Consider the following 71,636-nt stretch of genomic DNA (forward strand, 5'->3'; position numbering starts at 1 on the left):
TACAAGATCAGAAAACAGCATAGAGGTCAGTGAAGAGGAAAACAGTAACACGGATATGATGAAATACATTTTATTATAGAAATATTGATGTTGATGTTAATTTGCCAGTCAACAGTGCCCACATCACTTGGCAAATTCTAGAAGGCCAGGTCTTTAAAGTATCCACTTTAGTAGTTGGAGCGTATATTGTAGAAGGCCCAAACTCTATATTATGCACTTTAGTAGATGAAGCCTAGATTGTAAAAGGTCTGGTCTTTATATCATCCACTTCAGTAGATGGAGCCGAGATTGTAGAAGACCCGTTCTCTATATCATCCACTTCAATAGATGGAGCCGAGATTGTAGAAGGCCCGGTCTTTATATTACCCACTTCAGTAGATAGAGTCGAGATTGTAGAAGGTCCAGTCTTTATGTTATTGACTTCAGTGGATGAAGCCTAGATTATAGAACTCACAGTCTTTATACTATCCACTTCAGTAGATAGAGTCTAGATTTTAGAAGGCTCGGTCTTTATATCATGCACTTCAATAGATAGAGTCTAGATTGTAGAAGGCCCGGTCTTTATATCATCCACTTCAGTAGATACAGCCTAGATTGTAGAAGGCCTGGTCCTTATATTATCCACTTCAGTAGATGGAGCCTAGATTGTAGAAGGCCTGGTCTTTATATGATTCACTTCAGTGGATGGTTCCTTCATACACCAGGATAATTGGTCTTCCTGGTCTCTACTACTTCCTGTGCAGTATATGTTGTAATGTTCAGTCGACACAGGAAGTTATGAGGAATGCTGCAGTTATTAATCGTCCATTTCTCTGTGTCCACCATGATGAATTTTATTGCTGGACACTTCCATGAGTACAATGCTGAAGTAACCCCTTGTAGTTGTTACTTGATCCAAAATGGAGGGGGAGCTGTGATTAGGACCTGCACGTTGTTACAGTCTGGAAAGTTGTGCGCGTCCGCAGCCTCCTCGCTGATCTCCTTCCACTCATCAGGGGCGATGAAAACTGAAAATAAAGAAAGACAGACCTGACATTAAAATTTATATTTACATGTCCAGAAATCCATGATGAGATCCTGCAGATAGCAGAACCAGAAACCATTACAACTACAAGACCTCAACCCAGTAGAAGAAACCATCAACAATAAGAAAGGATGAAATCCTGGAGACATTATATGTAGAGATGTTCTGTAATATTCTTTACACTGACCTTCATGTACTCATTCCTCAGAGTGACAGCAGAACAGGTGTCAGGTGTTATACGGCCCGATGCTGGAAGCTTCTACTGGACGTGACATGTTCTATAGATCGTCCTGTAGATCGGGATCTGAGTCTTATGATCTGCTGTTATTACCTCCTGAATCTAGGTTCCTTTTTTATACATTACTGTCCTGGACCATCTCCCGTATAGTGATGGTGAAGCCTTTCCAGGACATATTCAGACATAAATGCTGAGGAGGCAGGAAAACATATGTCACTTATACAACCAAGATGAGAAACATCCTAACAACCTCCTATTCCACTGAGGGCCACAATACTTCTAATGAGGGCCCCATACATTGCACTGGGAGAAACCATACATGAACTCATGGGTAACACATCTCTGTAAATATACAAACCTGGAGATCTGAATATGTCAGGTAGGTCAGGAGGAAGAAGAAGAGTGTTAACCACTCCGTTATGATAGATATTATATTGCAGATCTAGAAGACGAGACATAATAGGAAATAAAAGACAATATTACTGGAAATTTCCTCATCATCAATATCTCTGGTATAATAGAAAATTATAGAAACTGCAAGAACATGAAGAAAACAAACAACGAAGAATATTGAGATCAGATCAAGAAATCAGAAAAGTCAATGAGAAAATCTGTGAAATAAATAGAAGTTCCTACCTCTACACAGGGAATATCCTCACACAGATGTCCTATCACTGGAATCCTGGATGCAGCACCTTACGGGTGGATGTATATAGGAACATAAACATAAAGATAGATGACATTATATATCCCTGTATTGTCTGCCCTTATCATCCCAGACATGACAGAAGGGTCAGGTAGAAGTTAGTGACCCTTGTCTAATACGACCCGCCAACCATGAGGCCAATTGGAATCTGACTCACTGGTCAAAGGCCAGAAAACGCCATATTATCTTAGGATGGAGCCATATATCTGTCAATATGGGAAAGGGAAGATAGTGAGTGCACGTGCATTACCTAAACTGCCCCCTAATTGGAATAAATGTGAACACCCAGAAGGGACCCTCATGTGAACCCCTTGGTCAGAAAGAAAGCGAAGAGTGTTTACATGCTGCATTACCATACAGAGTGGGGAATCTCTGATCCCTGTTGGGAAGATCCGGGGTCCTTGCATTATAAAAGGATACAGATCACCGCAGTGATGGCAGTGATGACACTTACAGCCATTCTCACATGGCAGACATATCTGCGGCTGAATGATAATTTATATAGGTATTTGGATTGGACCAGGTTGTATATGGTGCCGCATCCAAATGCCAAGACCGCTCCTGTTTTATGAATGGTCTCATACTCGAACATCTAGAGAAGAAACACAAGTAGATTAGACTAGAACTTTCTCCAATCACTTTGCGTTTAGCTGTGTATGAGGGTTTAATGGTGGATGATATTAACAAACCGTAAAGGAGCGGGTCAACACTATTCCAATACATGACGTGCAGGCCAGTCCGAGCAGGATCTTCTGTGCCCACTCCTGATTCATATCACAGGCTGCTGCCCGGAACATCATGAACTTATACTGGGCAAAAGCCTGGGCAAAACCTGGAAGAGAAGGAAAGAAATGAGAACATCTAGTGAACATCTATGACCCAGTGTGTGGAAGACCCGACTAGAGGTGACGCTGTGTAGGATCTGGTCATTTCATGCTGAGCTTGTTGGGAAAGTCTCTGTTGGTGAAAACCTCTGTAACAGTGACAACAATATAATTGCATTTTATTTATACTGTAAAAAAAAAAACACAGGCTGGGAGGTCTAAAACACTTAATTTTAACCCCTTAATGAACACACTTTTTTGCGCGTTAATGACCAATGATTTTTTATTTTCGTTTTTTCACTGTCGCATTCTAAGAGTCGTTACTTTTTTATTATTTGGTCGACATAGCCGTATAAGGGCTTGTTTTTTGCGGGACGAGTTGTATTTTTGGGTGCATATAATATATTGATTAACTTTTATTAACTTTATTTTAGGAAAGAATTAAAATGAAGCAGCTTTTCCAGCATTGATTTTCGCGTTATAAATTTACACCGTTCACTATCTGGCATTAATAACATGTTACCTTTATTCTATGTGTCGGCACGATTACGGGGATACCAAATATGTAAAGGTTTTATATGTTTTTCTACATTTGAAACATAAAAACCCTTTTAAAAAAAAAATATTTGTTTTTGCTTCACCGCATTCCAAGAGCCGTAACTTTTTCTTTTTTCCGTCGATGTGGCCATATGTGGGCTTGTTTTTTGTGGGACAAGGTGTAGTTTTCATTGGTTGTATTTTGGGGTACATGGCACTTATTGATTAACTTTTATTTTATTTTTTATGGGGGGAATGAGAGAGAAAAATTAATGTTGCCGTTGTTTTTTGCGGTTATTTTGGACGCTGTTCACTTGACGGTTTAATTAATATGTTAACTTTATTGCTTGAGTCATTACAATCGCGGCGATACCTTATATGTTTATGTACATTTATACTAAATAAAATCACTTTTTGGGGAAAAAAGCGGTTGTATTTTATATTTGCTGCAATCTTTTTTTTTTTCCATAAACTTTATTTAACTATTCTACTTCTTTTTTTTGCCCCACAAGGGGACTTCACTTTGCGATTTTCTGATCGCTTATATAAATATTTGGTATATTTAGGCCTGAATCCATCAGGACACGCCAGGATCCACCTGCAATATACAGCTGCTGTATCTCAAAAAGTAAAAATAATTTTTAATAAAATGTATTTAGGAAGTTGCACCAATCACACTGATTGACAATTTTATGTAAAAAAATAAAAATAAATGTCAATGTGTAGAATTATTGTTTGAATGTTGATCCAATCGGATTGCCACTTAGGATCAGGAAGGAATTTTTAGGAAAGATTGATTAATGCCTTATGGGAAATTTTAATATTTATTTACCTGTTTTTTGTGGGGGGGGGGGGGTTTAAGCCTTCCTCTGGATCAATAGGGGCAAAACAATTTTTTTATAATTTCTCCCATCACTTCCCACTCTCCCATCCCTTGGTTGAACTTGATGGACATATGTTTTTGTTTTTTTGTTAACCATACTAACTATGTAACCTGTGATGGAGAAGGAAATCCCAGTAATAAGAACAACCAATTATTCTTCACTTTCCACCAGTGGTTATCACTTACCCAGAATGGCCGTGCCCACGAACACTATCGTAAACAGCACCGACTGGGGGTATCGGGCTCCCGTTTCACTGCGAATAAGAGAAAAGAGACATCAGGGAAACAGTGCAGGAGCGGGAGACAAACACTGTCACTTTAACAGAACATTGAGGGAACATTTCTGAATGTCACAGATGTGTAACAATGACCCAGAGACTTCTATGAACTTGATGTTAACACTTCATAGAGTTCTTCTACTTGTAATGTCCTGTATAGAATCACTTATAAGATGACACTTCTCTGCTGTATAATAAAGTAACAGCGCTCAATATACAACGTCACTATGAAGATAACGTCATGTCATCTGTAATGTTCTCCACTTACCTGATGTAAATCATCAGCCGGCCATTGTCCTGGTCCAGGGTTAAGGTGTAGCAGAGCAATATCCCTCCCAGGCACAGATGGAACACAAGGATGGGCAAGAATGCCAAACCCTTAATCTCCATTGAAAATCACGATAAAGCGCAAATCACAAAGAAACGCAAAGCAATGCAGCTGCAATCTCCCTCTGAATACACAGAAAGTGACTCTGTGCTGCGTCACCGCCTTTTAGAACCTCCCAACTGTGATGTCATCAGAGTGATGTCACAATGGAAAACTGCATAAGTCTGGATGTTTCCAGGAAGGCGACAACATCCTGTGATGTCACAATGGAAAACTTTATTAGTCTGGACATGATCAGGGCTGAACGTTAAGGCTCTGTATTTTCTATGGCTGCTCCGTTATTGTCCAGTCTAATACCACAGAATAGAATTGCCGCCTGAGATCGCATGAATTATATTAATTAGGAATAATAAAAACTCTACTATGGACTATCCACAGGCGCATGTGTGGCGGATATTTCTGGCACCTGCCCTTACTGATCACTATTATCCCGCAAGGGTTAATAGTGGAGAATACACATAGTCGCACGGTGTACTGCAGGGGCGTAGCTAAAGGCTCATGGGCCCGGGTGCAAGAATTCAGCTTGGGCCCCCCTACCCCTCCCCAGCACCACCATCATCATCAGACCCCTGCGCGCTCCTATGCCCAGACGCCTTGCCCAACAGCCCCCATAGTATAATGCCCCCACACAGTTAATGCTCCCATAGCTGCCCCCACACAGTTAATGCTCCCATAGCTGCCCCCAATATCAGCCCCCCCATACAGTATAATGCCCCTATATGTGCATAATTACTTACCTATCCCCGTTCCCACGTCGAGTGGCGGATCCTTCGCCTCCTCCGGTGTGTGGTATGAGTGACTCAGCGCAGGCAGGCGCGATGATGTCGCTACATCCCGCCTGCCTGCAACGAGCCGCTCACGGCACAGGGAATGCTGGATCAAGGAGATGTCAGCTCCTTGCTCCAGCATTGATTGGAACCGGGACCTCGGTGAGTGACTCACGAACCCCCAGGGGGACGCGACCCACAGTGTAGGGATGTCACGATACCAAAATTTGGACTTCGATACCGATACTTCGTTTACTTTGCCAACAGTAATAAAAAATAAAAAAAAGTTCTTCCATTTTCTGATGTGAGGCACGAGGTGTGATGATGAATTTTGAATGCGCCTCACATTAATAGTAATTAACCCCATCATGTTTCTCAGCCATAATGGGCTAATATGTAAGGTACATGATGGGGTTAATTACTATTAATGTGAGGCACATGGAGGTTAAATTCATCATCGCACCTCGTGCCCCACAATTAGGCCCCATGCACGCGACCGTAAATAACCTCCATTCACTTTCATTGAGCGCGGACACATTTCCGTAGCGCTACGGATGGGTGTCCGTGCCGTAGAAATGTTCCGAAAATTATGGAACATGTCCGTCCTTTTGTATTTTGCGGGCCATTCTCCCATACTTTGTATGGGAGCACGGCCCGAAAATGCGGGTGGCAGTCGGCGGCCGGCCGTGCCCGCAATCGCGGGCCCTGATTGCGGGCACGGTCGTGTGAATGGGGCCTAAGTGATAGAAAGCAATTTTTATTTTATTTTTTTACAGAGTACACATCATAAATGATGCAAAAAAATTGTTGTGCAGGTTATTACGGGCGCGCCAATACCGATTATGTGTATGTTTTATGTATTGAGACTTATTTTAATGTTTATTATAAAAAAAGTGTATGTGTATTTTTTTTATTTAACATTACTTTGTTTTCATTTTATTTTTAAACTTCTAGCTATAGGCCAGTACATTAGCCTGTGTACTGATAGTACACAGGCAGTTGTTAGGACATACCTCAGTATGCCCTAACAACAGGAAATATGGTAGGACAGCCCTGGGGTCCTTCAACAGACCCTGGGCTGTCTGCCCATATATGGTATGTCCCTTAATCGCATCACAGGAATTCCCTGTGACGCGATCCAGGGGCATCCCCCCTTCTCATTTTCCCCTGAATGCTGCAGTCCGCTGTGATCGCAGCATTCAGGGGAATAACGGCGGAGATGAGAGGTTTCTCTGGTCTCCGCCGTTATAGAGCGGGGCTGCGGCTGTGTAATACAGCCATTGCCCCGCTCCTGATATAAGTGCGCGCGCGGTCAGCATGTGGAGATGCGGCCGGCGCTGCACTAATGAGCGGCGTTTCAGGCATTGAGGACAGAACATGGGGGTGTTTTGTAGCGCGCCCACCATGTTCTGTCTTCAGTGCCGACGCTCATTAGTGCAGCGCCGGCCGCATCACATCATCCTGACGGCCGTGTTAGGACTCAGGAGCGGGGCAGTGACTGTATTACATAGCCGCAGCCCCGCTCTCATACACTCATGTGTACTATACTGTATTGTGCAGTTTGCGGTGGAGGAGGGGGGGGGGCTGTGATTTAACGCCCCCCCCCTCTCCACCGCATACAACACAATACATTACAAGGCATCACATACATTACATTACAATACATAACGTTACAACACAATACATTACGTTACACTGCAGCTTACCTGGAGTCCTCCGCACCGACTCTTCTGCTCTGTCTGGAAGCCGTGTCACGTGACAACACGGTCACATGGTACACTAAGTGTACCATGTGACCGTAACCCGGAAGTGCCGGCTTCACGGCACAGAAGATTTAGTTAGAAAAAATGCTGTATGGCAATGGGGGCCCGTGGGCCCCCCAGGCTTAGGGGCCCGGTCGCAACTGCGACCGCTGCGACCCCTATAGCTACGCCACTGGTGTACTGTATACAGGTTTCGGCATACACTGTGCGCCAATCACAGCTTCTCGGCCACGCGATTGATGTACATGTATGTCAGTATGCAGGAAAGGGTTGAGGCGCACGCAGCTCCGCATAAATTTGATGCACATCACTACAATATACTATACTGGCGTAAAAAACACATTTCTTAGTAAATGTCGGCCATTATGTATGTCCACCTCACTCTGGTGCTATACATATATATTTATAGGGTTTTCCTGATGTATATAAATAAAATTTAGTCAATGTATTACGAAAAAAAAATCTGCTGCTTTTTAATTTTCTTTGTGTTTTCATTATCCACTATTTTCAAGATCTCTGCTTGCTATCAGTGAATGGAAATATTCTTGTTTACATCCAGAGATTAAAAAGCTTTACAGACCTAACACTTTCTGCTGTGAAATGCACACGAATTTGTTGCAGATATTTCCCATTGAATTTAATGGGTTAGGTGATGACATGTCATCGCTGGGGGCCGGGTGTACAGAGAGCGGTGGGGACCAGGGAAGCGTTGCCATGAGAGAGCACAAGAGGGGAGAATAGTTGGATTTTTCTAAGAAACTCGCCGCAGGGAAAAGTGCACCAAATCTGCATGATTTGAAGCGGAAATGTGTGAACGTAGCCAAACCGTTACATTTATGGAGAATTGTCTTGACTGCATTCATTGTAGCAAACACTCAGACGTGAGACGTATTGAGTCTGTGTGTGTTTGAAATATATATATATATATATATATATACTGTATATTCTAGTCCTTCTCAATGAACTAGAATATCATCAAAAAGTTAATTTATTTCGGTAATTAAATTCAAAAAGTGAGGCTTATATATTATATAGATTCATTACACACAGAGTGATATTAACACACAGACCTACACAGACTGGACAACCCATTTTAAGCCGACCTAAGATAGGCTTGGATCCAGGTTCCAGCAGACAGTAATCTTATACAGTATAAGCTGGGGCCCTGTATCTAAGCCTAACACACGGTAGGCTCAAAAAGGTTTGTCCACTCCCTAAACATTATGCACTATCCTCAGGATAGGCCATCAATAGCTGGTGGGTCGGGGTCCCCGATAATCAGCTGTTTTGAAAGGGGTGCAGAACTCGTACGAGCGCCCCTTCATTTCCCTTACTTGCTCACACTGTGAACGTCCATGTCAGCAATTCAGTGTGAGAAAGTGACCGGAGTGAAGGGGAAGTAGCGCTCGTACGAGCTCTGCACCCCCTTCAAAACACCTGATTGGCGGGTGTCCCGGGAGTCGGACCCCCACCCACCATCTCTAGACAGTAATATTAACACACAGACAGTAATATTCATCTTACGCTCCTCTTTGGCCACAGCGGAGGTCCTGACTCCATCCAGGGTCGGGATACTGTGCGCAGCGCATAGCGTTGTGACGTCGGGACCGCCGCTGCGCTTCGGAAGGAAGAATGTAAGTACTGTCAGTTATTATAGTAACGGGGGCCCGCGTAGTTTATTACATAGGCCCCAGTTAATCTATCTCCTCAGATGCAGCAAGGGATCATGGGTATGGTGGGTTACAAGACAGGAAACAAGTCCAGAAGCAAGGGATGTAAGCAAACAGAAAGAGCAGCAGTGACCATTGAGATCAAACAGAAACTGGTATAGGGTTAGTAGGGGGTTTAGAGAAGGCAAACCAAGGCTGGGGGACACTTTTTAGATAATATTTTTTTCCTGGCTAACCTCTTTAAATTATTATATTTATTACATAATTCTCCCATCTGGCTCCCGAAGTAAATACTCTCCTTAGGTCTCTCATTTGGGGAAGTGGCAATGCTCATATAAACCCCTTCTTGCAAATGGGCATGACTACGTCCAGATTGCAAGTGCTTTACCACAATCGAGCACACAGTCATGCCCTGGCTTTAAACTGTCACCTTGTTAAGTGACACAGTTACAGCATCCTGACTGCAACTGTTACTGACAGTTGCCGGGCAGGACTCACTGGCACGGGACCAATCAGAATGGTCCCGTGTCGTCAAGCGCTGTGATTGGCCAGTCAATACTGACTGGCCAATCACAGCATAGGAGGCAGGATTCACAGGCATCGCCGGCTCTGACAAGCTCTGTTGTGTGTGTAGCTTGTCACAGTTGGTCGTATTGAAGTATAGTGAAGAAAAGAGAAGTAGAAATCTTAAAAAATCCTCAGATCTGCCCAATTTCTTCCCACTGACCAGTGATCATCATCTTTGGTGCCCACTGGACATTTGATCAATCTGATTAATCCACCCAAAGTGCCATTCTGTGATCTGTGCCCAGCCATCAATTGTCACATCACTTGTCGCAGTACGCGGTCGCCATTGCCCTGCTGTGTCCCTAGATTACCCACTGCCCGAGTTACCTGTTAGGTAGCAATGACACCTCTCATTTAGAATTTCCCTGGTAGGTAGGGTATCCTCACTTATTAAATAAAGCAGGGTCGCTGGCAAAGGATATTATTTATATCTGAACAACTTTTACAACAGTGTCCCATTGTTAAATGTTCCCTCATCCGGATCCACATTGGCGTGCGGAACAGTCTGCAAAAATCAGAAGGGCCTCCCCAAAACTTTGCTGGGAGCAGAGCTGTCTGCAGTGACGATCTGATGCTCCTGAAATATAAGGATAAAAGTGACGTCCTTATACTGACCGGCATTCATGATCGCAGAGGCAGCCTTGTACCTGTACGCGGATCCACCACCCAAGTCCCCAAACTATTTTGAGTACTGGAGTACAATAAATATATGGGCGATGTTGAACCATGCAGAGCCATGTGCAGGACAAAGGTATGGTACCTGTCTGTCCATCTTACACAGATTGCTTTATACATCGCCTTTGTCCTCTGCAGATATGCCGGCAGTGGGGACACGTTCCTGCAATTTCAGGAAAAAGTCATCAAGGCCCCAATATTTGCTGACCAGGAAGGGGAGGGCAACTCATCTGGTCCTTCCGTCAGCGAGATAATTCCCGGCCAGCATTTCCTCACAGAAATCCCCCTGACTGAAAAAAAACAGAAGCCCTAAAAAAAATGTGTGTGCGCCAAGCGAGGCTTTCGTAAGGACACCACATACCAAAGCCCACAAAATATATCACATCTCCTTGGTAAATCCAGATGAGATTGGTTGTCTCAGCAAATCTTTTCTTGCTGAGGCCTTTGATTTATTTTTTGGGCTGAATTTTATGGAATGGTGGGTAGGTTGGTAGTGGGACCTGCCATTCCCTCTCCCTCCATTGCGGGTTTTCCAGGTAGTCCTCAGTGACTGCACAAATTACAAATTCTTTCTAGACCCCTAGATGAATACCTAGAGGGCTGTCACTTCACAAATTAAATATTTTTTTGTACCCCTAGACACATACCTTAAAGGGTGCTACTTTTCAATCTAAAATTTCTCACTATATTTCTAGATGAATTAGTTTAGGGGATTCGTTTATAAAATGGGGTCACTTTTATGGGGTTTCTAATATTTTGACACCCTAGAACCTCTGTTTTCATGGCACAGGGCAGTAAATACCACAATAGTAAGCCTCAAATGTTGCATACTGCTCATTATGTTCTGAGTCCTGCCATATACTAAAAAAGCCATTTATGACCACATATGGGGTTGTACTCAGGAGAAACTGCTCCACAAATGTTGCTGTGCTTTTTCTCCTTTTAGTTCTTGTGGAAATGAGAAAAATTTACTAAACCTACATTTTATTGAAAAAAATTTAGATATTTATTTTGACTGCCTACTTCCAATCATTTCTGAAAAAAAAACCTGTGGGGTCAAAATGCTCACTATACCCTTTATTCATGTCCTTGAGGGGTGTCATTTTTAAATAGGGTAACTTGTTGGGGGTTTCCACTGTTTTGTGCTCCCAGGCGCTTTGCAAATGCAACATGGCCTCCGCAAACCATTTCAGCGAAATTTGAGCTCCAAAAGTCAAATGGCGCTCCTTCCCTTCTGAGCCCTGCTGTGTGTCCAAACAGCAGTTTATTACCACATATGGGATATTGTTGTACTCGGGAGAAACTCAGACTGTACACAATTAGACCCATGGTTCTCTGAATTACATACAGTTACATAGTAGTTATATGGTGAACACCATCTACGATGGAGGCATAGTCTCAATGCCAAGTTTTATAGATTTTACCACTGCCTTCAATAGTCTAGGACTAATAGATATGCTACAGTACATTACATATAAAACACCTTTTTTTCGGTTTGGGGGAATGAGTAGAGAGAGTTTGGGGATGGCTTCTTTGTTGTTTTGATGTAAAATATCAAGAAAAATCACTTGATTTAAAAAAAACTCTGCTACAGTGCATTGAATGTAAACTACCTTTTTTTCAGATTAGGGGAAGGAGTAGGGAGAGGGGGTGGCTTGTTTGTTGTTTTGGGTGGCTTGTTTGTTGTATGATGTAAAATCTTTAAATAAAAATCACTTGATTTAAAAAGACGTAAGACCAGAAGCTAATGCAAGATCAGGAAACAGCATTGAGACCAGTGAAGAGGAAAACAGTAACACAGATATAATAATAGATTGTAGAAGGCCAAATCTCTATAATATGCAGTTTAGTAGATGAATCCTAGATTGTAGAAGGCCCGGTCTTTATATCATCCACTTTAGTAGATGGAAACTTGATTGTAGAAGGCCCGGTCTTTATACCATCAACTTTATTTTATGGAGCCTAGATTGCAGCAGGCCGGATCTTTATATTATCCACGTCAGTAGATGGAGCCTTTATTATAGAAGGCTCGGTCTTTATATTATACACTTCAGTAGACAGAGCCTAGATTGTAGAAGGTCTGGTCTTTATATGATCCACTTCAGTAGATGGAGCCTAAATTGTAGAAGGCCGGGTCTTTATATTATCCCCTTCAGTAGATGGAGCCTAGATTGTGGAAACTAGGTCTTTATATGATACACTTCAGTAGATGGAGCCTAGATTGTAAAAGGCCTGGTCATTATATCATCCACTTCAGTTGATGGAGCCTAGATTGTAGAAGGCCCGGTCTTTATATGATTCACTTCAGTGGATGGTTCCTTCATACACCAGGATGAATGGTCCTCATGGTCTCTACTACTGCACAGGAAGTAGTAGAGACCATGGTCCTCATGGTCTCTACTACTTCCTGTGCAGTATATGTTCAAATGTTCAGTCCACACAGGAAGTTATGAGGAATGTCGCAGTTATTAATCGTCCATTTCTCTGTGTCCACCATGATGAATTTTATTGCTGGACACTTCCATGAGTACAATGCTGAAGTAACCCCTTGTAGTTGTTACTTGATCCAGAATGGAGGGGGAGCTGTGATTAGGACCTGTACGTTGTTAGTTACAGTCTGGAAAGTTGTGCGTGTCCTCAGACCCCTCGCTGATCCCCTTCCATTCTTAAGAGCTGGATGAAAACTAAAAATAAAGAAAGACAGAGCTGACATTAAAATCCATATTAACATATCCAGAAATCCATGATGAGATCCTGTAGACAGTGGAACCAGAAATTGCTGCAACTACAAGACCTCAACCCAGTAGAAGAAACCATCAACAATAATGATGAAATCCTGGAGACATTATATGTAGAGATGTTCTGTAATATTCTTTACACTGACCTTCATGTACTCATTCCTCAGAATGACAGCAGAACAGGTGTCAGGTGTTATACGGCCCGATGCTGGAAGCTTCTACTGGACGTCACATGTTCTATAGATCGTCCTGTAGATCGGGATCTGAGTCTTATGTTCTGCTGTTATTACCTCCTGCATCCAGGTTTCTTTTTTATACATTACTGTCCTGGACCTTCTCCAGTATGATGATGGTGAAGCCTTTCCAGGACAAATTCAGACATAAATGCTGAGGAGGCAGGAAAACATATGTCACTTATACAACCAAGATGAGAAACATCCTAACAACCTCCTATTCCACCGAGGGCCACACTACTTCTAATGAGGGCCCCCCCATACAATGCACTGGGAGAAACCATACATGAACTCATGGGGTAACACATCTCTGTAAATATACAAAACTGGAGATCTGAATATGTCAGGTAGGTCAGGAGGAAGAAGAAGAGTGTTAACCACTCCGTTATTATAGCCACTATATTGCAGATCTAGAAGACGAGACATAATAAGAAATAAAAGACAATATTACTGGACATTTCCTAATCATCAATATCTCCGGTATAATAGAAAATTATAGAAGCTGCAAGAACATGAAGAAAACAAACAATGAAGAATATTGAGATCCGATCAAGAAAATCTGTGAAATAAATAGAAGTTCCTACCTCTACACAGAGAATATCCTCACACAGATGTCCTATCACTGGAATCCTGGATGCAGCACCTTATGTGTGGATGTATATAGGACAATTAACATTAAGATGTGTGACATTATATATCCCTGTATTGTCTGCCCTTATAATCCCAGAGATGACAGAAGGGTCAGGTAGAAGTTAGTGACCCTTATCTAATACGACCAACTAACCATGAGACCAACTGGAATCTGACTCACTGGTCAAAGGTGAGAAGACGCCATATTATGTTAGGATGAAGCCATATATCTGTCTATATGGGAAAGGGAAGATAGTGAGTGCACGTGCATTTCCTAAACTTCCCCCTAATTGGAGTAAGTATAATCCCACCGGGACCCTCATGTGAACTACCTTGGTCAGAAAGAAAAGCCACGAGTGTTCACATGCTGCATTACCATACAGAGTGGGGAATCTCTGATCCCTGTTTGGATGATCCGGGGTCCTTGTATTATAAAAGGATACAGATCACTGCAGTGATGGCAGTGATGACACTTACAGCCATTCTCACATGGCAGACATATCTGCGGCTGAATGATAATTTATATAGGTATTTGGATTGGACCAGGTTGTATATGGTGCCACATCCAAATGCCAAGACCGCTCCTGTTTTATGAATGGTCTCATACTCGAACATCTAGAGAAGAAACACAAGTAGATTAGACTAGAACTTTCTCCAATCACTTTGCGTTTAGCTGTGTATGAGGGTTTAATGGTGGATGATATTAACTAACCGTAAAGGAGCCGGTCAACACTATTCCAATACATGACGTGCAGGCCAGTCCGAGCAGGATCTTCTGTGCCCACTCCTGATTCATATCACAGGCTGCTGCCTGGAACATCATGAATTTATACTGGGCAAAAGCCAGTGCGAAACCTGGAAGAGAAGGAACGAAATGAGAACATCTAGTGAACATCTATGACCCAGTGTGTGGAAGACCCGACTAGAGGTGGCGCTGTGTAGGATCTGGTAATTTCTAGTCATGCTGAGCTTGTTGGGAAAGTCTCTGTTGGTGAAAACCTCGGTAACAGTGACCATAATATAGTTACATTTCACTTCTACTGTAAAAAAACAAACACAAGCTGGGAGGGCAAAAACACTTAATTTTAATCCCACAAATAGTTCCATGAACTTAATAGATGAGCTGGTGCAGATCTTCTCTCATCTACAAGTGAACGTTTCATCTTCCACAGATGAAGATGGAAATACTTTAACACTGAGCCCTCGTGGAATAAGACCCTTCTATAAGTACTTCTCTAGAAATGCTTTATTCCACAATATTTTTAACTTCTTATGGAGTAGACCCTTAAGAGCATGACCATAATTTGGGCTAAATCCGTGTTAATGCTTGTATATCCACAACTTCCAATAACCGGATATGATCATCTTCCTATGAAATCTGTGACATCCTTTAGGTACGTAGGGATACACATATACTTTACTAGCCCAATTTAAACTCAAATCGGAAGCGTGACTCAAACTACATAGATCAGTAGATCTGGGTAGAACTAATTTGCTTAAGATGGTCTAGATGCTTAAATTATTATATTTATTACATAATGCTACCATCTGGCTCCCGAAGTAAATACTCCCTATATGTCTCTCATATGGGGAGGTGGCCATGTTCGTATTAAACTAGAGAACTTGCAATGGGAAAGAGAGGGAGATATGGATTCTTGTAATACTCTACTTCACCATTAGTTGAAAACAGACATGTTGTATCAGGTTGTATCAGGCGATAGAAGCTAACGGGTTTAAAGTACCCACAAAAAAATACCTTCTCTATATCTTAAGCACAAACGATGGTGGCGTATTAGAACTAAGCCGGGGATATCAGGCTGTAGACAATTCACCGCCATATTAGATCACCCATGGCTCTCTGAATTACATACAGTTACACAGTATTTATATGGTGAACATCATCAACCATGGAGGCATAGTCTCAAAGCCAAGTTTTATAGATTTTTCTATTGCCTTCAATAGTCTAGGACATGCATTGCATGTAACTACTTTTTTTTCGGATTGAGGGAAGGAGTAGGGAGAGGGGTGGCTTGTTTGTTGTTTGGGGTTGGCTTGTTTGTTGTATGATGTAAAATATTTTTTTTAAAAATCACTTGATTTAAAAAGATGTAAGACCAGAAGCTAATACAAGATCAGAAAACAGCATAGAGGTCAGTGAAGAGGAAAACAGTAACACGGATATGATGAAATACATTTTATTATAGAAATATTGATGTTGATGTTAATTTGCCAGTCAACAGTGCCCACATCACTTGGCAAATTCTAGAAGGCCAGGTCTTTAAAGTATCCACTTTAGTAGATGGAGCGTAGATTGTAGAAGGCCCAAACTCTATATTATGCACTTTAGTAGATGAAGCCTAGATTGTAAAAGGTCTGGTCTTTATATCATCCACTTCAGTAGATGGAGCCGAGATTGTAGAAGACCCGTTCTCTATATCATCCACTTCAATAGATGGAGCCGAGATTGTAGAAGGCCCGGTCTTTATATTACCCACTTCAGTAGATAGAGCCGAGATTGTAGAAGGCCCAGTCTTTATGTTATTGACTTCAGTGGATGAAGCCTAGATTATAGAACTCACAGTCTTTATACTATCCACTTCAGTAGATAGAGTCTAGATTTTAGAAGGCTCGGTCTTTATATCATGCACTTCAATAGATAGAGTCTAGATTGTAGAAGGCCCGGTCTTTATATCATCCACTTCAGTAGATACAGCCTAGATTGTAGAAGGCCTGGTCCTTATATTATCCACTTCAGTAGATGGAGCCTAGATTGTAGAAGGCCTGGTCTTTATATGATTCACTTCAGTGGATGGTTCCTTCATACACCAGGATGAATGGTCCTCATGGTCTCTACTACTTCCTGTGCAGTATATGTTGTAATGTTCAGTCCACACTGGAAGTTATGAGGAATGCTGCAGTTATTAATCGTCCATTTCTCTGTGTCCACCATGATGAATTTTATTGCTGGACACTTCCATGAGTACAATGCTGAAGTAACCCCTTGTAGTTGTTACTTGATCCAAAATGGAGGGGGAGCTGTGATTAGGACGTGCACATTGTTAGTTACAGTCTGGAAAGTTGTGCACGTCCTCAAACTCCTCGCTGATCTCCTTCCACTCATCAGGGGCGATGAAAACTGAAAATAAAGAAAGACAGACCTGACATTAAAATTTATATTTACATGTCCAGAAATCCATGATGAGATCCTGCAGATAGCAGAACCAGAAACCATTACAACTACAAGACCTCAACCAAGGAAAATAAACTGTCAACAATAAGAAAGGATGAAATCCTGGAGACATTATATGTAGAGATGTTCTGTAATATTCTTTACACTGACCTTCATGTACTCATTCCTCAGAGTGACAGCAGAACAGGTGTCAGGTGTTATACGGCCCAATGCTGGAAGCTTCTACTGGACGTGACATGTTCTATAGATCGTCCTGTAGATCGGGATCTGAGTCTTATGATCTGCTGTTATTACCTCCTGCATCCAGGTTTCTTCTTCATATATTACTGTCCTGGACCTTCTCCCGTATGATGATGGTAATGCCTTTCCAGGACATATTCAGACATAAATGCTGAGGACGCAGGAAAACATATGTCACTTATATAACCAAGATAAGAAACATCCTAACAACCTCCTATTCCACTGAGGGCCACAATACTTCTAATGAGGGCCCCATACATTGCACTGGGAGAAACCATACATGAACTCATGGGGTAACACATCTCTGTAAATATACAAACCTGGAGATCTGAATATGTCAGGTAGGTCAGGAGGAAGAAGAAGAGTGTTAACCACTCCGTTATGATAGATATTATATTGCAGATCTAGAAGACGAGACATAATAGGAAATAAAAGACAATATTACTGGACATTTCCTCATCATCAATATCTCTGGAATAATAGAAAATTATAAAATCTGCAAGAATATGAAGAAAACAAACAATGAAGAATATTGAGATCAGATCAAGAAATCAGAAAAGTCAATGAGAAAATCTGTGAAATAAATAGAAGTTCCTACCTCTACACAGGGAATATCCTCACACAGATGTCCTATCACTGGAATCCTGGATGCAGCACCTTATGGGTGGATGTATATAGGAACATAAACATAAAGATAGATGACATTATATATCCCTGTATTGTCTGCCCTTATAATCCCAGACATGACAGAAGGGTCAGGTAGAAGTTAGTGACCCTTGTCTAATACGACCCGCCAACCATGAGGCCAATTGGAATCTGACTCACTGGTCAAAGGCCAGAAGACGCCATATTATCTTAGGATGGAGCCATATATCTGTCAATATGGGAAAGGGAAGATAGTGAGTGCACATGCATTACCTAAACTGCCCCCTAATTGGAATAAATGTGAACACCCAGAAGGGACCCTCATGTGAAACTTTTTAGTCAAAAAAGAAAAGCCACGAGTGTTCACATGCTGCATTACCATACAGAGTGGGGAATCTCTGATCCCTGTTTGGAAGATCCGGGGTCCTTGCATTATAAAAGGATACAGATCACCACAGTGATGGCAGTGATGACACTTACAGCCATTCTCACATGGCAGACATATCTGCGGCTGAATGATAATTTATATAGACATTTGGATTGGACCAGGTTGTATATGGTGCCGCATCCAAATGCCAAGACCGCTCCTGTTTTATGAATGGTCTCATACTCGAACATCTAGAGAAGAAACACAAGTAGATTAGACTAGACCTTTCTCCAATCACTTTGCGTTTAGCTGTGTATGAGGGTTTAATGGTGGATGATATTAACTAACCGTAAAGGAGCCGGTCAACACTATTCCAATACATGACGTCAAGGCCAGTCCGAGCAGGATCTTCTGTGCCCACTCCTGATTGATCTCACAGGCTGCTGCCCGTAACGTCATGAATTTATACTGGGCAAAAGCCTGGGCAAAACCTGGAAGAGAAGGAAAGAAATGAGAACATCTAGTGAACATCTATGACCCAGTGTGTGGAAGACCCGACTAGAGGTGATGCTCTGTAGGATCTGGTAATTTCTAGTCATGCTGAGCTTGTTGGGAAAGTCTCTGTTGGTGAAAACCTTGGTAACAGTGACAACAATATAATCGCATTTTATTTATACCGTAAAAAAAAAAAACACAGGCTGGGAGGGCAAAAACACTTAATTTTAACCCCTTAATGAACACACTTTTTTGCGCGTTAATGACCAATGATTTTTTATTTTCGTTTTTTCACTGTCGCATTCTAAGAGTCGTTACTTTTTTATTATTTGGTCGACATAGCCGTATAAGGGCTTGTTTTTTGCGGGACGAGTTGTATTTTTGAGTGCATATAATATATTGATTAACTTTTATTAACTTTATTTTAGGAAAGAATTAAAATGAAGCAGCTTTTCCAGCATTGATTTTCGCGTTATAAATTTACACTGTTCACTATCTGGCATTAATAACATGTTACCTTTATTCTATGTGTCGGCACGATTACGGGGATATCAAATATGTAAAGGTTTTATATGTTTTTCTACATTTGAAACAAAAAAACCCTTTTAAAAAAAAAATATTTGTTTTAGCTTCACCGCATTCCAAGAGCCGTAACTTTTTTTTTTTCCGTCGGTTTGGCCATATGTGGGCTTGTTTTTTGTGGGACAAGGTGTAGTTTTCATTGGTTGTATTTTGGGGTACATGGCACTTATTGATTAACTTTTATTTTATTTTTTATGGGGGGGAATGAGAGAGAAAAATTTATGTTGCCGTTGTTTTTTGCGGTTATTTTGGACGCTGTTCACTTGACGGTTTAATTAATATGTTAACTTTATTGCTTGAGTCATTACAATCGCGGCGATACCTTATATGTTTATGTACACTTATACTAAATAAAATCACTTTTTGGGGAAAAAAGCGGTTGTATTTTATATTTGCTGCAATCTTTTTTTTTTTCCATAAACTTTATTTAACTATTCTACTTCTTTTTTTTTTGCCCCACAAGGGGACTTCACTTTGCGATTTTCTGATCGCTTATATAAATATTTGTTATATTTAGGCCTGAATCCATCAGGACACGCAAGGATCCACCTGCAATATAACAGCTGCTGTATCTCAAAAAGTAAAAATAATTTTTAATAAAATGTATTTAGGAAGTTGCACCAATCACACTGATTGACAATTTTATGTAAAAAAAAATAATTGTAATATTTATTTACCTGTTTTTTGGGGGGTTTTTTTTAAGCCTTCCTCTGGATCAATAGGGGCAAATTTTTTTTTATAATTTCTCCCATCACTTCCCTCTCTCCCATCCCTTGGTTGAACTTGATGGACATATGTTTTTGTTTTTTTGTTAACCATACTAACTATGTAACCTGTGATGGAGAAGGAAATCCCAGTAATAAAACAACCAATTATTCTTCACTTTCCACCAGTGGTTATCACTTACCCAGAATGGCCGTGCCCACGAACACTATCGTAAACAGCACCGACTGGGGGTATCGGGCTCCCGTTTCACTGCGAATAAGAGAAAAGAGACGTCAAGGAAACAGTGCAGGAACGGGAGACAAACGCTGTCACTTTAACAGAACATTGAGGGAACATTTCTGAATGTCACAGAGGTTTAATAATGACCCAGAGACTTCTATGAACTTGATGTTAACACTTCATAGAGTTCTTCTACTTGTAATGTCCTGTATAGAATCACTTATAAGATGACACTTCTCTGCTGTATAATAAAGTAACAACGTTCAATATACAACGTCACTATGAAGATAACGTCATGTCATCTGTAATGTTCTCCACTTACCTGATGTAAATCATCAGCCGGCCATTGTCCTGGTCCAGGGTTAAGGTGTAGCAGAGCAATATCCCTCCCAGGCACAGATGGAACACAAGGATGGGCAAGAATGCCAAACCCTTAATCTCCATTGAAAATCGTGATAAAGCGCAAATCACAAAGAAACGCACAGCAATGCAGCTGCAATCTCCCTCTGAATACACAGAAAGTGAGACTGTGCTGCGTCACCGCCTTTTAGAACCTCCCAACTGTGATGTCATCAGAGTGATGTCACAATGGAAAACTGCATAAGTCTGGATGTTTCCAGGAAGGCGACAAGATCCTGTGATGTCACAATGGAAAACTTTATTAGTCTGGACATGATCAGGGCTGAACGTTAAGGCTCGGTATTTTCTATGGCTGCTCCGTTATTGTCCAGTCTAATACCACAGAATAGAATTGCCGCCTGAGATTGCATGAATTATATTAATTAGGAATAATAAAAACTCTACTATGGACTATCCACAGGCGGATTTTTGGCAGATATTTCTGGCACCTGCCCTTACTGATCACACTATTATACCGCAAGGGTTAATAGTGGAGAATACACATAGTCGCACGGTGTATTGTATACAGGTTTCGGCATACACTGTGCGCCAATCATAGCCTCTCGGCCACGCGATTGATGTACATGTATGTCAGTATGCAGGAAGGGGTTGAGGCGCACGCAGCTCCGCATAAATTTGATGCACATCACTACAATATACTATACTGGCGTAAAAAACACATTTCTTAGTAAATGTCGACCATTATGTATGTCCACCTCACTCTGGTGCTATACATATATATTTATAGGGTTTTCCTGATGTATATAAATAAAATTTAGTCAATGTATTATGAAAAAAAAATCTGCTGCTTTTTAATTTTCTTTGTGTTTTCATTATCCACTATTTTCAAGATCTCTGCTTGCTATCAGTGAATGGAAATATTCTTGTTTACATCCAGAGATTAAAAAGTCTTACAGACCTAAAACTTTCTGCTGTGAAATGCGCACAAATTTGTTGCAGATTTTTCCCATTGAATTCAATGGGTTAGGTGACGACACGTCATCGCTGGGGTCCGGGTGTACAGAGAGCGGTGGGGACCAGGGAAGCGTTGCCTTAAGAGAGCACAAGAGGAGGTGAGAATAGTTGGATTTTTCTAAGAAACTCACCGCAGGGAAACCTGCACCAAATCTGCACGATTTGCAGCGGAAATGTGTGAACGTAGCCAAACCGGTACATTTATGGAGAATTATCCACTTCAGTAGAGAAATTCTAGATTGTAGAAAGTTTCCATCCGGTGCAAGCTGTGTCGAGTCGTAGCCAATCCAACTCCAAAGCAGAAACAAGAAAATAGAGAGACCGCAGCACCTATTTTATTGTTTTTATTAGAGATAGCCAATATTGTAAAAGGCCCGGTCTTTAGATCATCTACTTCAGTACATAGAGCCTAGATTGTAGAAGGCCTGGTCTTTAGATCATCCACTTCAGTAGATAGAGCACAGATTGTATAAGGTCCAGTATTTATATTATTCACTTCAGCAGATAGAGCCTAGATTGTAGTAGACCCAGTCTTTATATTATCCACTTCAGTAGATGGAGCCTCCATACACCAGGATGAATGGTCCTCCTGGTCAATAATCCGTATATTCATCAGTTGAGGAGAGAAGAGGGTTATAAGAGGGTTATACGTAATCTTCTTTGGACTGCATGTACTAATGTTATCCCCATATTAAGTGTCGCTGATGCATCATTACCCAATTTAATAAACAAATAAAGCAACAAAACCTATTTCTTGGAGAATGTGGGAATGGCCACAGCTTTATTTAACACAACCAAACATTTTTGTATCACATGGCCCGGAAGTAACCACTTAATTTATTCACATCTCCTGTGATGCCGCCCACTGTGAAGCGGCGCGCATGTAGGTTCTTCTCCGGATTTTACTCTTCAGAGCCTATCTCCGCCTGCTGTGACATCTGAAAAAACAAAGAAAAACCACAGAAACACGCCTACGCAAAGAAAAAAGGAAGAAGCTGACGAGCCCTAAGAGTCATGGCAAAGAAAAGCAAAGAAATTAAAAGACAGAGAAACACCATAACTACACACCCAAATTTTACCTAAAGAGGGAGGGCGGGAGGGACGTTTGCAGCTCCAGCAGGTAAGATGGTGAACTGCCCTTGACCTCAACTATTTATCTGCTCCTAACCCCTCCTCTATCCCCTTGTCCCACCAATCCCTGCTCCTGATTTTTCCCGCACTTTCCCCCCCCTTCTTTTCCCCTATCACATACAGTCCCAGGCACTTTCTCTATTTGATTTAGTGCCTCAAGACTGCATGTACTAATGTTATCCCCATATTAAGTGTCGCTGATGCATCATTACCCAATTTAATAAACAAATAAAGCAACGAAACCTATTTCTTGGAGAATGTGGGAATGGCCACAGCTTTATTTAACACAACCAAACATTTTTGTATCACATGGCCCTGAAGTAACCACTTAATTTATTTACATCTCCTGTGATGCCGCCCACTGTGAAGCGGCGCGCATGTAGGTTCTTCTCCGGATTTTACTCTTCAGAGCCTATCTCCGCCAAGGAGGATACCGCGAACACCTACGCGGTACTCCGACCACCCCCACCACACAATGCCAAACCAGCCTCCACTCCATCTTGCAGACCCGACAGCATGATGTCGATCCCAATGTCATTGAAATGAACGCCGTCAGATAACTATAAGTCCCCATTGTCACCTTCCAACATCAAATGACGAATTGCTACCCCCCCCAATGGAACGAACAAACCTGGAAATACGAACATTCAACAGCCGTCTTGACCGCTCGATGGCCACAGCACTTCTAGCTTCTCGCCAATGAGTTCGTGCAATCACCTCGGACCAAACAATCACACAATCAGAAAAAAGCTGTTTGAAATGGCCCAAATCAGCCTTGATAAGGGAAAACAACTCAGACAATTTCACATTCCCCAAATCATTTCCCCCAACATGTATAACGAGCACAATTGGACCGCGGCATTCCCGACTAACTTCAACTATTAACGGCAACAGCTGAACCCACCTCAGCCCTCTGATACCTTTCCAGTGCACCTCGGCCGATGACACCCCAAGACTGAGGCCTAAAGGCCGATACTCAGCCCGACGAGCTACCCAGAAAATAAAAGAATGACCAATTATCCATACTTGCGGCCGATGTTCTGAAATGACAAGGAAAGAATCAAAACAACACCAGATCCGGACGCACATAGGACCTATAACAAGTTGAACTCCACCTACCCAGACGTTTAATATCTTCCTCCCCCATACCTAAAGCATTAGCCTCCGTGGCTGCCCCTATTCTAAACGAGTCCCAAACTCAGAAGGATCAACGCCCAAATGCTCCAAACAAGACTTAAGAACGGCTCCAAATTGAAATCGAGTAAGCGGCAAAGAATTAGAGTGTATCAAGAAAGGAACCCCATCAGCTCGAAAAGACAAAAACTCACGCACCAAACGAACTGGACAGAATTCACACCCAATGAATTCACATACAACCAAACACCAACGCCCATCTGATCAGTCTTGGCCGTCACACACATACCCGAACCACTTTTTCCTCCAATAAAACATCCACAAACAGAAGACCCCCAAACCGCTTTGCACTCGGTGACACAAATTCGCTCACCCGCAATGCTGCGAAAAAGGCCAAAGAAAAAGCAGTACGCAGCAAAACAGACTCATAAGGATCAAAGCAAACTGCCGGAACAACCGTCAGAATCCTTAGTAATAAAGCATACGTAATGGGCCTTCTAGCATCCTTCACAATATGCTCCTTCTTCCACCCCTTCAATGCCTGTCTAATAACAAACATTTTAGTCACATCAGTACAACCCCACAACTTCAACATAAACACAATACCAGTCAAACCTTTTGAAACCGTGTACACCGAAGAACCATTAGTACGCATCCGAGACAAATACTCCAACGTAACCTCATAATGCTGCTAATCATTTGTAGGAAAAACTCCGCCAGATAATTCCAACCACTCCGCCCAAGACTTATTATGGCACCGCCATGTACCTGGTACCACAGAACCTTGAACTAGCCGGGCAAGTTCCCCTCGACCAGGGCCCATAAGTGATCCGGGCAACGCTCCCCTTCCAGCCGTGCTCCCGGGTGAAGCTCCCGAAAGACCCCCATCTGCAAACGAGATAAGGCATCTGCGATTTTATTCTCAACACCCGGCACATGTGTGGCCCGAAACCAAATGTTCCATTGCCTGCAACGTAGAGCTAGATGCCTAAGTAACGCCAAAACCGGCAATGATCCAGAAGACAAATTATTAACAGCCTGCACCACTGCCACATTGTCCGTCCAAAAACGTATGCGACTATTCAACATCTTTGAACCCCACAATTCTACTGCAACCACAATGGGAAAGAGTTCTAAAAGTGTCAAATTCAATGTCAGACCCATACTACTCCAGCCCACAGGCCAACGTGCAAAACACCACTCCGCTCCAAAAACCGCACACCGAAACCGACACTGCCAGCAGCATCTGTGAACAGCTGTAACTCAAAACTGGAAACCTCCTCAGACTGACAAATCGCCCTACCATTAAAAGATCGCAAAAAAGTCTGCCACACACGCAAATCATCTTTCATTTGCCTAGTGACACGAATGAAATTATGTGACCGCGAAATACCCCTAGTCGCCAATGATAGGCGTCTAGAGAAAACGCGACCCATGGGAACGATCCTGTAAGCAAAAACCAGCAACCCTAACAGTGACTGAAGATGCTTCAGGGTAACCTTTTTTGATAAAACAAATTTGTCAATGGTAGAAAGCAAACGCGCAAGCTTCTCGTCAGGTAATTTGAAAACCATCTCTTGCGTATCAATTTCAATACCCAAAAACGACAAAATCATGGACCGTCTTGTCCTCCGCTATCGGGACACCAAATTCAGACATTAAAACTCGAAAGGTTTTCAGCAAATAACCACATATTCCTGAATCACTTGGACCTACAAATAAAAAGTTGTCTAAATAATGAATGGCTGAAGAAATACCTGTCTTGAAACGAACTGTCCATTCCAGAAAGGAACCAAAAACTTCAAAATAGTAACATGAGATTGCACAAGGAAAGGTGATGAATCAACCTAAACTTCCCCGGTTCCTTTTTGGGGACCAAGCCAAGAGGAGAAACCCGTAAATTCGTATAAGGTGGCTCCCCAAAGGGGCCCGCCATCCTGCCTAAAGACACTTCATTCAGCACTTTTTCCCGTGCCAAACACATGTTTTCTTTCACCGATTTTAAATTATCTGACAACATCAAAACCGAAGAAAAAACATGCGGAATGAAAAAACCTTTACTGAAGCCCCGACCCAACAGGTCTGCTTCCTGTCTCTTGGGATACCTGGCGAGCCACGGCTCCATCGCGAGAGCGCTCACCGGAGTTCTCCGCTGCACCGGCAGGACCCACCTTGGAAGGTTGTTTTGCCCGTCGGAAACAGCAAAGCGCGGAATGGGCACCCCCGCAGATGGAGCACTCATTACGAAACTTGCAGGAAGAATAGAACCTGCAATGTCCCTCATTGTAGAGCCAACATGCTCCTGTTGGGCGCTGCGCCGCAATACCGGGTGCTGAACCCGAAACTGCGGCTCCTGCCTGAAAGGGCCGAGCCTGCTTTTGAGCCAAAATTAGCTGTAACCACACATCCATCGCCTTTGACGCCCAACCAATGTCAGGCGTCAAAGCCAACCGACTGCGAAATTCCTCGTCATATCTCCACCAAGCTGCACCTCCGTGCAATTTGTGGGCACTGAATATAGTGTCTACATACACAAACAGTTCGGCCCCTTTTTCTGGAAAACGTTGACAAATGACATGAGCCAAGGTAGAAAAACCCTGGAGCCAATTGCCAAAAGTTTTCGCAACTTTTACCTTTTTCTCCGAACCTCTTTCGAAAACACGCTCCTTATCTATCGTCACATGATCGACCGACACCAAGGACCAAGCATCCACAAAGTCATGTTTTTTTTTTTTTTGTTTTGTTTTTTTAAAGGAGCAACACCACAAAACAGTGAATCACGGAATGTCAAGCCAGACATACTGGCCGCCCGCTCAGGCGGAGGCTTAGCCCCCCCTGGCGAAACCAACGGAACCGAAGCTCCGCCTTTAGTACACAAACCATCCAACAAGCTTTTTAATGCAGAAACGAAATCAATAGCAGATAAATCACCCTTAGGTAGCCATGCGTTCCCACATGGAGACTCACCGGAGAAGGGCGTCCTCGTCACTTCCGAGGGTGCATCAACTCTCCCAGACACCGGAACCACAGACAGATCCCCACCAGGTGGACAGGCTGAGGCGACTTCTGGAACTGGAACCAGCGAAGACGAATGACGATCCCTGTGCTCCCGACGACGACGACTCCTCGTGTATCTCCTTCCCGTGCGGCTGGGTGTACTGGCTCCCGACGACGACTGGGACGGCGAAGAAGATGCTGTACTGGAAGACACACTCTTACTCCGGGAACGGCGACGTCTCTCAACCTGATAGCGTGGACGCCCGTGACCACCACGACGATGTCCTCTCCCATGCCGTCTCCTTCGCCGTCTGCGTCTCGCCGACACCGCACCTGGAAGAGAAAACTCCGAAAGAGAAACTGGCAAATCACGTTGCTCCGCAGACTGCCCGCACGGCAACAGATCAATCCACCCAGTGAACTCCTCTCATTCACAGTGCCTGTGCCTGGTAACCACAGGCCACTCACCAGCTCTCTCCCCAGCTCTGTGTCATTTCCAGAACCACCAGCAGGTGGCAGCAACTGCACACCTAACCTGCTGGTGCCTGAGGCCTGCGTCTCTGCTCTCCTGAGACCGCCCCCTCCAGCTCCCCTCTCAACCACGGCCTGCTGTGAGAGGGAGAAAGCTGTCGGGCCGGGAAGAAGAACCAGCGGTGCACTAATAACGGCCACGGCTTCTGCGGCTCCTTGCGGCATTGCACTGCCTGCAGCCCAGATGGGGAGAACTGCAGAAGCTCCCCCAGCCAGGGGAGTGGGTGGCACGACGTCGGGACCGGGTGAAGGGGAGAGCAGGCGACGGCGCCTCTGTCCCGCTCCTGAAGAGCGAACGGTGCCGGCCCGCTTCTGGGTGGCTGAAGGTGGGCTGAGGCTCAAACGGGGAGGAGGCCGAGAAACCCGGCGCAGCCTACCTCTAACTGCTGACGCCGACGGGACTCCACCGCTGCTGACACCGACGACCGCCGCAGGTAAAACCTCCTGCCTGCGATCCCCTGCCAGGAACACCTCCAGCCAGCTTGTACCCTCCGTGGCAACCCGCTGTGCCACCTGCCTCATCAGCTCATCCGCCATCTGCACTCCGGAAAACGCCCTGGACCGCAGAGGAAGATCTCTCACAGGACCAGACGTCTGACGTTTGCAGCTCCAGCAGGTAAGATGGTGAACTGCCCTTGACCTCAACTATTTATCTGCTCCTAACCCCTCCTCTATCCCCTTGTCCCACCAATCCCTGCTCCTGATTTTTCCCGCACTTTCCCCCCCCCTTCTTTCCCCCTATCACATACAGTCCCAGGCACTTTCTCTATTTGATTTAGTGCCTCAAAACATCCCAAAGATGTCGATTCCCTTTCGGCCACATACATTTCTCATGGCCACACCACTTTGTTTCCCCTCTTATCGGCAGGTTTGTAAACCACATCCTTCAGGGACTTTAACCATTTCAGGCTTCTCCATCATTGATAGGTTATCACCATATGGTCTATTAGGATTTTTTTTAAATTCCTTTACAACCAGTTTCACAAATAGATCTACTATCGGGCAAAGTGTAGATTTTTCTGGCTATTCTCCGTTATCTTACTTGATTCTTCATTTTCTTCCTCACACAATAGATCCTCCAATGTTTGGAAGCGTGACTCAAATGACATGGTTCAGTAGTGGGTAGAACCAATTTGCTTAAGATGGTCTGGATGCTTACATTATTATATTTATTACATAATGCTACCATCTGGCTCCCGAAGTAAATACTCTCTTTATATCTCTCATTTGGGGAGGTTGTCATGCTCGTATTAAACTAGAGACCTTTCAACGAGCTAAAGATGGCGGGGGCTTTCCTGCTCAAAATCTATAAGTATATTATTTGGCAGCTCAATTCTCAAGATCTGAAAGGTTTGGAAAGAGAGGGAGATATGGATTCTTGTAATACTCTACTTCACCATTAGTTGAAAACAGACATGTTGTATTAGTTTGTATCAGGCGATAGAAACTAACGTGTTTAAAGTACACACAAAAAAATATCTACTCTATATCTTAAGCACAAACAATGGTGGCGTATTAGAACTAAGCCGGGGATATCAGGCTGTAGACAATTCACCACCTTATTAGATACCGCATGGCTCTCTAAATTACATACAGTCACATAGTAGTTATATCGTGAACACCATCTACCATGCAGGCATAGTCTCAAAGCCAAGTTTTATAGATTTTACCATTGCCTTCAAAAGTCGAGTACTAATAAATCTGCTACAGTGCATTGTATGTAAAATACTTTTTTTTCGGATTGGGGGAAGGGGTCGGGAGAGGGGGGTGGCTTGTTTGTTGTTTTGGGGTGGCTTGTTTGCTGTATGATGTAAAACCTTTAAATAAAAATCACTTGATTTAAAAAGAAGTAAGACCAGAAGCTAATACAAGATCAGGAAACAGCATTCAGGTCAGTGAAGAGGAAAACAGTAACACAGATATGATAAAATACATTTTATTATAGAAATATTAATGTACATGGCTTGGCAAATTCTAGAAGGCCAGGTCTTTAAAGTATCCACTTTAGTAGATGGAGCATAGATTGTAGAAGGTCCAATCTCTATATTATGCAATTTAGTAGATGAAGCCTAGATTGTAGAAGGCCTGGTCTTTATATCATCCACTTCAGTAGATGGAGCCGAGATTGTAGAAGACCCGGTCTTTATATTACCCACTTCAGTAGATAGAGCCGAGATTGTAGAAGGCCTGGTATTTATAACATCCACTTCAGTATATGGAGCCTAGATTGTAGAAGGCTCAGTCTTCATATCATCCACTTCAGTAGATAGAGCCTAGATTGTAGAAGGCTCGGTCTTTATATCATCCACTTCAGTAGATAGAGCCTAGATTGTAGAAGTCCAGATCTTTATATTATCCACTTCAGTAGATGGAGCCCAGATTATAGAAGGCCTGGTCTTTATATGATCGACTTCAGTAGATGGAGCCTAGATTGTAGAAGGCCCGGTCTTTATTTTATCCACTTCAGTAGATGGAGCCTAGATTGCAGAAGGCCTGGTCCTTATATTATCCACTTCAGTAGATGGAGCCTAGATTGTAGAAGCACCAGTCTTTACATGATTCACTTCAGTAGATGGAGCCTAGATTGTAGAAGGCCCAGTAAATGATCCACTTCAGTAGATGGAGCCTTCATACACCAGGATGAATGGTCCTCCTGGTCTCTACTACTTCCTGTGCAGTATATGTTGAGATGTTCAGTCCACACGGGAAGTTATGAGGAATGCCGTAGTTATTAAATGTCCATTTCTCTGTGTCCACCATGATGAATTTAGAATTGGACACTTCCATGAGTACAATCCTGAAGTAACCCCTTGTAGATGTCACTTGATCCAGAATGGAGGGGGAGATGTGACTAGGACGTGCACGTTGTTAGTTACAGTCTGGAAAGTTGTGCATGTCTTCAGACTCCTCGTTGATCTCTTACCATTCATCAGGGGCGTATGAAAACTGAAAATAAAGAAAGACAGAGCTGACATTAACATCCATATTAACACATCCATATATCCGTGATGAGATCCTGTAGACAGTCGAACCTGAAATTGCTGTAAACACAAGACCTCAAACCAGTAGAGGGAATCATCAACAATAATGATAAAATCCTGGAGACATTATATGTAGAGATGTTCTGTAATATTCTTTACACTGACCTTCATGTACTCATTCCTTAGAGTGACAGCAGAACAGGTGTCAGGTGTTATACGGCCCGATGCTGGAAGCTTCTACTGGACATGACATGTTCTATAGATCGTCCTGTAGATCGGGATCTGAGTCTTATGTTCTGCTGTTATTACCTCCTGCATCCAGGTTTCTTCTTCATATATTATTGTCCTGGACCTTCTCACGCATAGTGATGGTGAAGCTTTTCCAGGACATATTCAGACATAAATGCTGAGGAGGCAGGAAAACATATGTCACTTATACAACCAAGATGAGAAACATCCTAACAACCTCCTATTCCACCGAGGGCCACACTACTTCTAATGAAGGCCACATACAATGCACTGGGAGAAACCATACGTGAACCCATGGGTAACACATGTCTGTAAATATACAAACCTGGAGATCTGAATATGTCAGGTAGGTCAGGAGGAAGAAGAAGAGTGTTATCCACTCGGTTATGATGGCCACTATACTGCAGATCTAGAAGACGAGACATAATAGGCAATAGAAGACAATATTACTGCACATTTCTCATCATGAATATCTCTGGTATAATAGAAAATTATAGAAGCTGCAAGAACATGAAGAAAACAAACAATGAAGAACATTGAGATCATATCAAGAAATCAGAAAATACAATGAGAAAATGTATGAAATAAGTAGAAGTTCCTACCTCTTCACATTGACTATCCTCACACAGATGTCCTATTAATGGAATCCTGGATGCAGCACCTTATGGGTGGATGTATATAGGAACATAAACATAAAGATGGATGACATAATTTATCCCTGTATTGTCTGCCCTTATAATCCCAGACATCTCAGGAGGGTCAGGTAGAAGTTAGTACGACCAACCAACCATGAGACAAACTGGAATCTGACTGACTGGTCAAAGGCCTGAAGACGCCACATTATGTTAGGATGGGACTATATGTCTGTCTATATGGGAAAGGGAAAATAGTGAGTGCACGTGCATTTCATAAACTGTTCCTTATTGTAATAAGTGTAATCCCACCGAAGGGACCCTCATGTGAACTCCCTTGGTCAGAAAGAAAAGCCACGAGTGTTTACATGCTGCATTACCATAGAGTGGGGAATCTCTGATCCCTGTTTGGGTCCTTGCATTATAAAAGGATACAGATCGCCGCAGTGATGCCAGTGATGACACTTAATGTCATTCTCACATGGCAGACATATCTGCGGCTGAATGATAATTTGTATAGACATTTGGATTGGACCAGGTTGTATAGGGGCCCACATCCAAATGCCAATACCGCTCCTGCTTGATGGATGATCTCATACTCGAACATCTAGAGAAGAAACACAAGTAGATTAGGCTAGAACTTTCTCCAATCACTTTGCGTTTAGCTGTGTATGAGGGTTTAATGGTGGATGATATTAACTAACCGTAAAGGAGCCGGTCAACACTATTCCAATACATGACGTCAAGGCCAGTCCAAGCAGGATCTTCTGTGCCCACTCCTGATTCATATCACAGGCTGCTGCCCGGAACATCATGAATTTATACTGGGCAAAAGCCATGGCAAAACCTGGAAGAGAAGGAAAGAAATGAGAACATCTAGTGAACATCTATGACCCAGTGTGTGGAAGACCCGACTAGAGGTGACGCTCTGTAGGATCTGGTCATTTCATGCTGAGCTTGTTGGGAAAGTCTCTGTTGATGAAAACCTCTGTAACAGTGACAACAATATAGTTACATTTTACTTAGGCCCCATGCACATGACCGTATTTCCCCCCCCCCGTAAATACTAGTGTAAATACGGGTCCTTTGTCACACGTTTTTAACCCGTATTTAACCTGTATTTACGGCCCTTTTTTCTCTGCTTCTCTTTATTCAAAAATTTAAATCAGGCATATAAGCCTGCAGTCAGGGGAATCCCCTGACGTCGCCTAGCAACGCTCCCTTAATTACGGGTGACACACGTAACCATCCGTAATTACGGGAGCTCCATAGACTTCTATGGGTCTGCCCATGCCGTAATTACGGCCTGAAATAGGACATTCTCTATATTTTTCAATGGCTCGGGCACCTTCCCGTAAGCAAACGGGAAGGTACCCGTGGCCAATAGAAGTCTATGGACCCGTAATTACGGCCCGTAATTACGGGAGTTTTTACGGTCGTGTGCATGGGACCTTATACTGTAAAAAACAAACACAAGCTAAGAAGGGAGGGCAAAAACACTTAATTTTAACCCCTTAATGACCAGGCCTTTTTGCAAGTTATTGACCAATGATTTTTTTTTTCGTTTTTTCACTGTCGCATTCTAAGGGTATGTGCACACACAAACTCAAAAACTTCTGAAAATACAGACCTGTTTCCAAGGGAAAACAGCTCCTGATTTTCAGCCGTCTTTTAATCAAACTCGCGTTTTTCGCAGCGTTTTTTACGGCCGTTTTTTGGGCTGTTTTTCTATAGAGTCAATGAAAAACGGCTCCAAAAACGGCTCAAGAAGTGACGTGCACTTCTTTTTCACGGGCATCTTTTTACATGCTATTTTTGGAAAACGAGGCGTAAAAAAACGCACAGTCGGAGCAGAACGCCGTATTTCCCATTGAAAGCAATGGGCAGATGTTTGGAGGCATTCTCCTTCTGATCTTTCAGCCGTTTTTCGGGATGTTTACGGCCCGAAAAATGGCTGAATACACTACATGTGAACATACCCTAGGAGTCGTAACTTTTATTTTGTTCCGTCGACATAACCGTATAAGGGCTTGTTTTTTGCGGGACGAGTTGTATGATTTAATTTTACCATTTTTGGGTGCATATAATATGTTGATTAACTTTTATTAACTTTATTTTAGGAAAGAATTGAAAATAAGCAGCTATTCCACCATTGATTTTCACGTTTTAAATGTATGCCGTACATTGGAAAATGAAAAACTGTTTTAATTTAAAAAAAAATACTTGTTTTTGCATCGCCGCATTCCAAGAGCAGTAACCTTTATTTTTCTGTCGATGTGGCCATATGAGGCCTTTTTTGTGGGACAATGTGTAGTTTTCATTGGTAGTATTTTGACACTTATTGATTAACTTTTATTTTATTTTTTTATGGGGGGAGTGTGAGAAAAAAAGGAATTTTGCAGTTGTTTTTTGTGCTTTTACTGGATGCTGTTCACCCAACGGTTTAATTAATGTGTTAACTTTATTGTTTGAGTCATTATGATCGCGGCGATACCTTATATGTGTTTGTTTATTGTTTGTTTGCTTGTTTGTTTTTACACTTTTACTAAATAAAACTATTTTTTGGGGAAAAAAGTGGTTTTATTTTATTTTTACTGTAATCTTTTTTTTTAATGAAAACTTTAACTATTTTACTGGTTTTTTTTTAGTGCCACTAGGGGACTTCACTTTGCGATCTTCTGATCGCTTATATAATGCTTTGGTATATTTAGTATACACCATTATTGCCTGTCAGTGCAAAACTGACAGGCAATCTATTATACCATGTCTCCAGTAGGGCCTAATAGGCAGTTGCTGAAGGCAGTCCTAGGGGCCTTTGTTAAGGCCCTGGCTGCCATGGAAACCGAACGGCACCTTAAAAGAGCTAAATAAAGTCAGCAAAAATACAAAATGAAAAGCAGGTGGACCAGGATAGCAAATCAAATCCCCCAAAAATTATTAAAATATATAAATGCAGAAAAGCCAACGTCTGAACATGTAGGACCCCTAGATAATGGTAATGGGGAGTTGGTCACAGGGGATCAAGAGAAGCAGAGTTACTAAATGGGTTCTTTAGCTCTGTATATACAACAGAAGAAAGAGCAGCTGATGTAGCCGGTGCCAGTGCTGGTAATACATCACTTATTACACTGAATTGGATGAATGTAGATATGGTCCTAGCTAAATTAAATAAAAAAAATGTACACAAGGCCCCGGGACCAGATGGGTTACACCCCAGAGCTCTTAAACGCTATGTACACCTTTAAAATTTATATATCTTTTCCGGGTTTTTTTTTTTTACTAAAATTGCCCATGAGTGTGATTGCTGCAACTTCCTAAATACATTTTAATAAAATTATATTTACTTTTGGAGATACAGCTGCTTTATATTCTGTATACAGAGCAGCAGTAACTTGCGCTGAGACCTGAATCCGTCAGGACATGCAAAGATCCACCTGCGGTATCTCAAAAAGTAAAAATAATTTTGAATAACATTTATTTACCAATCACAATGATGGACAATTTTATGCCCCAAAAAAAAGTCAACGTGTAGAATTCTTGTTTAAATGTTCATTCCATTTTTTTTTTTAAACCTTCCTCTGGATCAAAAGGGGAAAAACAAAGTCCTATAATTTCTCCCATCACTTCCCTCTCTCCCATCACTTGGTTGAACTTGATGGACATATGTTTTTGTTTTTTTGTTAACCGCACTAACTATGTAACCTGTGATGGAGAAGGAAATCCCAGTAATAAGAACAACCAATTATTCTTCACTTTCCACCAGTGGTTATCACTTACCCAGAATGGCCGTGCCCACGAGCACTATCGTAAACATCACCGACTGGGGGTATCGGACTCCCGTTTCACTGCGAATAAGAGAAAAGAGACGTCAGGGAAACAGTGCAGGAGCGGGAGACAAACGCTGTCACTTTAACAGAACATTGAGGGAACATTTCTGAATGTCACAGATGTGTAATAATGACCCAGAGACTTCTATGAACTTGATGTTAACACTTCATAGAGTTCTTCTACTTGTAATGTCCTGTATAGAATCACTTATAAGATGACACTTCCCTGCTGTATAATAAAGTAACAACGCTCAATATATAACGTCACTATGAAGATAACGTCATGTCATCTGTAATGTTCTCCACGTACCTGATGTAAATCATCAGCCGGCCATTGTCCTGGTCCAGGGTTAAGGTGTAGCAGAGCAATATCCCTCCCAGGCACAGATGGAACACAAGGATGGGCAAGAATGCCAAACCCTTAATCTCCATTGAAAATTGTGACAAAGCGAAAATCACAAAGAAACGCACAGCAATGCAGCTGCAATCTCCCTCTGAATACACAGAAAGTGACACTGTGCTGCGTCACCGCCTTTTAGAACCTCCCAACTGTGATGTCATCAGAGTGATGTCACAATGGAAAACTGCATAAGTCTGGATGTTTCCAGGAAGGCGACAACATCCTGTGATGTCACAATGGAAAACTTTATTAGTCTGCACATGATCAGGGCTGAACGTTAAGGCTCGGTATTTTCTATGGCTGCTCCGTTATTGTCCAGTCTAATACCACAGAATAGAATTGCCGCCTGAGATCGCATGAATTATATTAATTAGGAATAATAAAAACTCTACTATGGACTATCCACAGGCGCATTTGTGGCGGATATTTCTGGCACCTGCCCTTACTGATCCTACTATTATACCGCAAGGGTTAATAGTGGAGAATACACATAGTCGCACGGTGTACTGTATACAGGTTTCGGCATACACTGTGCGCCAATCACAGCTTCTCGGCCACGCGATTGATGTACATGTATGTCAGTATGCAGGAAGGGGTTGAGGCGCACGCAGCTCCGCATAAATTTTATGCACATCACTACAATATACTTTACTGGCGTAAAAAACACATTTCTTAGTAAATGTCGGCCATTATGTATATCCACCTCACTCTGGTGCTATACATATATATTTATAGGGTTTTCCTGATGTATATAAATAAAATTTAGTCAATGTATTACGAAAAAAAAATCTGCTGCTTTTTAATTTTCTTTGTGTTTTCATTATCCACTATTTTCAAGATCTCTGCTGGCTATCAGTGAATGGAAATATTCTTGTTTACATTCAGAGATTAAAAAGCCTTACAGACCTAACACTTTCTGCTGTGAAATGCACACAAATTTGTTGCAGATATTTCCCATTGAATTCAATGGGTTAGGTGACGACACGTCATCGCTGGGGGCCGGGTGTACAGAGAGCGGTGGGGACCAGGGAAGCGTTGCCATGAGAGAGCACAAGAGGGGAGAATAGTTGGATTTTTCTAAGAAACTCGCCGCAGGGAAACCTGCACCAAATCTGCACGATTTGCAGCGGAAATGTGTGAACGTAGCCAAACCGTTACATTTATGGAGAATTGTCTTGACTGCATACATTGTAGCAAACCCTCAGACGTGAGACGTATTGAGTCTGTGTGTGTTTGAAATATATATATATATACTGTATATTCTAGTCCTTCTCAATGAACTAGAATATCATCAAAAAGTTAATTTATTTCAGTAATTCAATTCAAAAAGTGAGGTTTATATATTATATAGATTCATTACACACAGAGTAATATTAACACACAGACCTACACAGACTGGTGATCCCCTTTTAAGCCGACCTAAGATAGGCTTGGATCCAGGGTCCAGCAGACAGTAATCTTATAGAGTATAAGCTGGGGCCCTGTATCTAAGCCTAACACACGGTAGGCTTAAAAGGGGTTGTCCACTCCCTAAACATTATGCACTATCCTCAGGATAGGCCATCAATAGCTGGTGGGTCGGGGTCCCCGATAATCAGCTGTTTTGAAGGGGGTGCAGAACTCGTACGAGCGCCCCTTCATTTCCGTTACTTGCTCACACTGTGAACGTCCATGTCAGCAATTCAGTGTGAGAAAGTGACCGGAGTGAAGGGGAAGTAGCGCTCGTACGAGCTCTGCACCCCCTTCAAAACAGCTGATTGGCGGGTGTCCCGGGAGTCGGACCCCCACCCACCATCTCTAGACAGTAATATTAACACACAGATAGTAATATTAATCTTACGCTCCTCTTTGGCCACAGCGGAGGTCCTGACTCCATCCAGGGTCGGGATACTGTGCGCAGCGCATAGCGTTGTGACGTCAGGACCGCCGCTGCGCTTCGGAAGGAAAATATGTAAGTACTGTCAGTTATTATAGTAACGGGGGCCCGCGTAGTTTATTACATAGGCCCCAGTTAAGCTATCTCCTCAGATGCAGCAAGGGATCATGGGTATGGTGGGTTACAAGACAGGAAACAAGTCCAGAAGCAAGGGATGTAAACAAACAGAAAGAGCAGCAGTGACCATTGAGATCAAACAGAAACTGGTATAGGGTTAGTAGGGGGTTTAGAGAAGGCAAACCAAGGCTGGGGGACACTTTTTAGATTATATTTTTTTCCTGGCTAACCTCTTTAAATTATTATATTTATTACATAATTCTCCCATCTGGCTCCCGAAGTAAATACTCTCATTAGGTCTCTCATTTGGGGAAGTGGCAATGCTCATATTAACCCCTTCCTGCAAATGGGCATGACTACGTCCAGATTGCAAGTGCTTTACCACAATCGAGCGCACAGTCATGCCCTGGCTTTAAACTGTCACCTTGTTAAGTGACACAGTTACAGCATCCTGACTGCAACTGTTACTGACAGTTGCCGGGCAGGACTCACTGGCACGGTACCAATCAGAATGGTCCCGTGTCGTCAAGCGCTGTGATTGGCCAGTCAGTACTGACTGGCCAATCACAGCATAGGAGGCAGGATTCACAGGCATCGCCAGCTCTGACAAGCTCTGTTGTGTGTGTAGCTTGTCACAGTTGGTCGTATTGAAGTATAGTGAAGAAAAGAGAAGTAGAAATCTTAAAAAATCCTCAGATCTGCCTAATTTCTTCCCACTGACCAGTGATCATCATCTTTGGTGCCCACTGGACATTTGATCAATCTGATTAATCCACCCAAAGTGGCATTCTGTGATCTGTGCCCAGCCATCAATTGTCACATCACTTGTCGCAGTACGCGGTCGCCATTGCCCTGTTGTGTCCCTAGATTACCCACTGCCCGAGTTACCTGTTAGGTAGCAATGACACCTCTCATTTAGAATTTCCCTGGTAGGTAGGGTATCCTCACTTATCAAATATAGCAGGGTCGCTGGCAAAGGATATCATTTATATCTGAACAACTTTTACAACAGTGTCCCATTGTTAAATGTTCCCTCATCCGGATCCACATTGGCTTGCGGAAAAGTCTGCAAAAATCAGAAGGGCCTCCCCAAAACTTTGCTGGGTCAGACACTGAAATTATGGGAGAGCAGAGCTGTCTGCAGTGACGATCTGCTGCTCCTGAAATATAAGGATAAAAGTGACGTCCTTATACTGACCGGCATTCATGATCGCAGAGGCAGCCTTGTACCTGTACGCGGATCCACCACCCAAGTCCCCAAACTATTTTGAGTACTGGAGTACAATAAATATATGGGCGATGTTGAACCATGCAGCGCCATGTGCAAGACAAAGGTGTGTTATGAAAACCTGTTTGTCCATCTCACACAGATTGCTTTATACATCGCCTTTGTCCTCTGCAGATATGTCGGCAGTGGGGACACGTTCCTGCAATTTCAGGAAAAAGTCATCAAGGCCCCGATATTTGCTGACCAGGAAGGGGAGGGCAGCTCATCTGGTCCTTCCGTCAGCGAGATAATTCCCGGCCAGCATTTCCTCACAGAAATCCCCCTGACTGAAAAAAAAAACAGAAGCCCTAAAGAAAAATTTTGTGCGCCAAGCGAAGCTTTCGTAAGGACACCACATACCAATGTGAGACGTGTCCCACAAAGCCCGTCCTGTGCATGAAACAATGTTTCAAAATATATCACATCTCCTTGGTAAATCCAGATGAGATTGGTTGTCTCAGCAAATCTTTTCTTGCTGAGGCCATTGATTTATTTTTTGGGCTGGATTTTATGGAATGGTGGGTAGGTTGGTAGTGGGACCTGCCATTCCCTCTCCCTCCATTGCGGGTTTTCCAGGTAGTCCTCAGTGACTGCACAAATTAAAAATTCTTTCTATACCCCTAGATGAATACCTAGAGGGCTGTCACTTCACAAATTAAATATTTTTTTGTACCCCTAGACGCATACCTTAAAGGGTGCTACTTTTCAATATAAAATTTCTCACTATATTTCTAGATGAATTCGTTTAGGGGATTCGTTTATAAAATGGGGTCACTTTTATGGGGTTTCTAATATTTTCACACCCTAGAGCCTCTGTTTTCATGGCACAGGGCAGTAAATACCACCATAGTAAGCCTCAAATGTTGCATACTGCTCATTATGTTCTGAGTCCTGCCATATACTCAAAAAGCCATTTATGACCACATATGGGGTTGTACTCAGGAGAAACTGCTCCACAAATGTTGCTGTGCTTTTTCTCCTTTTAGTTCTTGTGGAAATGAGAAAAATGTACTAAACCTACATTTTATTGAAAAAAATTTAGATATTTATTTTGACTGCCTACTTCCAATCATTTCTGAAAAAAAACCTGTGGGGTCAAAATGCTCACTATACCCTTTATTCATGTCCTTGAGGGGTGTAATTTGTAAATAGGGTAACTTGTGGGGGGTTTCCACTGTTTTGTGCTCCCAGGCGCTTTGCAAATGCAACATGGCCTCCGCAAACCATTTCAGCGAAATTTGAGCTCCAAAAGTCAAATGGCGCTCCTTCCCTTCTGAGCCCTGCTGTGTGTCCAAACAGCAGTTTATTACCACATATGGGATATTGTTGTACTCGGGAGAAATTCAGACTGTACACAATTAGACCCATGGTTCTCTGAATTACATACAGTTACATAGTAGTTATATGGTGAACACCATCTACGATGGAGGCATAGTCTCAATGCCAAGTTTTATAGATTTTACCACTGCCTTCAATAGTCTAGGACTAATAAATATGCTACAGTACTGTAATGACCGGGGGGTAGGGAAACGGACAAGTGAGCCCTAATCTACCCGCCACTCTGTCCCTGCCTACTTGCAACGACCCGCCCTAGGCGACGGGGTACATCTGGGCGGCGGTCCCTGCACTCAGTAAGTGCACGACAAACACGACAAACATACAAGGGAATACAAGCAAGGGAAAGGGGCAGTTGCCCACGGCAACACCGTGAGCAACCAGAGTGGTGAACGAGCCGAGTCAAGCCAGGAGTGTGCGAGGTACCAAACGAAGAGCAGAAGAGTAGTCAGTAAGTCAGGGTCTGTATGGAGCAGGAACAAAATAGAAGGAGCTGTAGCTGGGCCAGGAAACCACACGAAAAAGAATCACAAGCACAGAGGGACAGGAAGGGAAAGGCTTAAATAGACCGAGGGCGGGAGCTAGCTGAGTCTGGCCAGGTTGCGATAGGCTCTCCCACTCCTAAGCCTGCCAGCCTGAGTGGTGGAAGCTGGAGTCAGTCTCAGGGATGTAGATTCAGGTGCTGACTGATTAATTAAGGGAGTTAACCCCGAAGCTGTGCCTGGCAGATCCTTTACAGTACCCCCCCCTTTTATGAGGGGCCACCGGACCCTTTCTAAGTGGAACTGGCTTACTGGGGAAACGCAAGTGGAACCTCCTGACCAATACCCCAGCATGAACATCCCGGGCGGGTACCCAAGTCCTCTCCTCGGGCCCGTAACCTCTCCAATGGACCAGGTACTGGAGGGAGCCTTGGACCATCTTGCTGTCCACAATCCTGGCCACCTCGAATTCCACCCCCTCAGGGGTGAGGACGGGAACAGGAGGTCTCCTCGAGGGAGCCATGGACAGGGAGCAGCGTTTAAGGAGGGAGGCATGAAACACATCGTGTATACGAAAAGACGGAGGTAACTCCAGCCGGAAGGAGACAGGATTGAGGACCTCAATGACCTTATACGGCCCAATAAACCGGGGAGCAAACTTCTTGGACGGAACCTTGAGACGCAAGTTCCTAGACGACAACCACACCAGATCCCCGACCATAAACAGGGGGTTAGCAGAACGCTTTCTATCAGCCTGAGTTTTTTGTACGCTCTGGGACGCCTCTAGGTTCTTCTGAACCTGGGCCCAGACTGTGCACAGTTCCCGATGAACGACCTCTACCTCGGGATTGTTGGAACTACCAGGTGAAACGGAGGAGAACCGTGGATTAAACCCAAAATTACAGAAAAAGGGAGAGACCCCTGACGAGTTACTGACCCGGTTATTAAGGGAAAATTCGGCGAGGGGAATGAATGAGACCCAATCATATTGACAGTCAGAGACAAAACACCTTAAGTATTGTTCTAGAGATTGATTAGTCCTCTCCGTTTGGCCACTGGTTTCAGGATGGAATGCAGAGGAGAAGGACAGATCAATCCCCAACTTCATACAGAAGGCTCTCCAAAACAATGAAACAAATTGTACCCCTCTGTCCGAAACAATATTGACAGGGACCCCATGGAGACGCAGGATGTGTTTGACAAACAAGGTAGCCAACGTCTTGGCGTTGGGTAGTTTCTTGAGGGGCACAAAGTGGCACATCTTACTGAAGCGGTCTACCACCACCCACACCACCGACTTGCCTTGGGATGGAGGCAAATCGGTGATAAAATCCATGGAGATATGTGTCCAAGGTCTCTGGGGAATGGGCAACGAACGCAGTAAGCCCGCTGGTCAGGACCTGGGAGTCTTGGACCTAGCACAAACCTCACAAGCGGCGACGTAGGCCTTAATGTCTTTAGGCAACCCAGGCCACCAATAATTTCTGGTAATGAGGTGTTTGGTACCCAGGATGCCTGGATGACCAGATAGTACGGAGTCATGATTTTCCCTAAGTACCCTTAGCCGGAATAGCAGGGGAACAAACAGCTTGTTCTCAGGAATGTTCCCGGAAGCTGAACCTTGATCAGCAGCAATTTCAGAGACTAAATCAGAATCGATCGAGGAAATGATTATACCTGGAGGCAAAATACAAGCAGGATCTTCCTCCGAAGGAGGGCTGGCCATGAAGCTACGCGACAGTGCATCAGCCTTAATATTTTTAGACCCAGCCCTATAGGTAACCAAAAAATTGAATCTGGTAAAAAATAACGCCCATCGAGCTTGTCTCGGGTTTAGCCTCCGGGCAGATTCTAGGAAAACCAGATTCTTGTGGTCGGTAAGGACCGTTACCTGGTGTCTAGCCCCCTCCAGGAAGTGGCGCCACTCTTCAAATGCCCATTTAATGGCTAAGAGTTCGCGGTTGCCAATATCATAGTTACTCTCAGTTGGCGAAAACTTCCTGGAGAAGTAGGCACAGGGGCGGAGATGGGTGAGGGACCTGGTACCCTGGGACAAGACAGCCCCCACTCCCACCTCAGATGCGTCAACTTCCACGATAAATGGCTCCATTTGGTTGGGCTGAACCAGCACCGGGGCCGAGATAAAGCACTTCTTAAGGACCTCAAAAGCCTGGACAGCTTCATGAGGCCAGTGGAGGAGATCAGCACCTTTGCGAGTGAGGTCCGTAAGAGGCTTAGCGATGACCGAGAAGTTAGCAATAAATCTCCTGTAATAATTAGCGAACCCCAAAAAACACTGTAACGCCTTCAGGGAGGCAGGTTGGACCCATTCCGCCACAGCCTGAACCTTGGCGGGGTCCATGCGGAATTCATGAGGAGTGAGGATTTGACCCAAAAATGGTATCTCCTGTACCCCAAACACACATTTTTCGGTTTTGGCAAACAGTTTGTTTTCCCGAAGGACCTGGAGCACCTTCCTGACATGCTCAATGTGGGAGGACCAGTCCTTGGAAAACACCAGTATGTCATCAAGGTACACTACAAGAAATATCCCCAGGTAATTTCTCAAAATCTCATTTATGAAATTCTGGAAGACCGCAGGGGCATTACACAACCCAAAGGGCATGACGAGGTATTCGAAATGGCCTTCGGGCGTGTTAAACGCAGTCTTCCACTCATCCCCCTCTTTGATGCGAATAAGGTTATACGCCTCCCGTAGATCCAATTTAGAGAACCATTGGGCCCCCTGAACCTGATTAAAGAGATCAGGAATCAAAGGAAGGGGATACTGGTTCCTTACCGTGACCTTATTCAGGCTACGGTAGTCAATGCATGGCCTAAGACCACCATCCTTCTTCCCCACGAAGAAGAAGCCAGCACCTACCGGAGAAGAAGAAGGACAAATGTAACCCTTGGCCAGGGATTCCTGGATATACTCTCTCATGGCTTCACGTTCGGGACAAGAAAGATTAAATATCCTACCCTTAGGAAGCTTAGCTCCTGGTACCAATTCGATAGCGCAATCGTATTCTCTATGAGGAGGTAACACTTCGGAGGCCTCCCTAGAGAAAACATCAGCGAAGTCCTGAACAAACTCGGGTAGCGTATTCGCCTCCTCAGGGGGAGAAATAGAATTAACAGAAAAACATGACGTACAACATTCATTACCCCATTTGGTTAGCTCCCCAGTATTCCAGTCAAACGTGGGATTATGCAACTGCAACCAGGGAAGGCCTAGAACCAAATCGTACGATAATCCCTGCATCAACAGTACAGAGCATTGCTCCAAATGCATGGAGCCAACAAGGAGTTCAAAAACAGGGGTATGCTGTGTAAAATAACCATTAGCAAGAGGAGTGGAGTCGATACCCACTACCGGGACAGGTTTAGGCAAATCAATCAGAGGCATAGCAAGAGACATAGCAAATTCCACAGACATAATATTAGTAGAGGACCCTGAATCCACGAAGGCACTGCCGGTAACAGACCTACCACCAAAAGAGACCTGAAAGGGAAGCAAGATCTTAGTACGTTTCCTATTTACTGGAAATACCTGTGCACCCAAGTGACCTCCCCGATGATCACTTAGGCGCGGAAGTTCTCTGGCTGCATTCTTACGCTTAGAACAGTTGTTCACTTGATGCTTGTCATCCCCACAGTAGAAGCAGAGACCATTCTTCCTGCGGAATTCTCTACGTTGTTGGGGGGACACGGAGGCCCCGAGTTGCATAGGTATCTCTGAGTCTTTCGGGGAGGAACGAAGCAACGGAACTTCGGGAGGCATCATGGGGGAGTCGGAGGAGAAAACACATAAACGTTCATGTTGTCGTTCCCTGAGACGTCGGTCAAGTCGTACCGCTAAAGCCATAGCCTGGTCTAGGGAGTCAGAAGAGGGATAGCTAACTAGCAGGTCTTTCAGGGCATTCGACAGACCCAACCTAAACTGGCACCTTAAGGCAGGGTCATTCCACCGAGAAGCTACGCACCACTTCCTAAAGTCAGAGCAATACTCCTCAACAGGTCTCTTACCCTGACGTAAGGTCACCAGCTGACTCTCGGCAAAGGCAGTCCTGTCAGTCTCGTCATAAATAAGTCCGAGAGCAGAAAAGAAACAATCAACGGAGGAAAGTTCAGGGGCGTCAGGAGCCAAGGAGAAGGCCCACTCTTGGGGCCCTTCCTGGAGCCGGGACATAATTATACCCACCCGCTGGCTCTCAGAACCTGAGGAATGAGGCTTTAAACGAAAGTAAAGCCTACAACTCTCCCGAAAGGAGAGAAAAGCCCTCCGGTCCCCTGAGAACCGGTCGGGCAACTTGAGGTGGGGTTCAAGAGGTGCGGTGAGGGGAACTACCAAGGTAGCATCAGGCTGGTTGACCCTCTGAGCCAGGGCCTGGACCTGTAGGGAGAGACCCTGCATTTGCTGAGCCAGGGTCTCACGGGGGTCCATAGTGGTGTCAGGGACCAGGGTAGACTAGGTATGGGCTTGTGATTATGTAATGACCGGGGGTAGGGAAACGGACAAGTGAGCCCTAATCTACACGCCACTCTGTCCCTGCCTACTTGCAACGACCCGCCCTAGGCGACGGGGTACAACTGGGCGTCGGTCCCTGCACTCAGTAAGTGCACGACAAACACGACAAACATACAAGGGAATACAAGCAAGGGAAAGGGGCAGTTGCCCAGGGCAACACCGTGAGCAACCAGAGTGGTGAACGAGCCGAGTCAAGCCAGGAGTGTGCGAGGTACCAAACGAAGAGCAGAAGAGTAGTCAGTAAGCCAGGGTCTGTATGGAGCAGGAACAAAATAGAAGGAGCTGTAGCTGGGCCAGGAAACCACACGAAAAAGAATCACAAGCACAGAGGGACAGGAAGGGCAGGCTTAAATAGACCGAGGGCGGGAGCTAGCTGAGTCTGGCAAGGTTGCGATAGGCTCTCCCACTCCTAAGCCTGCCAGCCTGAGTGGTGGAAGCTGGAGTCAGTCTGAGGGATGTAGATTCAGGTGCTGACTGATTAATTAAGGGAGTTAACCCCGAAGCTGTGCCTGGCAGATCCTTTACAAGTACATTACATGTAAAACACCTTTTTTTCGGTTTGGGGAATGAGTAGAGAGAGTTTGGGGATGGCTTCTTTGTTGTTTTGATGTAAAATATCAAGAAAAATCACTTGATTTAAAAAAACTCTGCTACAGTGCATTGAATGTAAACTACCTTTTTTTCAGATTAGGGGAAGGAGTAGGGAGAGGGGGTGGCTTGTTTGTTGTTTTGGGGTGGCTTGTTTGTTGTATGATGTAAAATCTTTAAATAAATTTCACTTGATTTAAAAAGACGTAAGACCAGAAGCTAATGCAAGATCAGGAAACAGCATTGAGACCAGTGAAGAGGAAAACAGTAACACATATATAATAATAGAATGTAGAAGGCCCAATCTCTATAATATGGACTTATGTAGATGAATCCTAGATTGCAGAAGGCCCGGTCTTTATATTATCCACTTTAGTAGATGGAAACTTGATTGTAGAAGGCCCGGTCTTTATACCATCAACTTTATTTTATGGAGCCTAGATTGTAGCAGGCCATATCTTTATATTATCCACGTCAGTAGATGTAGCCTTTATTATAGAAGGCTCGGTCTTTATATTATACACTTCAGTAGACAGAGCCTAGATTATAGAAGGCCCGGTCTTTATATTATACACTTCAGTAGACAGAGCCTAGATTATAGAAGGTCTGGTCTTTATATGATCCACTTCAGTAGATGGAGCCTAAATTGTAGAAGGCCCGGTCTTAATATCATGTACTTCAGTAGATAGAGCCAAGATTGTGGAAACTAGGTCTTTATATGATACACTTCAGTAGATGGAGCCTAGATTGTAAAAGGCCTGGTCATTATATCATCCACTTCAGTTGATGGAGCCTAGATTGTAGAAGGCCCGGTCTTTATATGATTCACTTCAGTGGATGGTTCCTTCATACACCAGGATGAATGGTCCTCATGGTCTCTACTACTTCCTGTGCAGTATATGTTGAAATGTTCAGTCCACACAGGAAGTTATGAGGAATGTCGCAGTTATTAATCGTCCATTTCTCTGTTTCCACCATGATGAATTTTATTGCTGGACACTTCCATGAGTACAATGCTGAAGTAACCCCTTGTAGTTGTTACTTGATCCAGAATGGAGGGGGAGCTGTGATTAGGACCTGCACGTTGTTACAGTCTGGAAAGTTGTGCGCGTCCTCAGACCCCACGCTGATCTCCTTCCATTCTTCAGAGCTGGATGAAAACTAAAAATAAAGAAAGACAGAGCTGACATTAAAATCCATATTAACATATCCAGAAATCCATGATGAGATCCTGTAGACAGTGGAACCAGAAATTGCTGCAACTACAAGACCTCAACCCAGTAGTAGAAACCATCAACAATAACGATGAAATCCTGGAGACATTATATGTAGAGATGTTCTGTAATATTCTTTACACTGACCTTCATGTACTCATTCCTCAGAGTGACCACAGAACAGGTGTCAGGTGTTATACGGCCCGATGCTGGAAGCTTCTACTGGACGTCACATGTTCTATAGATCGTCCTGTAGATCGGGATCTGAGTCTTATGTTCTGCTGTTATTACCTCCTGCATCCAGGTTTCTTTTTCATATATTACTGTCCTGGACCTTCTCCCGTATGGTGATGGTGAAGCCTTTCCAGGACATATTCAGATATAAATGCTGAGGAGGCAGGAAAACATATGTCACTTATACAACCAAGATGAGAAACATCCTAACAACCTCCTATTCCACTGAGGGCCACACTACTTCTAATGAGGGCCACATACACTGCACTAGGAGAAACCATACATGAACTCATGGGGTAACACATCTCTGTAAATATACAAACCTGGAGATCTGAATATGTCAGGTAGGTCAGGAGGAAGAAGAAGAGTGTTAACCACTCAGTTATTATAGCCACCATATTGCAGATCTAGAAGACGAGACTTAATAAGAAATAAAAGACAATATTACTGGACATTTCCTCATCATCAATATCTCCGGTATAATAGAAAATTATAGAAGCTGCAAGAACATGAAGAAAACAAACAATGAAGAATATTGAGATCCGATCAAGAAAATCTATTAAATAAATAGTAGTTCCTACCGTATCACAGCGAATCACTGGAATCCTGGATGCAGCACCTTATGGGTGGATGTATATAGGACAATTAACATTAGATGTGTGACATTATATATCCCTGTATTGTCTGCCCTTATCATCCCAGACATGACAGAAGGGTCAGGTAGAAGTTAGTGACCCTTATCTAATACGACCAACTAACCATGAGACCAACTGGAATCTGACTCACTGGTCAAAGGTGAGAAGACACCATATTATGTTAGGATGAAGCCATATATCTGTCTATATGGGAAAGGGAAGATAGTGAGTGCACGTGCATTTCCTAAACTTCCCCCTAATTGGAGTAAGTATAATCCCACCGGGACCCTCATGTGAACCCCTTGGTCAGAAAGAAAAGCCACGAGTGTTCACATGCTGCATTACCATACAGAGTGGGGAATCTCTGATCCCTGTTTGGATGATCCGGGGTCCTTGCATTATTTTTTTTTTTTCATAATCTGAATTTTTTATTAAGAATTTCAACAAATACAAGTAATCAAATTCAAGAAAAACATCTCAGTATGCATACATGTTATTTTGCATTATCTATATTTCTCAGGTAAGATGTTAGCATTTTTCCACATATTACACCCACACCTTACACATAAATTCACCTCTCAAATTATAGGTATTGTCTCTATTTGATAAGGTCTCCTCATATATATATACTTAAAACTTTGTGTAAAGTGCGTGCTATCCCTCCAATCCCACAAGAGGAGGGAGGAAGAAGAAGAGGAAAACAGAGAGATAAAGGAAGAGCATGAAAATAGAAAGAAGAGGTACCCTTCTCCCAGACGGAAGCTCTCTAGTTGCTTCTGACCGCCCCCTCTATGGGGGGGTTCTGCCTAGCCATTTAGCAAAGTGTGGACCAGATTTGAAGGACGACCATGCGCTCCACAGAGAAAAAACAGCGCCAATGCGATCACTATCCTCTGCGACCAGAGATTCCATTCGACATAAAGAATCCATTTCAGTTACCCATTCCACAACTGAGGGCGGCACAGGAGACTTCCAATGTCTAGGAATCACTGTTCGTGCCGCAGTCAGGAAATGCCGCAGTAGCCCCTTCCTAATACTCGGCAAAGGGCCCGGAATTAGAAATAGTAAAGCCATCTGAGGGGTTGGCACCATCTGTGTACCTTCCACTTCCGTATAGATTTCAAAAATCGCTTTCCAGAAGGTCTGCAATACTTGACATGACCACCAGATGTGCAACATTGTTCCGGTCTCGGTCCCGCACCGCCAACACAAATCTGACACCTCAGGGTACATTCTGTTCAGGTTCTGTGGGCAACGGTACCATCTAGTCAGGATTTTACATTTTTTTTCCTGTGCCTGACATGCCACCGGCATTTTGTGAGACAGAAAAAATATTCGATCCCACTCATTCAGTGACAGTGCTACTCCCAATTCTCGCTCCCATGCGCTGACGTATGCAGGAGGCTGATCATCACCTATCTCTGAAAGTAAGGTATACAGGTTAGATATCACCCGAGCCGGCGGCTCCGTTTGAAGCAACAGCGACTCAAATGCTGTGTTAGTGACAATATGTATCCCACCTGGTAGGGCCAGGCGTAAAAATGTGGACAATTGGGCATATTCCATCCAAGAAAGCTTCCTCCCCGGGCACGCTCCTTGCAGCTCGGACCAAGGAGGGAGCCTCCCTCCATCCGACATTACCTGACATAATCTCGTGTTTTCAGAAGAGGACCAAATCATGAACTGTTTCTTAGTGACGGCTGGTAAAAATTCTGGGTTATCAAACAGTGGGCTTAGAAGCCCGGGTCTATGTGAAAGGCCCTTTCTAACCATCAATCTGTCCCATAGAGTGATGCAGTGCTGGGTCAGCAAGGGCAGGGTCGCAAGCGCCGGCCTATAATCAGGAAGGATCCATGGCAGCGATCTAAGTGAGAGCGCAACTATGGATTGTTCAATCTCCACCCATTGTTTCTTGGATCCATTATGAAACCAGTCCACCACCCTTGCGAGTACTGCGGCCTGATGATAAGTGATCAAGTCCGGGAGTCCAGCTCCCCCCTTCAGCTTTGGACGGGACAGTGACTTCATATTAAGGCGTGGCCTCAATGTGCCCCACACAAAGTTCCGAAAAGCTTTCTCCAATGCCTTAAAAAATGTTCTGGGGACTAATATAGGAAGAGCTTGAAACATATATAAAAACCGAGGGAGGATGTCCATTTTGATTGCATTGATGCGGCCAAACCATGAGAGCTGTGCTCGATCATATGAATGTAGATTTTTAAGAGTGGTTTGCAGTAAAGGCTGATAGTTGAGAGTGAAGAGATCTACCAAATCCCTAGGAATCTGAACTCCCAAATATTTGATTGACCTCGCCTGCCATTTAAAATTAAAGGATGACTTTAAGAGCTCCAGTGTCTCAGAAGATAAGGAAATGTTGAGTGCTTCAGTTTTTGTATAGTTTACTTTAAAATTGCTGACCTGGCCAAATACTTCGAATTCTCTAATGAGTACTGGTAGGGAGATCACTGGGTTCGTTACGAAGAGCAGGAGATCATCAGCATATAGGGCCAATTTGTGACAAACTCTACCTATTTCTATCCCTGTTATATCTGGAGAATTACGGATAGCCACTGCCAGGTGTTCCATTGTGATGACATAAAGCAGTGGTGACAGGGGGCACCCCTGCCTAGTACCATTGGCAATTGAGAATGTAGTGGAGAGTATGCCATTTGCCCGGACCCGTGCTGTAGGTGTCTGGTATAGGGATAGTATCTTATCTAGCATAATGGGGCCAATCCCAACCTGGGTCAACGCCGACTTCAGAAACCCCCAGTGCACCCGATCGAAGGCTTTTTCCACATCTACCGATATTAAGCATGTGGGTAGCGACTTTTTCTGGACATAGGAGATTAAGAGTGTGGTTTTATTGGTGTTATCCCTCGCCTCTCTATGTCGAACAAATCCCGCCTGATCTCCGTGGATACAACGTGGTAAGAGTGGGGCTAGTCTATTTGCGATAGCCTTAGAATAATGTTTTACATCCACATTTATCAGGGAGATTGGATGGTAATTAGAGCAAGCCGAGGTATCTTTCCCTGGTTTGGGGATCACTGTGATGGTAGCCGCCAATGTTTGCGGAGTGAAAGGCACGGAAGTTGTTACTGCATTATATACCTTAGTCATATAGGGAAGAAGTTTAGTGACAAAGGTTTTGTAAAAGGACGCCGGGAATCCATCCGGACCCGGACTTTTACCCGATGGAGCTGATTTTATGATTGCCTGTATTTCAGATTCCGAGAAGGCCTCCCCAAGTGAGGCCGTCTCGGTCTCCTCCAACGTCGGCAGCGCCGTCTGTTCAACATAGGAATCGATCCTCTGTTGAAGGGTACTTGGCGACATATCTGCCAAAGGTCCCTTAAGGTTGTATAGTACCTGATAGTAGTCCTTAAATGTATTAACAATGTCTTCTGGTTTATGTTTGGCCTCACCCTGTGTCGTTTTTATCGCCGGTATAAAGGATTGAGGGGCCCGTGGGTGTAGTGAGTTAGCTAATGCCCTCCCGCATTTGTTAGAGTGTTCATATGCGAAACGTCTCATCCGGTCTCGAAACGACGCATGCACCTGATCTAATAAGTTCCTCAGTGAATTTCGTGCTTCTAGTAGCTCTGCCAGGGTCTGGGGGTGTTGGGACCTTTTGTGGGTGGTCTCTAAAGTCTGTATCTGGGACAAGAGCTTATTCATTTTGAAAACCCTTTCCCTCTTTAGTCTCGCCCCTTGCTGTATAAATATACCTCTTAATACACTTTTCAACGCTTCCCACTGAACCGGCAGAGGGGTGGGATCTTCCTCGTGATGCTCCAGAAACTCAGAGATGGATCTGTTAATCGCCGTTTGGCAAACCGCGTCCCTTAACAGATGGGGGTTCAACCGCCAATGCCATTCCCGCTGTTTAGTGTCTGGGAAGGTGAGAGACAAGTAAACCGGCGCATGATCCGCCCAAATCATAGTTCCAATCTGAGATTTCGGGGACCAGGAAAGTAGATGATGGCTAATGAGAAACAAATCTATCCTGCTGTACATGTCATGTACTGGAGAATAAAAGGTGTAATCCCGTGTTTGGGGGTTGAGAATCCGCCAAATGTCTACCATTTGCATGCCGAACAGTTTAGACTTAAGGGAAGCCATTTGGGAAGCGGGAACGGAGGATCTGCCAGAGGAGGAGTCTGCAACCCTGTCCATTGTAAAGTTAAAGTCTCCAGCAGTTACCAAGAGACCTTCCGCGAATTTTGAGAGTTCCGTTAAGTAACTCCTGCATACGCGCACCTGGTCATGATTAGGGAGATACAAGTTCGCCACAGTGAACAATCGCTCGCATATTCGAAGTTTCAGAAATACATAGCGCCCCTGAGAATCATATTGGGTAGCAACAACCGAGACCGGAAGAGATTTATGTATAGCGATACTCACTCCTCTGGATTTCGCATCAGGGTTGGTACTATGGAACCACTGCGTGTAGTAGCGATGTTTCAGAGTGGGCATATGATCAGTCCTGAAATGAGTCTCCTGCAAAAGTAAAATCTGAACACGTTGTTTGTGCATATGGTGCAAAATTTGTGCACGTTTTTGCGGGGTATTAAATCCCCGGACATTTAATGAGCAACACTTTAAAGGCTCCATCTGGGAAAGAGGAAGAAGGGTAAGAGGAAATAAGAGAAGAAAGAGTAAGTGAACGAAAGGAATCACTACAGACAGTGATCCAGCCCCAAAACTACTCAGTTTAGGGGAAAGAAGTTAAAGTAAAGTGTTCAATCGAACACGCCCTAAGTGTGGGTTTGACTGGACTATGGAAGAAGGAAGCTCCCAACCAACTCCCGAATGCCCGACTCCCTGTATAAACACACATATAAATTATTACGTCATCAAACAATGAACCAACAGCCCGTAACTGGCTAATATATGCCTAGCACTATACGCCTTCCTCCAGGGCAACTATCCCTTAGCTAGGATAACCTGTACCACGTCTAGCTGACTCCCATTACCCTACAGATACTTCTACCCGACGCCATTCTGACTATACAGCCATTTATTCCCGACTAGGGCCCCCTCCCAGGGGGGGTATTACTCCCATATCCATCACTCAGGAACTGTATGAAAGCCAAAAGCTCTATCATCCCCCTCCCCCCATTTCCAGAGGTCTGCAGACATGATGTGCGGTGATCTATATAAACTCACTTGGCCCATTGCCAGGGAGGAGGTGTGTACCCATGATCCCTACCTTGGGGCCCGCTCTGATCTGTAATGCATACATAAATCCCAAATGCAGTCCCCTTCCTTCACATCCCCAATGCAGCATGTTAACACATAAAAAAGTAACCCCAACCCCTTCTTGTCAACGGAGCGGAATGTTCCAACATCTAATTCTAGCAATCATGACCTGGTCGTAGTCTGATGTCGAGGTAGCCGCCATCTGTGTTCGCCTATACAGTCCTGTGGGTCAGGCCAGTCCTGTAACATGCCTGGCAGGGGGGTAACTTCTCGGGACCCGCGGGACAGGAGCCATCAAAAGCGACCATGGCTGTCTTAACCGCTGTAGAACTCAGTAAAGCACCATGGAGGCCGTCAGCGACGTATCAAAGAAGCAATCTCAAGATTCCTGAGAGGCATGGGCGGAAGCTCCTGGACCCTGTACTCTTCTGCATCTCGCAGGGGTCGCGGAGTGATCCATCCGGTAATTACGTCTTGGTGTTCGTTGCGGCATAGGAGGAAAATATGGCCAATCTAAGATGGAAATCTGTGGGAGATCCAATGCAGCGAGGAAATCAGGGATATCTTCCGGAGAATAGACTGAATACAAAGAGGATCCCCGGCGTACTTGTAGTTGAAAGGGGTATCCCCATGAATACTGGATATCTTTTTCCCTAAGTGCAACAAGTAGGGGTCGTAGGGCTCTCCTTTTTGCAAAAATGGAACGAGAAAGATCCGCCAGTAATTGCACTGGAGCCCCGTCGAAGTCCAGTGTACCCCTGTTACGGGCTTGCCTCATTATAGATTCTTTCAGTTGAAAAAAGTGGATTCTACACACCACATCACGCGGTCTGGCCACATCCGTGCTCTTTGGGCCCAGGGTGCGGTGGGCTCTATCAATTTCCACCGGAGAATCCGCAGGTCTTTCCAACAACATGTTAAATATCCCCTGTAACGTGTGAACGAGGTCCTGGGGCCCCGTAGCTTCTGGAATGCCCCTGACTCTAATATTGTTTCTCCTATTTCTGTTCTCTGCATCATCCGTCATATCAAACAGCATTTGTATATGTGCAGAGTGTTGCTCTAATAAAGTTTGCTGGGCTGCCTGATGCTGCTGTAGCTCCTGTGTTTGCACTTCAATCGCTTCCACCGATTCATTAATATGTGTAATGTCCTCTTTCAAGGAACAGATCTCATTTTTGCAAACCGCTTCAAGGCGGGAAATATAGCCCTCCATATCCTGCTTAGTTGGAATGGCCGCCATTTGTGCAGTTAGTGCCTGTAGTTCAGGGCCCATACCACGGATTGATGCTGTGTTAGAGACTGACTCACCCCTCTGCGGTTCTGCCGAGCTCTCCTGCGGCTGGTCCGGATGATTTGTCTTTCCCCGAGGCGGCGTCCCTGAAGTGCCAGTGCGGTCCGCCATATTGGATAGACGGGCCGGAGATGCAGGCATGCCCGGGTCTGAAAAATAATGAGGTATACCGCTCCTCGTTCTTGGCTGATCACTTCTTGCGGGTGTCGGGGGTTTGTTGCGTGATCCTCTTCGCATTAGTGCGATGTGTGTCGCAAATAGACGCTATTAATCGGGCTTGGGAGCAGTCAGGGAGCAGGAGCTCTTACACCACGCGTCTCACCAGTTCCATATCCAGGCCACGCCCCCCGGGTCCTTGCATTATAAAAGGATACAGATCACCGCAGTGATGGCAGTGATGACACTTACAGCCATTCTCACATGGCAGACATATCTGCGGCTGAATGATAATTTATATAGGTATTTGGATTGGACCAGGTTGTATATGGTGCCACATCCAAATGCCAAGACCGCTCCTGTTTTATGAATGGTCTCATACTCGAACATCTAGAGAAGAAACACAAGTTGAATAGGCTAGAACTTTCTCCACTCACTTTGCGTTTAGCTGTGTATGAGGGTTTACTGGTGAATGATATTAAAAAACCGTAAAGGAGCCGGTCAATACTATTCCAATACATGACGTGCAGGCCAGTCCGAGCAGGATCTTCTGTGCCCACTCCAGATTCATATCACAGGCTGCTGCCCGGAACATCATGAATTTATACTGGGCAAAAGCCAGTGCGAAACCTGGAAGAGAAGGAAAGAAATGAGAACATCTAGTGAACATCTATGACCCAGTGTGTGGAAGACCCGACTAGAGGTGACGCTCTGTAGGATCTGGTAATTTCTAGTCATGCTGAGCTTGTTGGGAAAGTCTCTGTTGGTGAAAACCTCGGTAAGGGCAGATACACACGAACGTTGCGTTTTTGCGCGCGCAAACAACGCGGCGTTATGCGCGCGCAAAAACCATTTGACAGCTGCGTGTGTCATCCGTGTATGATGCGCGGCTGAGTGATTTTCGCGCAGCCGCCATCATAGAGATGAGGCTAGTCGACGCCCGTCACTGTCCAAGGTGCTGAAAGAGCTAACTCTTTCAGCACCCTCGACAGTGAATGCCGAACACAATATCGAAAAACCTGTTGAAAAAAAAGAAAAAGTTCGTACTTACCGAGAACTTCCCGGCCGTTGCCTTGGTGACGCGTCCTTGGTGACGCGCCTCTCGACATCGGGCCCCACCTCCCTGGATGACGCACCAGTCCGCTGCAGCCTGTGCTTGGCCTGTGATTGGCTGGAGCTGTCACTTGGACTGAATTGTCATCCCGGGAGGTCAGACTGGAGGAAGACGCCGGGAGTTATCGGTAAGTCAGAACTTTTTTTTTACAGGTTCATGTTTATTGGGATCGGTAGTCACTGTCCATGGTGCTGAAACAGTTTAACTCTTTCAGCACCATGGACAGTGACTATCTCCTGACGTCGCGTACCGATAATTTTTTTGCCGGGTTCGGCCAAAACGAGTTCGGCCGAACCCGGTGAAGTTCAGTTCGCTTGTCCGGCTTCGCTCATCGCAAAGACACTCCGTTTGGATGTTCGGAAACAGAAAAGCACGTGGTGCTGTTCTGTTTACATTCATCCTTTTGACAGCTGGTGCGCTGTTTCAGTCGGTTCGCACGGAAGTGCTTCCGTGCAACCTGTGTGGTTTTCACTCACCCATTGACTTCAATGGGTGCGTGATGCGCGAAATACGCAGAGTTATTGAACCAAAAAGCACGGACTGTCTGTACTGCCCCATAGACTTGTATTGGTCCATGCGTGCCGCGTGAAAACCACGCGGCCCGCACGGACCGAATACACGCTCGTGTGAATCCCCCCTAACAGTGACCATAATATAGTTACATTTCACTTATACTGTAAAAAAACAAACACAAGCTGGGAGGGCAAAAACACTTAATTTTAATCCCACAAATAGTTCCATGAACTTAATAGATGAGCTGGTGCAGATCTTCTCTCATCTACAAGTGAAAGTTTCATCTTCCACAGATGAAGATGGAAATACTTTAACACTTAGCCCTCGTGGAATAAGACCCTTCTATAAGTACTTCTCTAGAAATGCTTTATTCCACAATATTTTTAACTCCTTGTGGAGTAGACCCTTAAGAGCATGACCATAATTTGGGCTAAATCCGTGTTAATGCTTGTATATCCACAACTTCCAATAACCGGATATGATCATCTTCCTATGAAATCTGTGACATCCTTTAGGTACGTAGGGATACACATATCCTTTACTAGCCCGATTTAAACTCAAATCGGAAGCGTGACTCAAACTACATAGATCAGTAGATCTGGGTAGAACTAATTTGCTTAAGATGGTCTAGATGCTTAAATTATTATATTTATTACATAATGCTTCCATCTGGCTCCCGAAGTAAATACTCCCTTTATGTCTCTCATATGGGGAGGTGGCCATGTTCGTATTAAACTAGAGAACTTGCAATGGGAAAGAGAGGGAGATATGGATTCTTGTAATACTCTACTTCACCATTAGTTGAAAACAGACATGTTGTATCAGGTTGTATCAGGCGATAGAAGCTAACGGGTTTAAAGTACCCACAAAAAAAATACCTTCTCTATATCTTAAGCACAAACGATGGTGGCGTATTAGAACTAAGCCGGGGATATCAGGCTTTAGACAATTCACCGCCATATTAGATCACCCATGGCTCTCTGAATTATATACAGTTACACAGTATTTATATGGTGAACATCATCAACCATGGAGGCATAGTCTCAAAGCCAAGTTTTATAGATTTTTCTATTGCCTTCAATAGTCTAGGACATGCATTGCATGTAAACTACTTTTTTTTTCGGATTGAGGGAAGGAGTAGGGAGAGTGGTGGCTTGTTTGTTGTTTGGGGTTGGCTTGTTTGTTGTATGATGTAAAATATTTTTTTTAAAAATCACTTGATTTAAAAAGATGTAAGACCAGAAGCTAATACAAGATCAGAAAACAGCATAGAGGTCAGTGAAGAGGAAAAAAAATAATACGGATATGATGAAATACATTTTATTATAGAAATATTGATGTTTATGTTAATTTGCCAGTCAACAGTGCCCACATCACTTGGCAAATTCTAGAAGGCCAGGTCTTTAAAGTATCCACTTTAGTAGATGGAGCGTAGATTGTAGAAGGCCCAAACTCTATATTATGCACTTTAGTAGATGAAGCCTAGATTGTAAAAGGTCTGGTCTTTATATCATCCACTTCAGTAGATGGAGCCGAGATTGTAGAAGACCCGTTCTCTATATCATCCACTTCAATAGATGGAGCCGAGATTGTAGAAGGCCTGGTCTTTATATGATTCACTTCAGTGGATGGTTCCTTCATACACCAGGATAATTGGTCTTCCTGGTCTCTACTACTTCCTGTGCAGTATATGTTGTAATGTTCAGTCCACACAGGAAGTTATGAGGAATGCTGCAGTTATTAATCGTCCATTTCTCTGTTTCCACCATGATGAATTTTATTGCTGGACACTTCCATGAGTACAATGCTGAAGTAACCCCTTGTAGTTGTTACTTGATCCAAAATGGAGGGGGAGCTGTGATTAGGACGTGCACATTGTTAGTTATAGTCTGGAAAGTTGTGCGCGTCCGCAGACTCCTCGCTGATCTCCTTCCACTCATCAGGGGCGATGAAAACTGAAAATAAAGAAAGACAGACCTGACATTAAAATTTATATTTACATGTCCAGAAATCCATGATGAGATCCTGCAGATAGCAGAACCACAAACCATTACAACTACAAGACCTCAACCAAGGAAAAGAAACTGTCAACAATAAGAAAGAATGAAATCCTGGAGACATTATATGTAGAGATGTTCTGTAATATTCTTTACACTGACCTTCATGTACTCATTCCTCAGAGTGACAGCAGAACTGGTGTCAGGTGTTATACGGCCCGATGCTGGAAGCTTCTACTGGACGTGACATGTTCTATAGATCATCCTGTAGATCAGGATCTGAGTCTAATGATCTGTTGTTATTACCTCCTGAATCTAGGTTCCTTTTTTATACATTACTGTCCTGGACCTTCTCCCGTATGGTGATGGTAATGCCTTTCCAGGACATATTCAGACATAAATGCTGAGGAGGCAGGAAAACATATGTCACTTATACAACCAAGATGAGAACAACCTCCTATTCCACTGAGGGCCACAATACTTCTAATGAGGGCCCCATACACTGCACTGGGAGAAACCATACATGAACACATGGGGTAACACATCTCTGTAAATATACAAACCTGGAGATCTGAATATGTCAGGTAGGTCAGGAGGAAGAAGAAGAGTGTTAACCACTCCGTTATGATAGATATTATATTGCAGATCTAGAAGACAAGACATAATAGGAAATAAAAGACAATATTACTGGACATTTCCTCATCATCAATATCTCTGGTATAATAGAAAATTATAAAATCTGCAAGAACATGAAGAAAACAAACAATGAAGAATATTGAGATCATAGTTACATAGTTACATAGTTACATAGTTTGTACGGTTGAAAAAAGACACATGTCCATCAAGTTCAACCAAGGGATGGGAAAGGGGAAGTTGGATCAAGAAATCAGAAAAGTCAATGAGAAAATGTGTGAAATAAATAGAAGTTCCTACCTCTACACAGGGAATATCCTCACACAGATGTCCTATCACTGGAATCCTGGATGCAGCACCTTATGGGTGGATGTATATAGGAACATAAACATAAAGATGGATGACATTATATATCCCTGTATTGTCTGCCCTTATCATCCCAGACATGACAGAAGGGTCAGGTAGAAGTTAGTGACCCTTGTCTAATACGACCCGCCAACCATGAAGCCAATTGGAATCTGACTCACTGGTCAAAGGCCAGAAGACGCCATATTATCTTAGGATGGAGCCATATATCTGTCAATATGGGAAAGGGAAGATAGTGAGTGCACGTGCATTACCTAAACTGCCCCCTAATTGGAATAAATGTGAACACCCAGAAGGGACCCTCATGTGAAACTTTTTGGTCAAAAAAGAAAAGCCACGAGTGTTTACATGCTGCATTACCATACAGAGTGGGGAATCGCTGATCCCTGTTGGGAAGATCCGGGGTCCTTGCATTATAAAAGGATACAGATCACCACAGTGATGGCAGTGATGACACTTACAGCCATTCTCACATGGCAGACATATCTGCGGCTGAATGATAATTTATATAGACATTTGGATTGGACCAGGTTGTATATGGTGCCGCATCCAAATGCCAAGACCGCTCCTGTTTTATGAATGGTCTCATACTCGAACATCTAGAGAAGAAACACAAGTAGATTAGACTAGACCTTTCTCCAATCACTTTGCGTATTGCTGTGTATGAGGGTTTAATGGTGGATGATATTAACTAACCGTAAAGGAGCCGGTCAACACTATTCCAATACATGACGTGCAGGCCAGTCCGAGCAGGATCTTCTGTGCCCACTCCTGATTCATCTCACAGGCTGCTGCCCGTAACGTCATGAATTTATACTGGGCAAAAGCCTGGGCAAAACCTGGAAGAGAAGGAAAGAAATGAGAACATCTAGTGAACATCTATGACCCAGTGTGTGGAAGACCCGACTAGAGGTGACGCTCTGTAGGATCTGGTCATTTCTAATCATGCTGAGCTTGTTGGGAAAGTCTCTGTTGGTGAAATCCTTGGTAACAGTGACAACAATATAATTGCATTTTATTTATACTGTAAAAAAAAAAAAACACAGGCTGGGAGGTCTAAAACACTTAATTTTAACCCCTTAATGAACACACTTTTTTGCGCGTTAATGACCAATGATTTTTTATTTTCGTTTTTTCACTGTCGCATTCTAAGAGTCGTTACTTTTTTATTATTCGGTCGACATAGCCGTATAAGGGCTTGTTTTTTGCGGGACGAGTTGTATTTTTGGGTGCATATAATATATTGATTAACTTTTATTAACTTTATTTTAGGAAAAAATTTAAATGAAGTAGCTTTTCCACCATTGATTTTTGCGTTATAAATTGACACCGTTCACTATCTGGCATTAATAACATGTTACCTTTATTCTATGTGTCGGCACGATTACGGGGATACCAAATATGTAAAGGTTTTATATGTTTTTCTACATTTGAAACATAAAAACCCTTTTAAAAAAAAAATATTTGTTTTTGCTTCACCGCATTCCAAGAGCCGTAAGTTTTTCTTTTTTCCGTCGATGTGGCCATATGTGGGCTTGTTTTTTGTGGGACAAGGTGTAGTTTTCATTGGTTGTATTTTGGGGTACATGGCACTTATTGATTAACTTTTATTTTATTTTTTATGGGGGGAATGAGAGAGAAAAATTAATTTTGCCGTTGTTTTTTGCGGTTATTTTGGACGCTGTTCACTTGACGGTTTAATTAATATGTTAACTTTATTGCTTGAGTCATTACAATCGCGGCGATACCTTATATGTTTATGTACATTTATACTCAATAAAATCACTTTTTGGGGAAAAAAGCGGTTGTATTTTATATTTGCTGCAATCTTTTTTTTTTTCCATAAACTTTATTTAACAATTTTACTTCTTTTTTTTTGCCCCACAAGGGGACTTCACTTTGCGATTTTCTGATCGCTTATATAAATATTTGGTATATTTAGGCCTGAATCCATCAGGACACGCCAGGATCCACCTGCAATATACAGCTGCGGTATCTCAAAAAGTAAAAATAATTTTTAATAAAATGTATTTAGGAAGTTGCACCAATCACACTGACAATTTTATGTAAAAAAAAATAAATAAATGTCAATGTGTAGAATTATTGTTTGAATGTTGATCCAATCGGATTGCCACTTAGGATCAGGAAGGAATTTTTAGGAAAGATTGATTAATGCCTTATGGGAAATTTTAATATTTATTTACCTGTTTTTTTTTGGGGGGGGTTTAAGCTTTCCTCTGGATCAATAGGGGCAAAACAATTTTTTACAATTTCTCCCATCACTTCCCACTCTCCCATCCCTTGGTTAAACTTGATGGACATATGTTTTTGTTTTTTTGTTAACCGCACTAACTATGTAACCTGTGATGGAGAAGGAAATCCCAGTAATAAGAACAACCAATTATTCTTCACTTTCCACCAGTGGTTATCACTTACCCAGAATGGCCGTGCCCACAAACACTATCGTAAACAGCACCGACTGGGGGTATCGGGCTCCCGTTTCACTGCGAATAAGAGAAAAGAGACATCAGGGAAACAGTGCAGGAGCGGGAGACAAACGCTGTCACTTTAACAGAACATTGAGGGAACATTTCTGAATGTCACAAATGTGTAATAATGACCCAGAGACTTCTATGAACTTGATGTTAACACTTCATAGAGTTCTTCTACTTGTAATGTCCTGTATAGAATCACTTATAAGATGACACTTCTCTGCCGTATAATAAAGTAACAGCGCTCAATATACAACGTCACTATGAAGATAACGTCATGTCATCTATAACGTACCTGATGTAAATCATCAGCCGGCCATTGTCCTGGTCCAGGGTTAAGGTGTAGCAGAGCAATATCCCTCCCAGGCACAGATGGAACACAAGGATGGGCAAGAATGCCAAACCCTTAATCTCCATTGAAAATCGTGATAAAGCGCAAATCACAAAGAAACGCACAGCAATTCAGCTGCAATCTCCCTCTGAGTACACAGAAAATGACTCTGTGCTGCGTCACCGCCTTTTAGAACCTCCCAACTGTGATGTCATCAGAGTGATGTCACAATGGAAAACTGCACAAGTCTGGATGTTTCCAGGAAGGCGACAACATCCTGTGATGTCACAATGGAAAACTTTATTAGTCTGGACATGATCAGGGCTGAACGTTAAGGCTCGGTATTTTCTATGGCTGCTCCGTTATTGTCCAGTCTAATACCACAGAATAGAATTGCCGCCTGAGATCGCATGAATTATACTAATAAGGAATAATAAAAACTCTACTATGGACTATCCACAGGCGGATTTTTGGCAGATATTTCTGGCACCTGCCCTTACTGATCCTACTAATATACCGCAAGGGTTAATAGTGGAGAATAACCATAGTCGCACGGTGTACTGTATACAGGTTTCGGCATACACAGTGCGCCAATCACAGCTTCTCGGCCACGCGATTGATGTACATGTATGTCAGTATGCAGGAAGGGGTTGAGGCGCACGCAGCTCCGCATAAATTTGATGCACATCACTACAATATACTTTACTGGCGTAAAAAACACATTTCTTAGTAAATGTCGGCCATTATGTATATCCACCTCACTCTGGTGCTATACATATATATTTATAGGGTTTTCCTGATGTATATAAATAAAATGTAGTCAATGTATTACGAAAAAAAAATCTGCTGCTTTTTAATTTTCTTTGTGTTTTCATTATCCACTATTTTCAAGATCTCTGCTTGCTATCAGTGAATGGAAATATTCTTGTTTACATCCAGAGATTAAAAAGCCATACAGACCTAACACTTTCTGCTGTGAAATGCACACGAATTTGTTGCAGATATTTCCCATTGAATTCAATGGGTTAGGTGTCTACACGTCATCGCTGGGGGCCGGGTGTACAGAGAGCGGTGGGGACCAGGGAAGCGTTGCCATGAGAGAGCACAAGAGGGGAGAATAGTTGGATTTTTCTAAGAAACTCGCCGCAGGGAAACCTGCACCAAATCTGCACGATTTGCAGCGGAAATGTGTGAACGTAGCCAAACCGTTACATTTATGGAGAATTGTCTTGACTGCATACATTGTAGCAAACCCTCAGACGTGAGACGTATTGAGTCTGTGTGTGTTTGAAATATATATATATATATATATATATATATATATACTGTATATTCTAGTCCTTCTCAATGAACTAGAATATCATCAAAAAGTTAATTTATTTCAGTTTTTAAATTCAAAAAGTGAGGCTTATATATTATATAGATTCATTACACACAGAGTAATATTAACACACAGACCTACACAGACTGGACAACCCCTTTTAAGCCAACCTAAGATAGGCTTAGATCCAGGGTCCAGCAGACAGTAATCTTATATAGTATAAGCTGGGGCCCTGTATCTAAGCCTAACACACGGTAGGCTTAAAAGGGTTTGTCCAGTCCCTAAATATTATGCACTATCCTCAGGATAGGCCATCAATAGCTGGTGGGTCGGGGTCCCCGATAATCAGCTGTTTTGAAGGGGGTGCAGAACTTGTACGAGCGCCCCTTCATTTCCCTTACTTGCTCACACTGTGAACGTCCATGTCAGCGATTCAGTGTGAGAAAGTGACCGGAGTGAAGGGGAAGTAGCGCTCGTACGAGCTCTGCACCCCCTTCAAAACACCTGATTGGCGGGTGTCCCGGGAGTCGGACCCCCACCCACCATCGCGAGACAGTAATATTAACACACAGACAGTAATATTAAAATTACGCTCCTCTTTGGCCACAGCGGAGGTCCTGACTCCATCCAGGGTCGGAATACTGTGCGCAGCGCATAGCGTTGTGACGTCAGGACCGCCGCTGCGCTTCGGAAGGAAGAATGTAAGTACTGTCAGTTATTATAGTAACAGGGGCCCGCGTAGTTTATTACATAGGCCCCAGTTAAGCTATCTCCTCAGATGCAGCAAGGGATCATGGGTATGGTGGGTTACAAGACAGGAAACAAGTCCAGAAGCAAGGGATGTAAACAAACAGAAAGAGCAGCAGTGACCATTGAGATCAAACAGAAACTGGTATAGGGTTAGTAGGGGGTTTAGAGAAGGCAAACCAAGGCTGGGGGACACTTTTTAGATAATATTTTTTTCCTGGCTAACCTCTTTAAATTATTATATTTATTACATAATGCTCCCATCTGGCTCCCGAAGTAAATACTCTCCTTAGGTCTCTCATTTGGGGAAGTGGCAATGCTCATATTAACCCCTTCCTGCAAATGGGCATGACTACGTCCAGATTGCAAGTGCTTTACCACAATCGAGCATACAGTCACGCCCTGGCTTTAAACTGTCACCTTGTTAAGTGACACAGTTAGGGCATGACCACACGTGGCGGATTTCCTCCGCAACTGTCCGCATCAATGCCGCACAGAATCTGCGTTGCAGATTCTGCTGCGGATCTGCACAAAATGTGCAGTAAATTGATGCGGACTAGCTGCTGCGGACTGCGGTAAAAGTACTTCCCTTCTCCCTATCAGTGCAGGATAGAGAGAAGGGACAGCACTTTCCCTTGTGAAAGTCAAAGAAATTCATACTTACCGGCCGTTGTCTTGGTGACGCGTCCCTCCTTCGGCATCCAGCCCGACCTCCCTGGATGACGCGGCAGTCCATGTGACCGCTGCAGCCTGTTATTGGCCTGTGATTGGCTGCAGCCGTCACTTAGACTGAAACGTCATCCTAGGAGGCCGGACTGGAGACAGAAGCAGGGAGTTTACGGTAAGTATGAACTTCAATTTTTTTTACAGGTTGCTGTATATTGAGATCGTAGTCACTGTCCAGGGTGCAGAAACAGTTACTGCCGATCGCTTAACTCTTTCAGCACCCTGGACAGTGACTATTTACTGACGTCTCCTAGCAACGCTCCCGTAATTACGGGAGCCCCATTGACTTCCTCAGTCTGGCTGTAGACCTAGAAATACATGGGTCCAGCCAGAATGAAGAAATGTCATGGCAAAAAAGCAAGACGCATCCGCAGCACACATAACATGTGCATGACAGCTGCGGACTTCATTGCGGAATTTAGAATCTCCATTGAAGTCAATGGAGAAATTCCGCCATGAGTCCGCCACTGCTCCGCAACAGACAGAGCATGCTGCGGACACCAAATTCCGCTCCGCAGCCTATGCTCCGCAGCGGAATGTTACGCATCGTCTAAACGAACACTTCTAAATAGAAGTGGAAGTCAATGCAGAAACGGCTCCGCTGCGGATTAACGCTGCGGAGTGTCCGCAGCGGAATTCAAGTGAAATTCCGCCACGTGTGAACCCAGCCTTACAGCATCCTGACTGCAACTGTTACTGACAGTTGCCGGGCAGGACTCACTGGCACGGTACCAATCAGAATGGTCCCGTGTCGTCAAGCGCTGTGATTGGCCAGTCAGTACTGACTGGCCAATCACAGCATAGGAGGCAGGATTCACAGGCATCGCCAGCTCTGACAAGCTCTGTTGTGTGTGTAGCTTGTCACAGTTGGTCGTATTGAAGTATAGTGAAGAAAAGAGAAGTAGAAATCTTAAAAAATCCTCAGATCTGCCTAATTTCTTCCCACTGACCAGTGATCATCATCTTTGGTGCCCACTGGACATTTGATCAATCTGATTAATCCACCCAAAGTGTCATTCTGTGATCTGTGCCCAGTCATCAATTGTCACATCACTTGTCGCAGTACGTGGTCGCCATTGCCCTGCTGTGTCCCGAGATTACCCACTGCCCGAGTTACCTGTTAGGTAGCAATGACACCTCTCATTTAGAATTTCCCTGGTAGGTAGGGTATCCTCACTTATCAAATACAGCAGGGTCGCTGGCAAAGGATATTATTTATATCTGAACAACTTTTACAACAGTGTCCCATTGTTAAATGTTCCCTCATCCGGATCCACATTGGCGTGCGGAAAAGTCTGCAAAAATCAGAAGGGCCTCCCCAAAACTTTGCTGGGTCAGACACTGAAATTATGGGAGAGCAGAGCTGTCTGCAGTGACGATCTGCTGCTCCTGAAATATAAGGATAAAAGTGACGTCCTTATACTGACCGGCATTCATGATCGCAGAGGCAGCCTTGTACCTGTACGCGGATCCACCACCCAAGTCCCCAAACTATTTTGAGTACTGGAGTACAATAAATATATGGGCGATGTTGAACCATGCAGCGCCATGTGCAAGACAAAGGTGTGTTATGAAAACCTGTCTGTCCATCTCACACAGATTGCTTTATACATCGCCTTTGTCCTCTGCAGATATGTCGGCAGTGGGGACACGTTCCTGCAATTTCAGGAAAAAGTCATCAAGGCCCCGATATTTGCTGACCAGGAAGGGGAGGGCAGCTCATCTGGTCCTTCCGTCAGCGAGATAATTCCCGGCCAGCATTTCCTCACAGAAATCCCCCTGACTGAAAAAAAAAACAGAAGCCCTAAAGAAAAATTTTGTGCGCCAAGCGAAGCTTTCGTAAGGACACCACATACCAATGTGAGACGTGTCCCACAAAGCCCGTCCTGTGCATGAAACAATGTTTCAAAATATATCACATCTCCTTGGTAAATCCAGATGAGATTGGTTGTCTCAGCAAATCTTTTCTTGCTGAGGCCATTGATTTATTTTTTGGGCTGGATTTTATGGAATGGTGGGTAGGTTGGTAGTGGGACCTGCCATTCCCTCTCCCTCCATTGCGGGTTTTCCAGGTAGTCCTCAGTGACTGCACAAATTAAAAATTCTTTCTATACCCCTAGATGAATACCTAGAGGGCTGTCACTTCACAAATTAAATATTTTTTTGTACCCCTAGACGCATACCTTAAAGGGTGCTACTTTTCAATATAAAATTTCTCACTATATTTCTAGATGAATTCGTTTAGGGGATTCGTTTATAAAATGGGGTCACTTTTATGGGGTTTCTAATATTTTCACACCCTAGAGCCTCTGTTTTCATGGCACAGGGCAGTAAATACCACCATAGTAAGCCTCAAATGTTGCATACTGCTCATTATGTTCTGAGTCCTGCCATATACTCAAAAAGCCATTTATGACCACATATGGGGTTGTACTCAGGAGAAACTGCTCCACAAATGTTGCTGTGCTTTTTCTCCTTTTAGTTCTTGTGGAAATGAGAAAAATGTACTAAACCTACATTTTATTGAAAAAAATTTAGATATTTATTTTGACTGCCTACTTCCAATCATTTCTGAAAAAAAACCTCTGGGGTCAAAATGCTCACTATACCCTTTATTCATGTCCTTGAGGGGTGTAATTTGTAAATAGGGTAACTTGTGGGGGGTTTCCACTGTTTTGTGCTCCCAGGCGCTTTGCAAATGCAACATGGCCTCCGCAAACCATTTCAGCGAAATTTGAGCTCCAAAAGTCAAATGGCGCTCCTTCCCTTCTGAGCCCTGCTGTGTGTCCAAACAGCAGTTTATTACCACATATGGGATATTGTTGTACTCGGGAGAAACTCAGACTGTACACAATTAGACCCATGGTTCTCTGAATTACATACAGTTACATAGTAGTTATATGGTGAACACCATCTACGATGGAGGCATAGTCTCAATGCCAAGTTTTATAGATTTTACCACTGCCTTCAATAGTCTAGGACTAATAAATATGCTACAGTACTGTAATGACCGGGGGGTAGGGAAACGGACAAGTGAGCCCTAATCTACCCGCCACTCTGTCCCTGCCTACTTGCAATGACCCGCCCTAGGCGACGGGGTACATCTGGGCGGCGGTCCCTGCACTCAGTAAGTGCACGACAAACACGACAAACATACAAGGGAATACAAGCAAGGGAAAGGGGCAGTTGCCCACGGCAACACCGTGAGCAACCAGAGTGGTGAACGAGCCGAGTCAAGCCAGGAGTGTGCGAGGTACCAAACGAAGAGCAGAAGAGTAGTCAGTAAGCCAGGGTCTGTATGGAGCAGGAACAAAATAGAAGGAGCTGTAGCTGGGCCAGGAAACCACACGAAAAAGAATCACAAGCACAGAGGGACAGGAAGGGCAGGCTTAAATAGACCGAGGGCGGGAGCTAGCTGAGTCTGGCAAGGTTGCGATAGGCTCTCCCACTCCTAAGCCTGCCAGCCTGAGTGGTGGAAGCTGGAGTCAGTCTGAGGGATGTAGATTCAGGTGCTGACTGATTAATTAAGGGAGTTAACCCCGAAGCTGTGCCTGGCAGATCCTTTACAAGTACATTACATGTAAAACACTTGATTTAAAAAAACTCTGCTACAGTGCATTGAATGTAAACTACCTTTTTTTCAGATTAGGGGAAGGAGTAGGGAGAGGGGGTGGCTTGTTTGTTGTTTTGGGGTGGCTTGTTTGTTGTATGATGTAAAATCTTTAAATAAATTTCACTTGATTTAAAAAGACGTAAGACCAGAAGCTAATGCAAGATCAGGAAACAGCATTGAGACCAGTGAAGAGGAAAACAGTAACACATATATAATAATAGAATGTAGAAGGCCCAATCTCTATAATATGGACTTATGTAGATGAATCCTAGATTGCAGAAGGCCCGGTCTTTATATTATCCACTTTAGTAGATGGAAACTTGATTGTAGAAGGCCCGGTCTTTATACCATCAACTTTATTTTATGGAGCCTAGATTGTAGCAGGCCATATCTTTATATTATCCACGTCAGTAGATGTAGCCTTTATTATAGAAGGCTCGGTCTTTATATTATACACTTCAGTAGACAGAGCCTAGATTATAGAAGGCCCGGTCTTTATATTATACACTTCAGTAGACAGAGCCTAGATTATAGAAGGTCTGGTCTTTATATGATCCACTTCAGTAGATGGAGCCTAAATTGTAGAAGGCCCGGTCTTAATATCATGTACTTCAGTAGATAGAGCCAAGATTGTGGAAACTAGGTCTTTATATCATCCACTTCAGTAGATAGAGCCTAGATTGTAGAAGGCCTGGTCCTTATATTATCCACTTCAGTAGATGGAGCCTAGATTATAGAAGGCCCGTTCTTTATATGATTCACTTCAGTGGATGGTTCCTTCATACACCAGGATAATTGGTCTTCCTGGTCTCTACTACTTCCTGTGCAGTATATGTTGTAATGTTCAGTCCACACAGGAAGTTATGAGGAATGCTGCAGTTATTAATCGTCCATTTCTCTGTTTCCACCATGATGAATTTTATTGCTGGACACTTCCATGAGTACAATGCTGAAGTAACCCCTTGTAGTTGTTACTTGATCCAGAATGGAGGGGGAGCTGTGATTAGGACCTGCACGTTGTTACAGTCTGGAAAGTTGTGCGCGTCCTCAGACCCCACGCTGATCTCCTTCCATTCTTCAGAGCTGGATGAAAACTAAAAATAAAGAAAGACAGAGCTGACATTAAAATCCATATTAACATATCCAGAAATCCATGATGAGATCCTGTAGACAGTGGAACCAGAAATTGCTGCAACTACAAGACCTCAACCCAGTAGTAGAAACCATCAACAATAACGATGAAATCCTGGAGACATTATATGTAGAGATGTTCTGTAATATTCTTTACACTGACCTTCATGTACTCATTCCTCAGAGTGACCACAGAACAGGTGTCAGGTGTTATACGGCCCGATGCTGGAAGCTTCTACTGGACGTCACATGTTCTATAGATCGTCCTGTAGATCGGGATCTGAGTCTTATGTTCTGCTGTTATTACCTCCTGCATCCAGGTTTCTTTTTCATATATTACTGTCCTGGACCTTCTCCCGTATGGTGATGGTGAAGCCTTTCCAGGACATATTCAGATATAAATGCTGAGGAGGCAGGAAAACATATGTCACTTATACAACCAAGATGAGAAACATGCTAACAACCTCCTATTCCACTGAGGGCCAAACTACTTCTAATGAGGGCCACATACACTGCACTAGGAGAAACCATACATGAACTCATGGGTAACACATCTCTGTAAATATACAAACCTGGAGATCTGAATATGTCAGGTAGGTCAGGAGGAAGAAGAAGAGTGTTAACCACTCAGTTATTATAGCCACCATATTGCAGATCTAGAAGACGAGACTTAATAAGAAATAAAAGACAATATTACTGGACATTTCCTCATCATCAATATCTCCGGTATAATAGAAAATTATAGAAGCTGCAAGAACATGAAGAAAACAAACAATGAAGAATATTGAGATCCGATCAAGAAAATCTATTAAATAAATAGTAGTTCCTACCGTATCACAGCGAATCACTGGAATCCTGGATGCAGCACCTTATGGGTGGATGTATATAGGACAATTAACATTAGATGTGTGACATTATATATCCCTGTATTGTCTGCCCTTATCATCCCAGACATGACAGAAGGGTCAGGTAGAAGTTAGTGACCCTTATCTAATACGACCAACTAACCATGAGACCAACTGGAATCTGACTCACTGGTCAAAGGTGAGAAGACACCATATTATGTTAGGATGAAGCCATATATCTGTCTATATGGGAAAGGGAAGATAGTGAGTGCACGTGCATTTCCTAAACTTCCCCCTAATTGGAGTAAGTATAATCCCACCGGGACCCTCATGTGAACCCCTTGGTCAGAAAGAAAAGCCACGAGTGTTCACATGCTGCATTACCATACAGAGTGGGGAATCTCTGATCCCTGTTTGGATGATCCGGGGTCCTTGCATTATTTTTTTTTTTTCATAATCTGAATTTTTTATTAAGAATTTCAACAAATACAAGTAATCAAATTCAAGAAAAACATCTCAGTATGCATACATGTTATTTTGCATTATCTATATTTCTCAGGTAAGATGTTAGCATTTTTCCACATATTACACCCACACCTTACACATAAATTCACCTCTCAAATTATAGGTATTGTCTCTATTTGATAAGGTCTCCTCATATATATATACTTAAAACTTTGTGTAAAGTGCGTGCTATCCCTCCAATCCCACAAGAGGAGGGAGGAAGAAGAAGAGGAAAACAGAGAGATAAAGGAAGAGCATGAAAATAGAAAGAAGAGGTACCCTTCTCCCAGACGGAAGCTCTCTAGTTAGCAGACTGCTTCTGACCGCCCCCTCTATGGGGGGGTTCTGCCTAGCCATTTAGCAAAGTGTGGACCAGATTTGAAGGACGACCATGCGCTCCACAGAGAAAGAACAGCGCCAATGCGATCACTATCCTCTGCGACCAGAGATTCCATTCGACATAAAGAATCCATTTCAGTTACCCATTCCACAACTGAGGGCGGCACAGGAGACTTCCAATGTCTAGGAATCACTGTTCGTGCCGCAGTCAGGAAATGCCGCAGTAGCCCCTTCCTAATACTCGGCAAAGGGCCCGGAATTAGAAATAGTAAAGCCATCTGAGGGGTTGGCACCATCTGTGTACCTTCCACTTCCGTATAGATTTCAAAAATCGCTTTCCAGAAGGTCTGCAATACTTGACATGACCACCAGATGTGCAACATTGTTCC

General features: G+C 43.5%; 4 protein-coding genes across 6 annotated transcripts; all 4 read right to left on the reverse strand.

Moving 5' to 3' along the window:
* Window positions 1-2,648: 2,648 nt before the first annotated feature.
* Window positions 2,649-4,938, reverse strand: LOC142665114 (DNA damage-regulated autophagy modulator protein 1-like). Its single transcript, XM_075844661.1, has 3 exons — window positions 4,759-4,938; window positions 4,399-4,466; window positions 2,649-2,800 (listed from the first exon to the last, which is right to left on the reverse strand). Exons 1-3 carry the CDS (start codon window positions 4,878-4,880, stop codon window positions 2,649-2,651), a joined length of 342 nt encoding a protein of 113 aa, XP_075700776.1. The 5' UTR covers window positions 4,881-4,938.
* Window positions 4,939-16,100: 11,162 nt separating this feature from the next.
* On the reverse strand, window positions 16,101-20,889 carry LOC142664511 (DNA damage-regulated autophagy modulator protein 1-like). The gene is made up of 8 exons (XM_075843620.1): window positions 20,708-20,889; window positions 20,348-20,415; window positions 18,712-18,854; window positions 18,443-18,614; window positions 17,950-18,008; window positions 17,672-17,755; window positions 17,262-17,502; window positions 16,101-17,057 (listed from the first exon to the last, which is right to left on the reverse strand). Exons 1-7 carry the CDS (start codon window positions 20,827-20,829, stop codon window positions 17,428-17,430), a joined length of 723 nt encoding a protein of 240 aa, XP_075699735.1. The 5' UTR covers window positions 20,830-20,889; the 3' UTR covers window positions 16,101-17,057; window positions 17,262-17,427.
* An 8,634-nt stretch (window positions 20,890-29,523) lies between these two features.
* LOC142664521 (DNA damage-regulated autophagy modulator protein 1-like) lies at window positions 29,524-35,723 on the reverse strand. 3 transcript variants are annotated; one of them, XR_012851300.1, is made up of 7 exons: window positions 35,552-35,723; window positions 35,192-35,259; window positions 31,850-32,261; window positions 31,385-31,443; window positions 31,108-31,191; window positions 30,699-30,939; window positions 29,524-30,498 (listed from the first exon to the last, which is right to left on the reverse strand). XR_012851300.1 is itself a non-coding variant. In XM_075843664.1 (3 exons), the coding sequence occupies exons 1-3, from the start codon at window positions 35,671-35,673 to the stop codon at window positions 32,110-32,112; spliced, it is 342 nt and encodes a 113-aa protein (XP_075699779.1). In that variant the 5' UTR covers window positions 35,674-35,723; the 3' UTR covers window positions 31,773-32,109. The 3 variants fall into 2 exon arrangements, 1 of the variants encoding a protein (XP_075699779.1); XM_075843664.1 differs by lacking the exons at window positions 29,524-30,498; window positions 30,699-30,939; window positions 31,108-31,191; window positions 31,385-31,443 and having other exon boundaries at window positions 31,773-32,261.
* Window positions 35,724-54,779: 19,056 nt separating this feature from the next.
* Window positions 54,780-62,144, reverse strand: LOC142665115 (DNA damage-regulated autophagy modulator protein 1-like). The gene is made up of 8 exons (XM_075844662.1): window positions 61,986-62,144; window positions 61,635-61,702; window positions 59,895-60,037; window positions 59,626-59,797; window positions 59,133-59,191; window positions 58,681-58,846; window positions 55,084-55,205; window positions 54,780-54,965 (listed from the first exon to the last, which is right to left on the reverse strand). The coding sequence occupies exons 1-8, from the start codon at window positions 62,105-62,107 to the stop codon at window positions 54,780-54,782; spliced, it is 1,038 nt and encodes a 345-aa protein (XP_075700777.1). The 5' UTR covers window positions 62,108-62,144.
* Window positions 62,145-71,636: the final 9,492 nt, after the last annotated feature.

This window comes from Rhinoderma darwinii, chromosome 12, assembly GCF_050947455.1.
Source record: "Rhinoderma darwinii isolate aRhiDar2 chromosome 12, aRhiDar2.hap1, whole genome shotgun sequence".
Lineage (NCBI taxonomy): Eukaryota > Metazoa > Chordata > Amphibia > Anura > Rhinodermatidae > Rhinoderma > Rhinoderma darwinii.

What these genes read in the sequence shown, in the direction of transcription:
- LOC142665115 (XM_075844662.1), bottom strand. Translation starts at nt 62,107, where the DNA reads ATGGAGATTAAGGGTTTGGCATTCTTGCCCATCCTTGTGTTCCATCTG. An exon ending in CGGCTGATGATTTACATCAG is followed by an intron (nt 61,703 to 61,985) that starts GTACGTTATAGA and finishes TCTTATTCGCAG; the next exon opens with TGAAACGGGAGCCCGATACC. An exon ending in AGGATATTCCCTGTGTAGAG is followed by an intron (nt 58,847 to 59,132) that starts GTAGGAACTTCT and finishes CTTGTCTTCTAG; the next exon opens with ATCTGCAATATAATATCTAT.
- LOC142665114 (XM_075844661.1), bottom strand. Translation starts at nt 4,880, where the DNA reads ATGGAGATTAAGGGTTTGGCATTCTTGCCCATCCTTGTGTTCCATCTG. An exon ending in CGGCTGATGATTTACATCAG is followed by an intron (nt 4,467 to 4,758) that starts GTAAGTGGAGAA and finishes TCTTATTCGCAG; the next exon opens with TGAAACGGGAGCCCGATACC. An exon ending in CGTGGGCACGGCCATTCTGG is followed by an intron (nt 2,801 to 4,398) that starts GTAAGTGATAAC and finishes CTTCTCTTCCAG; the next exon opens with GTTTTGCCCAGGCTTTTGCC.
- LOC142664521 (XM_075843664.1), bottom strand. Translation starts at nt 35,673, where the DNA reads ATGGAGATTAAGGGTTTGGCATTCTTGCCCATCCTTGTGTTCCATCTG. An exon ending in CGGCTGATGATTTACATCAG is followed by an intron (nt 35,260 to 35,551) that starts GTACGTGGAGAA and finishes TCTTATTCGCAG; the next exon opens with TGAAACGGGAGTCCGATACC. An exon ending in CGTGGGCACGGCCATTCTGG is followed by an intron (nt 32,262 to 35,191) that starts GTAAGTGATAAC and finishes CTTCTCTTCCAG; the next exon opens with GTTTTGCCATGGCTTTTGCC.
- LOC142664511 (XM_075843620.1), bottom strand. Translation starts at nt 20,829, where the DNA reads ATGGAGATTAAGGGTTTGGCATTCTTGCCCATCCTTGTGTTCCATCTG. An exon ending in TGCCATCACTGTGGTGATCT is followed by an intron (nt 18,009 to 18,442) that starts GTATCCTTTTAT and finishes TCCACCCATAAG; the next exon opens with GTGCTGCATCCAGGATTCCA. An exon ending in AGGATATTCCCTGTGTAGAG is followed by an intron (nt 17,756 to 17,949) that starts GTAGGAACTTCT and finishes CTCGTCTTCTAG; the next exon opens with ATCTGCAATATAATATCTAT.